At 41.7% G+C, this 56,185-nt stretch overlaps 2 protein-coding genes and 1 pseudogene across 2 annotated transcripts; all 3 read right to left on the reverse strand.

Annotated features, from left to right (window-relative positions):
* Window positions 1-14,384: 14,384 nt before the first annotated feature.
* On the reverse strand, window positions 14,385-25,720 carry LOC149833603 (NAD(P)H-quinone oxidoreductase subunit N, chloroplastic-like). Its single transcript, XM_090009182.1, has 5 exons — window positions 25,675-25,720; window positions 15,440-15,645; window positions 15,117-15,233; window positions 14,953-15,038; window positions 14,385-14,725 (listed from the first exon to the last, which is right to left on the reverse strand). The coding sequence occupies exons 1-5, from the start codon at window positions 25,718-25,720 to the stop codon at window positions 14,665-14,667; spliced, it is 516 nt and encodes a 171-aa protein (XP_089865308.1). The 3' UTR covers window positions 14,385-14,664.
* A 5,976-nt stretch (window positions 25,721-31,696) lies between these two features.
* LOC149833604 (laccase-4-like) lies at window positions 31,697-35,054 on the reverse strand (annotated as a pseudogene).
* Window positions 35,055-43,369: 8,315 nt separating this feature from the next.
* Window positions 43,370-45,980, reverse strand: LOC149833605 (protein KINESIN LIGHT CHAIN-RELATED 3-like). The gene is made up of 2 exons (XM_090009183.1): window positions 44,386-45,980; window positions 43,370-43,686 (listed from the first exon to the last, which is right to left on the reverse strand). The coding sequence occupies exons 1-2, from the start codon at window positions 45,978-45,980 to the stop codon at window positions 43,455-43,457; spliced, it is 1,827 nt and encodes a 608-aa protein (XP_089865309.1). The 3' UTR covers window positions 43,370-43,454.
* Between the last annotated feature and the right edge of the window lie 10,205 nt (window positions 45,981-56,185).

The following is a 56,185-nucleotide window of genomic DNA, read 5'->3' on the forward strand; positions in this document are numbered from 1 at the left end:
CTGAATATGTCTCATCTGCAATACCCTTCTCAGATGTAACATTAACTTTCTCGGTATAAACATGTGCTGATTGGATACTGGAATTTTCCCCATTAGTCTGATTACCAGGGAGTACAAGCTGACACATATGGACCCTTGAAAAATTCATAAGTCCATCAGACTCAGTACATGCAACCTCAGAACATATATTATACTCTATATTCCTTAGAGGTCCACCCAAACTTTTAAGAAGTGGGTGAAGGAAATAAAAAAAGGAAAACTGATAGCTAAACTTGACCTGTAAGCAGAAGATGATGTGCCTATCTCAGGTACCATAACTTCTCAAAGCAACCGCAATGCCTCAAGTAATACAGTTGGAGTGATAACCTTTCCAACAAAAAAAATGTCTAGACTGCATGTTTAATACCATATGCACCAAAGGCCAATCACAGATGTTCCAGAACATCATCCCCTGACAATTTATCATTTGAAGCCTCCACCAGGAAAGCAACATTGAGACATACAACTGCATTTCCATGAGGAAGTGGAGCTGCTCTGTATGTCTCAAATAACAATTTAGTTTCCTTTGTATATCTGCCACCAATCATACCATTAGCAATAGATTTGACCTGAATACAACTTGGTATATGAACACTTAAGAGGATGGTGTTCCAACTGCACGGAGGTTTCTGTAAGAATTCCTCCAGAGGCATAGTCAGTTGTTCGATGCTTACCTGTAACTCGATAGATGAACCATCACCAAGAAGGACTGTAGCAATATCAGAAGGGAACCCTTTCCTTTGGGACATGATCAAATTTTCCCCCAAACTTGTAGTGTTTCAAACAAATTTTGATGGAACCTTATTCAAATGGTCAACTATTACAGGAGAAAATGCGAAATGCGGACAAGATGATGTGATGAAATACGAAGTTGGATCATACAGATGCAAGAGATATTACAAAATGCAATACATGATGTAGATGTAATGTAGAGTTAAGAGAAAGAAAAGAAAGAAAAAAAATGCAAAAACGAATGCACACAGCAGAGTGCATTAAATTGAAAAGGTATGAATGAAAAGAAATGCAAAACAACAAATGAGATGCTGTGATGAACAGGTGATCGAACAATACTACAAGAAATGCAATGGCTTATGCGATATACAGATTTAAGAGGAAAAGAAGAATATACGGATGCAACATTATATATACCAAAAGAAAAAAAATACCTAACAAAGGATATGCTAATGAGGATGATGCGATGAACTAAAAGATAATAGGTGATGCTTGAACCATGAAGATGCTGCTGCAAATGCTGAAACAGGGAGTGAAAAGGAGCATGATACAATGTGGTGAAAATATAGCAGATTTTGCAGTAAACCCAGATTAGACGCTGGATTTCACGATGGATTGACTCTGCTTTCAAGTGTTAATTACAGACCTTATGATGTGCTTATGCAGAACGGAACGAGCAAATGCTAATGTTATGCAATGAAGATGATGTAAGACAATGAGATATTAATCACAACTACTGTAAAACGTGCTGGAACTAAAAAGAAAAACCATGCAATAAGCAAATCGATGCACAAAAATAGACTGATGCAATAAACAACAAATATATATGAAAATGCATTCTAGAAAAGATATCAATCGAAATAGAATGGATGAACATTACCGAAATAAAGAAATTAGAATTTACAGAAATAAGAATAAAAGGAGAAGGGAAAGAGAGAGGGAAAGAGGGATTCTTACTGTGGATTCAAAAGAGAAGGAGCCTCTGCCTTTGCGCCATCGCTGGATTGACCTCCTTCAGCCGCGAGAAAAGAAAAGAGAAGGGTAAGAAGAGAGAAAGGGAAAAAAGAAGAAGAAGAAGAAGAAGAAGAATAAGAGGGGAAGAGAGGAAATGTTGGAAAGGGAGATAGAGGAACTCGTTCTCTCCTCCCTCTTCCAGATGATCCTCCCAAAGGCTCGATCCCCTTGCGATGCTCGATGGTGCTCGATGGATCCTCGTGCCTTCCCCTGTGTTGGTTTATAACAGAGGAGGTTGTTACAATTTTTTTAAAAACAATCCCTCGAGGTTTTAAAAATTTTCAAAGAGAGGGTTTATTTACAAAGATTCTCAAAAACCCTAAATTTTACTTTTTCTGAAATTTCGCCCCCTTTATGATATCTTTGAAGGAAAACCCTAAAATACAAAGAAAATATGAGGGACTTAAGAGATGTGATCCAGATGAGTTTTTTTGAAAAATTTAAGAAAATATTGAATTCGAAATTTTGAGGATTTTACAAAAGGAGAGTTTTTGAAATAACAGAGTTAATTTTAAAAACTGGATTTTTAAAATAGATCTGGATCCAAGATTTTTGAGTAAATATCGAGTTTGGATCTCGAACTGAGGAAAAATGAAAAGAGTGGATCCAAATGGTGATTAGATCTGGCTGAAATATCTGAGCCATACAGAGAATTGATTTTGGATTTTAGACTTTGAATTGAAAACAGGAGAATCGGGCTCAGAATTTGATTTGGGTATCTGATTTGGATCTGAAATTAGATCAAATATAAAAAATGAGATTGGGCTTCGAACCTTCAACCAGAAAGTGAATCCGATAAATAATTAGAAATTGACCCAATCGCTCTTCTGACTGACTCAGAAGGTGGGTCCTAGGGGCAAAAAGAAAATCTTTTAAAAAATTTGGGGTGTTTACTGTTATTAAACTTGAGTTTGTTAAGAAATGGCTCATGAGTGAAACAAGAACATCATCTACATCTTATCCAAAATTAAATCGATACCTGAGGAGATTGAGGAATGTCAGGACCTAGATAATGGAAGTCTAAACCAAGTTGCTAAAGAACTGCAACTTAAAGATGAGCTCCAAACCCTAGAGTTAATGGAAGAAGAAATATGAAAGAGAAAGTCTATGGATGTCGATGGCTTAAGGAAGGGGACAAAAACACTAGGCTTTTTCATGCAATTATCAACAAAAAACATTATAAGTAAGAATATCTCATTCATTCTTGGAAAGGATGGCTCAAAAATCAGAGGGAAGGAAGAGATAAAAGGGGAGACAATAGATTAATTCAGGAGATTGTTTTCTGGGGGGAGAAATTCGGGAAGAGGATGAAGAGGACATAGCAGAGCCACTAGTGACAACAAAGGAGGATCATGAGCTGAGTGTTGAAGTGGGCGAGGAGGTTCGGGAAGCGGTTTTTGGGTTAGACCCCAATAGTGCACTGGGATCAGAGGGGTTCTCGAGGCTTTTCTTCTAAAAATATTTGGACACAGTAGGGAGGGATGTGTGCGGGGTATTAACAATTTTTTTCCAAACTAGTAAAATTCTCAAACGGATTAATCACACAAACATTATTCGCATTCCAAAAGTGAAGAATGCAAATAGACGAGATTAGACCAACCAACTTATGCAATTTTGTGTACAAAGTCATCACCAAAATCATTAAAACAGAATAAACGGGAAAGGATGATAAGTAATAATCAAATAGCCTTTTTGATGGAAAGGTCGATTCAAGATAGCAAACTGCTAGCTCATGAAATGGTACTCTATGGCAATAGCTAAACATAAATGCTTCTTGTTTATAACTGATTTTGTAAAAGCATATGATAGAATATAATGGAGTTTTCTGAAAAACACTCTTAAAGAAGTTTTGTTTTAATGACAAATGAATTGGGATCATCATGCAATATGTTAGGACCCCCAGCTTGCAGTCATAATTAACGGTGAAGGGAGTGACTTGTTCCCTAGTAGCATGGGCATCAAGCAGTGGAGATCCTATGTCACCATACCTCTTTCTGATGGTTATAGAAAGACTTACCCAATATAAGAATCAAGAGACAAGGACAAGTCAAATAGTCACGGTGAAGGTTAAGAGTTTCAAGTGGCATCACAACTTCTAGGCAGACGATGCTCCTTTTTTCATTTAGGACAAGTGGCAATCCCTTCAACATTTTTAGCTTTAATGGTCAAATTTGAACATCAATGAGGATTGCAGATAAGGAGAAATCCATCATTCTTTTCAGCTTATCTATAGCTCGGATCTCTCAAATTCAATAATTGACGGGTTGGCAAGCCAAGATCCACACTGGATCCTATTTGGGCCTTCCACTTTTTAGAGAAACTTTAAAAAGAGGTATGTGTGGGAACTTAGTTGAGAAATTTCGAGTCCAAGTGGAATCATGGCATGGAAGATTATTAGATTTGGCAACGAGAATCATTCTGATTCGCTCAGTTCTTAGCTCATTCCCAATGTTTTGGATGGGATGTTTTCAACTCCTTATTTCTGTCACTTAGAAGTTGGAGAAAATCACTGATAGATTCCTTTGGCATGAACATGAGAATCATCATCACTTCATGAGCTGGGAACAGGTTTGCAAACCCAAACTGGAAGGAGGTCTTGGTATTAGGAGCACAGAAAAAACAAACAGAGCGGCACTTGCCAAGTTAGCATGGAAAATTTATCAAAATAGCAAAAGCCCCTTGGGTCACCTTAGTGAAAACCAAATACATTAAAAAAGAGTCAAATGTGGGTTTCAAAGAAACACCAAGCTGTATCTCGTGTCTAGGCCGAGATCCATAGTGGAAGGAGCAAGGTGGAAGGTGGGGGATAGAAGCACAACTGGATTTTGGTTTGACCCATGGATGGAATGGGAACCACTGATTATACAGTTGCCGCCCAACTCCCAAATCATTTTGTGCAATGAATAATGCTGGTTAATCATTTAGAATGCGAAAGGAAAGAAGGAATAAGAAAGATCATGGCTAGAGAGCTTGTGCAGTACCACCTGAAATACATCTCCTTCACCCACTCCCGTCTACCTGGTGCTTTAGCCACCTTGCATGCAAAGATAAGCGTTGTTGGTGGGCTCCTTGAGCGATGATTGATACAGTCAAGCAGTGCCCTCAATTGATTGATTGTTAAGGATCATGGCACCCTAAAGGCACAAGATAAAGAGCAAATCATTTTCTTGTCTCCTTGCACTTGATTGACTTTCTGCCATTGGGCTGTGTGTGTTTTTCAGATTTCTAGGAGATGGTTTCTCTCCAAAGAATGGTTTGGCTTGTCCTACTGAATACTGGTTTCTCAACTGTGAGGTGCATTCTGGTTGAAAATACTGGTTTCAGCTATAAGTTTATTTGTTCAACTTCCTCAAATGCAACACATTGCATACAAGGTTATTTGTTCAAATTCCTCAAATGCAATGCATTGCATATAAGAAAGTAAGCTCTTTCTTTTTTTTTTTGGTTGAAATATGAGTAGCCTATGCTTCTCTTATTTTCTCCTACGAAGGATATCAAGTTGTTACAGTCCAGCAAATCGAATTTGCAGCTCACAAATACTTTACCATTGAAGGAGATTATTATGGTTCTATATATGCTCTGAGTGTGGTTGCCTTTTGAAAATACTGGAAGATAAAGACTAAAGCACTGCAGGAAACATAAAGCGGACACAAAATATATGTGGTTCGGTCTTTGTGACCTACATCTACACAAAATATATGTGGTTCGGTCTTTGTGACCTACATCTACAAGGTAAAGCTCCAGCCCATCTCTCTTATTTCGTATGTCTCTTAAGCAAGATTACAAAGGTATTTATAGCTTCCTTACACCAATCATACCAGCATTATCACCCTCCCTCAAGCTAAGGGGCGTATATGTCATAGGTCCCCAGCTTGTCAAGAACATAATATAGAGTATTCTTGGTGACAACCTTAGTGAATATGTCTGCTAGCTGCTCAGAACTGTTTGTGAAGGGAGTAGATATCTCTTTGTTTTGAACTTTGTCTCTCACAAAGTGACATCTATATGTTTAGTTCTTTTGTGAAATATTGGATTTGTAACAATGTGAATGGCAGCCTGATTGTCACAATGCATAGGTATTGACCCTTGAACATTAAATCACATTTCTTCCATGAGAGCCTTGATCCATATCAGCTCACATGTCGTACTAGCCATTGCTCTGTATTCAGCTTCAACACTTGATCTGAAGATCACCTTTTGCCTCTTACTTTTCCAAGCAACCAAATTTCCTTCGACAAAAACACAAAAGCCAGTAGTAGACTTTTTATCCAAAGCACTTCCAACCCAATCAGCATTTGAATACCCAATAATATCAAGATCATTATTCTTTTTAAAATGGAGACCCTAACCTGGAGATTTCTTAATATATCTGAGAATTCTATCCACAACTTCCATATGAATCTTTTGTGGCTTGTGTATAAACTTGCTAACTTCACCTACAACATAAGAGAGATAAGGACAAATCACAGATAGATAAATAAGTTTACCCACAATTATCTGATATTGCTTCACATCTTGAAGTGATTCAGACTCGATTCTTTCGAGTATGTGATTTACTTCTATAGGTGTATCAATTGGCTTTGCTCCCAACTTACCAGTCTCGGTCAACAAGTCAATAGCATATTTCCTTTGAGATAGAAACAATCCCTTCTTTGAGTGCGCAATTTCAATTCCAAGAAAATATTTTAAACTTTCCAAATCTTTAATATCAAATAGTTTTTTTAGGTATTCCTTTGCTTCCTTGATCCCATGATCATGACTTCTGGTTACAATTATGTCGTCAACATATATTAATATAATAGCAACCTGATTGTCTCTTCTTTTTATAAATAAGGAATTATCAGAAATGCACCTTTTGAAGCCTTTACCTTCCAATGCCTGACTTAGCATACCATGTTCTAGGAGATTATTTTAAACTTTATATAGCCTTCTTGAGTCTACAAGCAGTATTTGAGATGTTTTTTTTAGGATGTCCAGGTAGCATTTTCATAAATACTTTTTTGGTGAGATCTCTTTGCAAAAAAACATTTTTAACGTCTAATTGAAACAAATCCCACCTTTGGTTACACATAATGGATAACAAAATTTTGAGAGTATTCATCTTTGCAACTGTTGCAAAGGTTTTGATGTAATCAATTCCTTCAGTTTGATAATATCATTTTGCCACCAAATGGGCTTTGAACCTTTCTATAGTACCATCACTTTTGAATTTAATCTTGTACACCCACTTGCATCATACTACCTTTTTGTCTTGAGGTAAATTTGCAACTTCCCAGGTTCCATTCTTCTCAAGAGCTTTCAATTCTTCCTTCATTGCAACTACCCACCTATTATCCTTACATGCTTTTTCATAGGTTTTTGGCTCTTGGTGTTCAGATATTTTGGCAAGGTATGCCACATATCTTGGAAAGATATCAGATAAGTGATAGCCGAAAAAGTAACAAAATCTTGCAACCGACTAGGCACGCGAGTGGTGCATTGTGAATGACGCAATTGGACCTCCTGAACATGATGTAGGGATTCAATGTTTAGTTCGGTTTGACCTTCATCGCTCTGAACTGGATCATCTCCAATGGTTATCTCACTATGTGGGTCAACATTGGGTAATGATGGAACATATGTAGTATTTTTTTTATCGCTGATTTGATGGTTTAAAAAATAAGGCTTTCTTTCGTTAAATAGAACATCGCACAATACATACATTTTATGACCATCATAGCATTTATACCCTTTTTGTGAGGGTGAATAGCTAAGAAATATACACTTAATGGCTCTATGTTGAAGTTTATTCCTATGATCTGGGTGTTTCCAAATATAAACAGTGCATCCAAAGGTTTTATAATGTTAATTTGAGTAGTCTCTCCCCTTAAGGACTTGAATGGGAGTTTTGAATTTCAACAAGTGTATATGAAGACCACTACAAGAAAATACGTTGTTAGCGACAGAATCTTTTCGTCGCTCGTTAGCGACGGATTAGCGAGCGACAAAAATCCGTCGCTATAATTAATGAAGCTTACGAAAATAGCGACGGAATATAGTCTGTCGCCCAGTCCGTCGCTAAGTAGCGACAGATGTTGCGACGTACTGTTTTGTCGTTACGGTCGCACCATTTACCGACGAAATCTAGTTCGTCGCTACTTAGCGACGGATGTGGCGACGGAATATCGTCTGTCGCAATTTCCGTAAATTTGATTTTACGTTGGCTTAGCGACAAAATTAATTCGTCGCTAACTTTCGAATAACCCTAATCCTAGGCAGCTTTTCCTTTTCTTCTTTCACTGCTCCCGCCGTTCGTCGGTCCCACCGTCCGCCAGCCCCGCCACCCGGAGAAAGGTAAAGGACCCCCCCCCCCCCCCCCCCGCGTTTTCCGGCAGGGGGTTGACCCCCTGCCGGAAAGTGAGGGGGTTAACCCCTTGCTGTTCCGGCCGGGGGTCGACCCCCTTGCCGGAAACACAGGGGGTTAACCCCCTGCCCGAAAACGCAGGGGGTTAACCCCCTGCCGGAAAACGCAGGGGGTTAACCCCCTGCATTTTTCGGCAGAGGACCCTTGCCCCCTGCCTTTCCGGCAGGGGGTTAACTCCCTGCCTTTCCGGCAGGGGGTTTAACCACCTGCCGTAACAGGCAGGGGGTCAAGCCTTTCCTGCTCAGGCAGGGGGGCGACCCTCTGTTGTTCCGGCAGGGGGTCGACTCACTGACAGAAAGGCTGGGGGTCGACCCCCTGCCCGAACAGGGGGTCAGTTAACTCCCTACGTTCCGTAAGGGGGTCGACCCTCTGCCGGAACAGCAGGGGAGTCAACCCCTTGCCAGAACCGGTTTTTTTCGTGGTGACTTCATTTTAAAACAGTGTTTTTTTGTGCAGATTTTTCAACGGAACCAGCTCGTGCTCAGCCACCTGTGGTAAGTAAGTGTCAAAAACAATGCAAATCGGGTAAATACCCGTGGTGAGTAAGTGATGCAATTGTATCACATGTTATTTAATTTATTAGATGTAACACTTTATTGTTCACACACTCACTTAGTTATTGATATTTAGGGTTGCTTCGTTGGAGTTCGGAGATCATGCTGAGCATGATTTTAATGTATGAATATTAAAGTGTTCTTATTTTTGGAGTACAGAGTCCATGCTAGGCATGGTAGTAGTTAGTGAGATATTGAAGTGTGTTTGCTGCAGGTACATGTTTGTCATTTGATCCTATAGCATGGGTGACTGCAGCAGGTGAACCCAAAAAAGGTCGCGTGTTCGGGTTTGGGAGTAATATGAACACTTCACTAGTTATTGCTTCTTCCAGTTACGGCTCACCGACTTCTTGCGCTGACATAAGCTCCAAGCAGCAGACTATTCTTTCCGGTGATGATGTACGCCAAATCGTTACGGAATCACTGAATAACTACTTCCATGACACTGTCGCCCCCTTTCTCCGAAATGAGATCAACAATCTTGTTCTGAACAGGGGATCTTCGATTTCAGGTCCCTCTCAGGTATAATCACATATTCAGTTTTTTGTCTGCCTTAGAACACATATGAGCATAATCGAATCACATATATAACTTTTTGCCTGCCTTAGAGCACATATGAGCATGATAGAATCAAATATAGAGTTTTTTGCCTGCCTTAGAGCACATATGAGCATGCTATAATAACATATAGAGTTTTTTTATTGCCTTAGAGCACATATGAGCATGCTATAATCACATATTCAGTTTTTTGACTGCCTAAGAACACATATGAGCATGATAGAATCACATATAAAGTTTTTTTGATTGCCTTAGAACACATATGAGCATGCTATAATCACATATTCAGTTTTTTGACTGCCTAAGAACACATATGAGCATGTTATAATCACATATTCAGTTTTTTGACTGTCTTAGCACACATATGAGCATGATAGAATCACATATAGAGTTTTTTTATTGCCTTAAAGCACATATGAGCATGCTATAATCACATATAAAGTTTTTTTGCCTGCCTTAGAGAACATATGAGCATGCTATAATCACATATTCAGTTTTTTGACTGCCTAAGAACACATATGAGCATGTTATAATCACATATTCAGTTTTTTGACTACCTTAAAACACATATGAGCATGCACAAATCACATATAGAGTTTTTTTACTGCCTTAGAACATATATCATTTATGATAGAATCACATATAATTTTTTTTGCTTTGCCTGCCTTAGAGCACATATGAGCATGCTATAATCACATATTCAATTTTTTGACTGCCTTAGCACACATACGAGCATGATCGAATCACATATATAGTTTTTTGCCTGCCTTAAAGCACATCTGAGCATGGTAGAATCACATATAGAGTTTTTCTAGCTGCCTTAGAACAAATATGAACATGCTATAATCACATATTCAATTTTTTGACTGACTTAGCACACATATGAGCATGATAGAATCACACATATAACTTTTTGCCTACCTTAGAGCACATATGAGCATGATAGAATCACATATAGAGTTTTTTTATTGCCTTAGATCACACATGATAGAATCACATATAGTGTGTAATTTATTTCATTATATTTTATTTATCAATACTGACTGTTCTTTTTTTGTGTAGGCTGCTAGCGATAATCAGCGTAGCGGAGCTGAAGGGACAGATAAAGACAATGAACAAGAAGACGCACAAAATCTTGGCGATGATTAGAGAACTGTGTTGAAGAAGTTCTATTTTTTTATGTTTCCTAATTGTAATTGTTGAATTGTAAATAATTAAACTTGTTAATTTTAAGGTGGAACGATTAATTGTTGTAGATTCTTGTTATATGGAATTTTTTGTGTGGTTTGTTTTTTATTTACAGGAAATATAAATTGTACCGTTCTCGGTATTTAATTTTCAAATATTTTTTTTTTAAATTTTTTTCATGTTTGCAACGGATTAGCGACGGAACCATCCGTCGCTATTCATATAAATCTAGCGACGGCATAGCGACGGATGTAAATATGTCGCCAAGCCATGATCGTCGTTTAGTACCGGCGGATTGGCGGCGGAATACAACGTTCGTTAGTCTGTCGCAATTAGCGACGGACCTGGCGACAGAATAAATCCATTGCCAGTTAGCGTCAAAAATTCGCGACATAAGCATACCGTCTCCTCGTCGTCGCTAATTCGTCGCTACGCCTGTTAGCGACGGAATGTGGTCGTCGCTAATCTACTGCTTTGTTGTAGTGGATGATTTATAATATAACAGGCTGTGTGCACTACATCACTCCAAAAAATTTCAGGTACATTTATTTGAAAAAGAAGAGTTCTAGTTACCTCAAGAAGATGTCGATTCTTTCTCTCAGCGACCCATTCTGCTGCGGTGTTCCAACACATATGGTCTCATGCATCATGCCATGGTTGTTTCTAAAATTCACGAATTTGTCATTAACATATTCCACGACGTTGTCAATTCTCAGGGTTTTGATTTTTTAATTAAATTATGTTTGCACCATCATATAGAAATTTATAAACTTATCAAAGACTTAATCTTTAGTCCTAAGTAAATAGACCAATGTGGCTTTTGAAAAATCATCAATGAAAGTCAAGTAATACTTATAACCATTGTGCGACATAACTGGAGATGGTCCCTAGATGTCAGAGTGAACTAGATCAAATTTATGAGAAGAAATACTTTCAGAAATAGGAAATGGTTGCCGAGTCATTTTAGCAAACCTACATGTTTCACATTCATCACAAAAGGTAAGTCCATGTTTCAATTTCTGTAACACACGGTTTGATGGATGCCCCAATATGCAATGTCGTAGACGTCCTTGATCTACTCTGGTATCCTGAAACATGGCCTCAGTAGGAGTGAAAATGACATTACAATTTAATGTTTTAGTAATCTTGCTAATCGAGAGTAAATTGGTTGTCAAGGTGGGCATAAACAAGGCATTATTGGATCTACCAAGTAGATCCAACTTTCCTACTTTAATATTCATTAATGACCTATTTGCAGTGGAAAGATGTTTAGGAGATATGTTAATCTATATTTCCTTCAAACACGAAGCCTGCCCACTCATGTGATCGGAAGCATTAGAGTCAACAATCTATGTATTTGTGTCATTAGGTTGTACAACAAAACAATAACATGAAGAATAATTACTTGTTTCTCTTATAGCTACAGTTGCCATTCCATTCTTCGTGAGACCATAATCTTGCAAAATTTGTTTCAATTTTTCAACGGTTAAAAATTCATCCTTTCCTTTGAATCAGACTGCATCATATTTGCTTATTGTTTGGTGCAACCATTTTCTCCCTTGAAGTTGTTTGGCTTTTTGTTTAGTTTCCAACATTGTTCTCTTTTATGATTATCCTGTTTACAGTAGGAGCAATAAAGTTTCTTTCCTTTTGCACGTTGCCACTCAACTCCTTGAGCTTCATCGTCTTTTTCTTCAGATTTTGGAAAAATAGCAGGGCGAGCAACCGATCTATCATCATCTTGGCTTTTAGTGTTATTAGAATTCATCAAATTTTGCCTAGATTCTTCACGCATTACTATAGCACAGGCAACACTCAAAGATGGCAATTCTGGAGTCATAAGAATTTGGCTCCTAAGTTGTTCGTATTGAGGCCCTAGGCCGACCAACATTTGGAAACGATTCTCCTGTTCTCTCCATTTCTTGAAGGAGATGACATCGGTGATCGGAGGGATATATGAATCAAATTCATCCCACATCTCTCTCAGAGAGGCAAGATAATCACTAAACGATGAATCTTCAAGTTTTAAACTATGTATATCCTGTTCACGTTGGTACCTTCAGGCTATATTATACTGCTGCCCATAGATGTCTGTGACTGCATCCCATACGGCGTTAGCCGAATCCAGATACATAAAGCTGTCCGCAATGTGTGGTTCTATCGAGTTCAACAACCACGCCATCACCATTTCATCGTTGGACTATAATTCTTCAAAATCAGGACCGGTTTTTGCGGGTTTTGGCTTTCTTCCAGTCACGTGTCCTAATCTGGACTTGCCGCTTAAAAAAAGGGGCACTGATTTAGCCCATGTTGTATAGTTTCGACCATTCAATGAGATAAGCGTGATCTTTAGAGAAGTATTTTGGTGATCTTGGACTATACCAGCTTGAGATTGGTTGCTGGCCGACATGGAAGATGTATTCGTATTTGCCATGAAAACGAAAATGCGAGAAATAACGATCAGGACTAACTTGCTCTGATACCATGAAAATACTGGAAGATGAAGACTAAAGCACTGCAGGAAACATGAAGCAAACACAGAATATATGTGGTTCGGTCTTTGTGACCTACATCCACGTGGTAAAGCTCCAGCCCATCTCTCTTATTTCGTATGTCTCTTAAACAAGATTAAGAAGGTATTTATAACTTTCTTACACCAATCATAAAAAAAATAATAACAACGGTTGTTGCTAAGGATGGCTATAATTATCCTTAAGAGGTCTTTTAAGGATAAGAAACGTGAGCTGGAGATACCAGCTTTATCACCTTTGTTCGCCCCAGGACAGTTACATTGAGCTTAAGATTCGCACTTTGTGAAGTTTTCTCGGAATGCTATCTGCTATCTGAAATATTGACATTATAATAGTTTTTGCAAATTTTCACATTCGCTTGATGCAATGGTAAGATCTAATAATGTCACAGAAGCTGTTGAGAATGTGAAGTTTCGGATGCCATTCAGGCTGAAATGGAATATCCTTTTGTTAGTCTTTGCAAATTCTTAGCAATTAACTTGGAATGCAATCTATCCATATTGGAATGTGTTTACTGGTTTTCTCCACAGAGATAGTATTGCGTGGCTTATAACTTCAGAGTAAGTTGCTTCACACATTTTACCTCGTTAGGATATGTGACAAGGATGCTGCTCAGCATGTTGAACAACTGGATGCTACTTTGAAGGAGGACATGCAGAATTTGAAGGAAATTGAAGGACCGACGGGTGGGTTAAGTGGAATAAATGAAAGTCTCTCTGGTGATGTTCTGCGCCATCAGCAAAGGGCATTATTATGTCGGAGCAAATTCAGCTGCAAGGGCAGTCAAAAAGATTTTAAATACCATGTTTTGCTGGGAATTAATATCTAGAAACATCATACTTTCTAACTTGGAAATTTGACAAATGTGTAAAGAAGCTAGAGCCCCCCCACCCACCTCTTTTAAGTGGATAGAGAAAGTAGATCTTGGAGCTGTTCCACTGAATGGAAAATGGTTACCAAGAAGTGCTGTTTATGCATCGGTTGACCTCATTGCAGTCATATTTGGCCGCCTAAAAGGGTTATTTAAACAGTACACACCTATAGAGTCGGAGTTGATTTATGGTATGTACTTAATCTTTTAGTGCCTCTAATTTTCTGGTCACTGAACTTTAAATTTTGTTCAGCTCTTTCCATTTAGGTTGTGTTTGGATATGAGGCATGATCTGCCTCTTAGAAGTTGATATCGATCTCCATGACATCCATCACATGGCTGTGAGCATGCAGAACATAGGGGATCATGCGGATTTGGAGTGAGAAATCTCAGTCTAATGTTTGAACTCCGCACGCAATTCAAGTATATTATTCAAGGATCCATTCTAGCTTTATGCACTTGGCTCTAGTTCAATCAATACTTCATTAACAAATGATGACCTTATTTGCAATCTAGGTTGTGACAGAGTTGTATATGGTCTTCATGCAACTTAAAAGTTTCTTTTGCTTTCACATCCGTAACATACGCTTCTCTCTCTCTCATGGGATACGGGTAGATTTCCATCTTCAGACAAGAAAATCAAAGCTTGATTTTATCGTTTGAGGTTCATACATTACTCCTTTGACAACGCATTTTGTGGCTATTCTCTGCCTCTGTCCCTGTCTGATTAAGAGGTTGTCCTGCAATTTTCACCAGGAAGAGAGTGTCAGGAGATCAAGCTTCATCGAGGGGGAACCCTGCATTTTCTTTGAGTGGTTTCCAGACGAATTTCCTCCTGTCAGATGAGCTCACACATTAGCAAAACCAGGCGGCATCATACAGCATTACAAAGCCCCAGTCAACTCAATCTCCAAGCTACCGCCCTCTCATGTTCCTACTCCAGTTCCACTCGTAGGGGTGGTCTTGGTGATAGTAATTTCCACAACTAAAACCTGAATTTCTGGAAAGTAGCCTGCCTTGTACAACTAATAAGAGGGATGTTGTGTTGAAATGGGGGCTTGCCAATTCCCACATTCTGCAATCACCTTGACTTTGGGGTGGATGCTCGGTAGCAATGCTAGGAACTGCAACTCCGCCTTGGACAAAACCTGTGCATTCAAATACAATTGAGTTTGTTGTGGATCACAATCGACGCGTGATGAAGATGAGAGGTTCACCAGGCATACCTTGGCTTCAATTACCCAAAGAATCAATCCTCTGATATTAGGCGGGAGCAGGGAGAGTCTGTAGTCGACCTCTGGTGGGTAGTACCATCTTGCAATCGGCTGCCTCCCCATATGAGCCTGCATGATCAGGTAAGGTTCGAACAGGGTTAGACGAAAAGAGATTTAACACACCAAATCATGAAACAGTATCACATAAACACTTCAAGATTAGGAAAACCGTCTGGTCTTGAACGGACCATTCTACTCATTGATTCAAATCAAAGCAAAGGCGGGGAAGACACAGGGAGAGAAAGAGAAAGAGAAAGAGAAAGTGAGTGACCGACCGGGCAGACTGGGTGGACTTTGGTGAGGGTGGTCTCCGGATCGCCGAGACCTCTGGCGGAGACATCCAGGAAGTGGTAGCCCTGATACCTCAGCCGGGTCAGGTACCGGCCCTCGTACCCGCCTTCGTGGGGCGAGTAGATGGCCAGAGCCTTGTGCTTCTCCACGTCCTCTAGCCACTGTCCCAGATCGAACCTCAGCAGGTCCCCTACGATCAAATCCTGAAAACCGCACCTGATCCCCACACCGCCTCTCCGTGGCCTCCTTATTACCAAGCCGGCTGCCGGTAGTTATCTGCGCGCAACCCGGCGGTCTCAGAGGATGTCGCAATGGAAGCAGTGGTAGCCGGAAAATGACGCCGGAGACTGCCGGAGTTGGAAGACGGTGGTTGCCATTATTACTTTTGTTTAGAGCGCCGAGTGGTGGTGGACTGGTGCAGATCGAGCCATGGGATAAGTGTGGTTGGGAATGTTGTCAGTATCGGCATATAATTGATATGCATCACCCTTGAATCCGCTATATTTTAATAAATATAAAAAAATACTAAAAGTTTATATTTTATATTTCAAAATATTATTTTAATAATTTTAACGCATGTGACGTTCTGAATCCCCTGAATGACATGTAATGTTTTTTATTAATTTTTAGCCGATACATATGAATAGTTGGCCAAACGACTCAGAGCCGATACCAATACTGACATGTCTTGGAAGAGAAGATAGGAGGAACTTACTCGGCCCACACGCCAAGCTCAAAGAGTTGGGATTTTTATTTGGATTACACACTTTAGAGTGCAGAATACAGGTCTGAGTCATGGTTGCCAATAGAGAAAGCGGAGAAGTGGAAAGAGTAGGACGACTTAGAAGTGAATCACGAACCGTTTCAAAAGCAACTTAGAAAGTGAACTGAAAGTGACCTAGGAAGCGAGGGAGAAACAAAAAAAAAAAGAAAAAGAAAAGCATGACAAAAGCGAGGGAGAAGCGCAGGGAAAGCACGAGAGAAGCGAGGGAGAAGCGCATTTCTCATAAAAGGGAAGCACGCTTAAAAAAAAAAAGAAAGATGTTTTTCCTGCATATTTCGGAAGCATGCCATTTGTGCTTCCTCACATGCCTAAGCACTTTCGATAACTCTGGTTTGGGTCCAGGTCTAGGTCCAATCAAACTTGGTTTTTTCTTTTCCTTTTGCCGACCATCACCCTAGCCACTTTTTATGTAACCCGGGTTGGGCCAGAGTATCATTATTCTTGTTCTCTAAGGAGCAACGCATTTTTTGATATTTCCGTTGGATACAAAGTAAGGAATGAAAATTTCCCTAATTCATCTTAGATTTCTCTGTGTAAAAAACGTTAGGTAGAACAAAGAGATGTTAGGCACTCCTTTGTAGGGCTGGTAAACGAACCGAATGACTGACCTTGAAGTGCTAAAGCTTGGCTCATTCTTGTGGCAAGGTGAGCTGATGTGAGCGGTTTGCCTTGTTTTGCAGCTCTATTTTCATGTTTCCATTACCCCTTACTTCACCAACGTCTAGGATAAAGCCAAGATGGGCTACCATGGCCGAACCAACTGCAAGCAAGATCTAGTCATCCCTAAAGTCATATCTCCCATGATGGTCATACCATATTTAAGATTTCATTGTTCATCATATCTGATCCTTTATATAGATTTAACAAAGTCAATTTGATAAGAATTAGAACAATTGCTGCAATTATATTTGGACGTTTGACTTCGGTTTCTCCAGCTGGGCTTGGTATTGTTACCCTTAGCTTTCTTCCAAAGGATGATAAAATGTTTCGTTTGTTCTTCTCCTTCAGCGTACTCAATGCCAACATCTGTGCTGGCTGGTAAGTCGCAACAGAGAGTCTTTTCTAGCATCAAACCTATCACTAATCAGATTACAGAAAATGTCTAGTTTCACTTTTTCTTTTCATTATACTATTAACTTCTCAAGTGTAACTCGAACGATTTGTTGGAGGAATGCTTCTTCAATTGGTGTTCAGTTGTCTGCTATTACCTTTTCAAGCATGGATGTCACACTTGGGACATTTTCTCAGATTTGCCAAGCTTGATTTGTTGATTCAGGTGACTTGCCAAATATTGTTCATTTTCATATATTTAAAGAAAAAATAAAAACTTATCATAAAAAAACAGAAAAAATCATACTGCTAATCAAGTCCACATTTCAAAAATGTTGGACAAAACATGGTAAAATAATCCTTGGCGGGAGAGAGAGACGAAAAGCGATCAACATTACTTAAAAGTGAAACTCAACAAAACATTGAGTCCCACAAGCGCAAACACAACAGCACAACATGAAAGCACCATTTACACAAAAACAGAAAAACCCGAACACAAAACAGAAAACTCATCAAGGACCACAGACATCTAGATGAGGATCGGTTGGAGGTAGAGGCAGAGGCAAGTCTTTGAGATATATACGTAAGATAGCATCCACATCAGCCAAGACCCTATGAGTCAAACAGTTAAGGTTGAACGGAACATCCCGAAAAGTAGCATCATTTCTGGCCACCCATATGAATCACCACACTGTAAATAACCAAACTCTCCAAATAGTCCTCCACTTCTTTTCACGTCTAATTATAGCCGGCCCGAGGATAAGATCTAATGCAAAGCAGCCCTTCTGCACAACAACTGATGGGGCCCTCCAAGTTTTAGAAAACAATTTTCGAAACACTTTACAGGACCAAAAAAGATGTGTGGTTTCTTCAGCCTATCGACAAAGCACACACCAACTGGAAAACCGAAACCTCATCCTCTTGATATTGTTATGGGTTTGTATCCGATCATGAAGAATCAACCAAGCCAATACCTTGGTCCTCAGAGGTGGTCCCTTTGCTCATAAAACATGTTTGGGGATCCAGCCCGAACTTGGAGGTAAAAGAGAACGGTAGACCTTGTGGACTTGAAAAACTCCCACAATTGAGACTGCCCATTGAAGCCAAGATCTGTCTACCTCCACGTCAAAATCTCTATCAAGGAACAAACGCAAAGCCCTAAACCACATTTTCCTCAAATGCGATGTGTATGGTCCACAAGCCCCCAACGAACAGCAAGTGAATCAATTAGACCATATTTCAGTCGGAGAAAGTTTGCACATGCATTCTGTGAAGTATGAGCCAACCAACACTACTTCAGCCAATGCCACACACCTTTTACGCAAAGCAAAAATTCTTAAGCCAACCATAGTCATTGGCATAACGATGGAGTATCATCCCACCAAGTGCCTCTTATAAGGTCAATTTACACCACGCTACAAAAAGCTGGACAAGACGCGTTTAAGCTATTGCTCAACTTTGACTGGCATGACACAAACCGACATGAAGAATTTTGAAATTGCTGACAAAACATGTCTGATCAAAGTAATTTTGCCTGCAAAAGACAAATATCTGACACGTCAAGACTGGAGCTTAAGACACACCTTGTCAACAACTGGTGCTCATGATGTTTTATAGGTTAGCTTGACTTGTAGAGATAGCCCCAAGTACTTAATCAACAACAACCTTAAAGTGCAGTGATTTTTTTTTCCACCGCGTTTTGACTGGTTGAATCACCATAAAGAGAGAGATGCCCTGACCAACACATTACCATTTACCGCACTGTACTAACAGACATGGATGACAATCTCATGGGTCATACTGTGACACATTTGAGTAAAGCTCTCTTCAGGCACCAAAAAAGACACACAAACTCGTCAAGCACGATTTGGATCAAAGGATAGGCTGACTTTTTTACCCCAAGTCACGTCAACCCATGACTCGGTAAGGTGACGCAAGATTTGACCAAGCCAAGTATTTTGACTTGTTGAAAATTGATTGAAATTAATTGGCATGTGGTGACCTCTTTGAATAGAGCCAGATGATAGGGGTGGAACCACTCAATAAAATGCGTGGCCATTTTCATTTCATTTTTGCAGCTTGCTGCGCAAATCACATTTATTGGAATGAGGCAATAATAAGTGCCAACGGTATTTCATCCTGGTCTCTTTCCTTTGTTCTTCTCTCCCTTCTTCAAGACGTCGTCCATGCGGTATGATGTGCTTCCTTGTTGTTACAAAGGGGACTTAGTGAACAGTCTGTTGGTTAATGCTCAAGGTCGTGGGCAAGAGAATCCTAAGCCCACGTATGGCTTGGTGCTCAAGGTAGAAGGAAGTGGGTAGGGCATCCAATGCTCACGTTTGACTTGAAGAGCACTCAAAGCCCATGCATTTTCAGTTTCCTAGTTTATGGGATTTACTTTTTGTTAGTAGAGTCTCAAAAGTTGAGTACGTGTGTTTTCTTTCCTAACTTTTAGCTCAAGTTTCCTATTTTTATGTAAAGGCTTTGCCTTCTTTAAATAGTGGTACTTCTTCATGTTAAATGTAGTAGTGAGAGAGAGAAAAAGTGAATTCGTGAATAGCAATACATTTGAGGTTTTTACTTTTCAGCTCTTGTATTTTGTGCTATTTCATGTGTTGCACCTTTTGGCTTTTACCCTTTATTTCTCTCAATTCTTGGTATCAGAGCACAGGTTCGAATCAGAGTTGAGCGTTCGAGAAAAATGCAATAGGAGTATTGTCGAAGCAAGGAGTTCCTATAGATTCAAAATTTCTTTTGAAGGATAATTGTTGAGTAAGTTTGGTATGGCAAATAATTCTAACTCTCTCAATTTGTCACAATCATTAGTGCCAATTTTTAATGGTGAAAATTATGAATTCTGGAATATTAAGATGAAGACTTTCTTTATCTCACAAGACCTCTGGGAGTTGGTCGAAAATGGTTATGCAGATGTTGAAGGAACAAAGGCAGCAGAAAAAATCGATATCAAAGAAGCTCGAAAGAGAGATGCAAAGGCATTGTTAGTACTACAACAAGTTGTGTCTGAAACCATTTTTCCAACTATTGCCGGTGCTACTAAGTCAAAAAAAGCCTGACAACTTCTGAAGCAAAAATTTCATGGTGATAAGAAGATCACTACGGTTAAACTTCAAACCTTAAGAAGAGAGTTTGAAACATTTTCTATGAAAACCAGTAAGTCAATTCAAACCTTCTTTTCTAGGCTCTCTACTATTGTAAATCAAATGAAGACCTTTGGTGAAATTTTAGATGATAAAAAAATAGTAGAAAAAGTTTTAAGGTGTTTACCTTCTAAATTTGATCATGTTGTTATTGCAATTGAAGAGTCCAAGGATTTATCTGTGTATTCTATTGATAAACTAATGGGGCCTCTTTTAGCCCATGAGCATCGCATAAACAGGTCTTCAGAAAAAACATTGGAACAAGCCTTTCAATCAAAAGTTGAAATTCCAAAAGAAAAGAATACTCAGTTTGATCAAAAGGGTGAAGGTAGAGGTTGAGGACGAGGAGGATTTAGGGGATCCCTTCGTGGACGTGGAAGAGGTCGAGGAAGGTTTTATGATACCTCTCAAAGGAATGATGAAACAGAAAAAGGTAATCAAAATCTGTTCTTTAGAGGGAAACAATGTCATTTTTGTAAGAAATTTGGTTATATTGAAGCCCGATGTTTTGAAAAGGCAAAGCAACAAGCAAATTTTGCAAATGAAAATAAAAATGTGTTTCTTGCAAGCATGAATACTAACAGTTGCAAAAGTAAAATGTGGTTTGTAGACAGTGGTTGCAGTAATCATATGACCGGTAATAGAAGTCTTTTTAAGAATATTGATGAGACTGTGAAGTTGAATGTGTGGCTTGAAGACAACAATAAAGTAGATGTCAATGGCAAAGGAACATTTGCAATCAAGACAAAATCAGGTAATGAACGATACATTCAAGATGTGTATTATGTTCCTGGTTTGGCTCAGAACTTATTGAGTGTAGGGCAATTGGTTAAAAAGGGTTACACTCTTTTATTTGAAAATGACATCTGTGAGATTAAAAACAAGAATGATACAGTTCTTGTAAAAATAGATATGGTTCAAAATAAAATGTTTCCACTTGAAATGATCAAGATAGATGATTGTGCCTTTATGGCAAATGGTTTTGATCAATCTAAACTGTGGCATTTGAGGTTTGGGCATCTTTATTTTAATGGTTTGAAACTCTTGCATCAAAAAAATATGGTGGTTGGTTTGCCAGCCATTAATTGTACAAATGAGATATGTGAAGGGTGTGTTTATGGTAAACAACACCTATTATCATTCCCAGTTGGAAAAGCATGGAGAGCTAAAGAACCTCTTGAATTAGTTCATGCTGATATATGCGGGCCCATGAGAACTCCTTTATTAAACAATAGCAAATACGTTTTGCTTTTAACTGACGATTTTACTAGAATGAGTTGGGTGTACTTTCTTACTCATAAATCTCATGCATTTGATAGACTTAAGAAATTTAAGTTCCTTGTTGAAAATGAGAGAAGAAAAACTATAAAAATATTACGCACAGATAGAGGAGGAGAATTTTTATCTGATGAGTTTGGTTTGTTTTGCAAAGATCATGGCATTTGCAGGCAACTGACAGTAAGAAAGACACTACAACAGAACAGAGTGGCAGAAAGGAAAAATCGTACAGTGGTAGAAATGACACGCAACATGCTAAGTGAAAAGAAGGTGCCAAATGAGTTTTCGGCAGAAGCTGTTAACACTACAGTACATATCCTAAATATTTCGCCAACAAAGGAAGTTCGAAACAAAATACCTTATGAGGCCTGGTGGAATCGAAAGCCAAATGTAAGTATGTTGAAGGTATTTGGCAGTATAGCATATGCTTTGATTGACTCTTCAGAAAGAACCAAGTTAAATAAGAAAAGTGAAAAGTGTATCTTTGTTGGTTATAGTAATGAAACTAAGGGATATCATCTCTATAATCCTTCTTCTAAAAAATTGATTATAAGAAGGGATGTTATTTTTGATGAAAAAACATGTTAGGAATGGACCAACAATGAAAGCGTGAAGTTGCAAATTGATGAAGTGGCATCACAATCAAATCATACTACTGAAGCATTATCTCCAGAAACGTCAAGTGTGGGAGGTGAATTCACAGAAAATATTGACTTCACACTTAATGTGGACACTCCTCCAAAAAAGGTACGGTCTCTAGAGGATATTTATAAATGTGATTTTGCTTTTGTTGTTCTAGAACCATCATCATATGATGAAGCATACCCAGATAAAAAATGGATAGATGCAATGAAAGAAGAAATTGAGGTCATTAAGAAGAATGACACATGGGAGCTTTCCAACTTGCCACCTGGAAAGGAATCAATTGGAGTAAAGTGGGTTTATAAGGTCCAGTATGATGCTGGTGGAAATGTAAAAAAATATAAGGCAAGGTTAGTTGCTAAAGGGTTCATGCAAAAATATGAAATTGATTTTACTGAAACATTTTCACCTGTTGCAAGATTTGAAACTGTGAGAATGATCCTTGCAATTGCAGCTCAATTCAAATGGAAAGTTTATCAATTTGACATTAAGGCTGCATTTTAAAATGGTTTTCTAAATGAAGTCGTGTATGTTGACCAACCACTTGGATTTGTTGTCAAAGGAAAGGAAGAAAAAGTTTATAAGTTAAAAAAGGTCTTATACGAGCTAAAACAAGCCCCGCATGCATGGTATAGTTGCCTTGATAAATTCTTCCACCAAAATGGTTTTCAAAGAAGTGATAGTGAACCTACACTCTATGTCAAAGTAAATGGGAATGAATTGCTCATTGTAAGTGTCTATGTAGATGATATTATCTACACTGGTTCTTCATTTAAGCTTATTACAGAATTTAAACATAGTATGATGAAGGAATTTGAAATGTCAGATTTGGGGATGCTATATTTTTTTCTTGGTCTTCACGTCGTGCAATCTGAAGAAGGGATTTTTGTGTCTCAAGAAAAGTATGCTTTGAAACTGCTCAAAAAATCAAAGATGTTGAATTGCAAAGTTTGTGAAACTTCGATGAATGCGAATGAAAAATTGAGTTTGGAAGATGGAATGGCAAGAGAAAATGAAAGATGTTTTAGAAGCTTGGTCGGTGGATTAATGTATTTAACTCACACTCGGCCAGACATTGTATTCTCAATCAGTATGATTTCAAGGTTTATGCACAATCCATCTGTGAAACATCTAGGTGCAGCAAAAAGGATTCTCCGCTATATACGGGCAACAATCAATTATGGAATTTTTTATAATCATGTTACTGACTTTAATTTGATTGGATTTACTTATAGTGATCGGGCAGGTTCAATGGATGATCGAAAAAGCACAAGCGGTTTTGCTTTCGGTTTTGGTTCAGGCATTGTGTCGTGGTGTTCAAAGAAATAAAATTCAATAGCGCTATCATCTTCAGAAGCGTTATACATTGCGGCTACATCTGCTACTTGTCAAGCAATCTGGATGAGGCGTGTTATGAAGGACCTGCATGTAGAACAAAATCTTCCAACTAAGCTCTATTGTGATAATCAGTCTATAATTTCTATTGCTAAAAATCCTACTTTTCATGGTAGGACAAAGCACATTGAGCTTAGATATCATTTTATAAGAGATGCAGTGGAAAAAGGTGAAGTAGTGTTGAAGCATTGCTCTACAAATGATCAAGTTGCTGATGGTTTCACAAAAGCCTTGTCATCTAAAAAAAATTTGATGTTCAGAGATTCCATAGGTGTGCAAGGCCTTTCACATTAAGGGGGAAAAATGTTGGTTAATGCTCAAGGTCGTGGGCAAGAGAATCCTAAGCCCACGTATGGCTTGGTGCTCAAGGTATAAGGAAGTGGGTAGGGCATCCAATGCCCACGTTTGACTTGAAGAGCACTCAAAGCCCATGTATTTTCAGTTTCCTAGTTTATAGGATTTACTTTTTGTTAGTAGAGTCTCAAAAGTTGAGTACGTGTGTTTTCTTTCCTAACTTTTATCTCAAGTTTCCTATTTTTATGTAAAGGTTTTGCCTTCTTTAAATAGTGGTACTTCTTCATGTTAAATGTAGTAGTGAGAGAAAGAAAAAGTGAATTCGTGAATAGCAATACATTTGAGGTTTTTACTTTTCAATTCTTGTATTTTGTGCTATTTCATGTGCTACACCTTTTGGCTTTTACCCTCTATTTCTCTCACAGTCTGCATTTTCATCTAGATGCTGCTAAAGCCCAAGGATAGGCCACTGAACTGTCATGCTTATCTATTTTCCTTCAATGTCTTTTCTCACAAGAAGAATAGATGAATTTCATGATTGGTTGGTCTTGGACTGGATTCTACATCTGACTTTAGATCTAGCAAACTTTAGTTGCTTGATTATGAAACTGAACTCGAATTTGTTAGTTCCTTTTGCATTTCACTATAGGAAACCAACCGGCAGATCCTCGATATCCATTGAGAAATCAATAAGCTGGATTCCAATCAATTCTGGTGCCCCGCAAATATGTTAGTCCAATTAAGAGGACTGTAGATGATCCAAACACCATTTACCCTCGACGATATGGTGTTCTTTACAGTTTTGAGTTCGAGTGGTCTCTTGTCCTTTTTGGCATCTTTGTTTTTCTTTCGTAGTGGGACTTCAGTTTCCGTCTCACCAGCTGTGGTGGTACATGCTAGAATAGTAACATGCTCTCTCTCTCTCTCTCTCTCTCTCTCTGTGTGTGTGTGATAAAATGTCGGCTACTAAATCGTGCGCCAAGTCAAACCAAATCCCTCTTGGGATATACGGCTATTAAAAAATTTCACCACCTCTTTTGCTGAATAAGTTTTTCATGGGTACGGTTGGTGAAATCTTACAAAAATTCATATGTAAAGTCTCTCGTTTCTAAGTGCACTGGAAATTTTCATACAGAAATCTCCCATTCGTTTTCCCCATGCAAGTGTGCCCCTTGGTTTGGGAGAAAGTTTTGAGAATGGACTGCAAAATCCGGTGAAGAATTCAGGCATGATGTTTGGCAGATTGCTATCAATGCCCATGGGGAATGATCAACTTCTGTGTTTTATCTATTGAACAAAAAATGGGTGTGCTTTGGCAGAAGCCGAAGCTGGTATAGAACATATTGGTCATACTTGAAGGTGGAAGAATGAGTAGACTGCAATTTTCTTGGGAATACCTTGTTCTTCAATCTCAGAATAGCTTGCGAACATTGGTTATAAGATTTGTTTGTCCAAGAGTGTCGGTAGGTCACATCTTTGGAGTCTGATTTAATCAAAACAACTTTCATCAATGAAATCCCAAGGATAGGGATGACATTGTGGATTAGTAAAACTGATTTGCTTTCTTTTACTGTTTTTTTGAAAAAGTTTTCAAGCTCATACGCGTGTGGGGTTTTACCTGGTATCTTCAATGGAGTGGACCATGGAGGAGAGGAGAGTACCATAACGCCGTACAAAAGGGAAGCCCATCAAAGACAAAAAAGCATGCAGGCAGTCACGGTGGTGAAATCGACGGTGGAAGCGAAACGTGAACCACCGAAAAGCATTCACGATTCCGCAAGCAGCATCCAAAAAGAAAAAGAAGGACGACCAAGACAAGCCATGAACATGAGGAGGGGCGTCTTACCGCGCCACCAAACTAGTTTCCCGTCGTCGATGTTCCTTTTGATACCATGCTTTGAACAACGGTTACACCAATTCCTTGCCGTCTTTTTTTCTCCAAGAATCTGATGCGTCGTGTTATATATGGCTGTTGCGTCCAACCCCAAGACACCAATCAACCAATGCCAAGCAAAGCTCCTCTTTCCTCTTTCCAGCCCCTTCTTTCTCTCTTTTGTCGAACCCCTGGATCCCTGGTATTGGTTGAAGGGGAAGACGCGGATGGCGCAGAATCGACGACCATGGCTCAGGTTGGTTACTCAACAGATCTACAGAAGGCCCCAGCCCTCGCTTCCGCCACCCCAACCTGCACTCTCCGTTCCCATAATGGGCCAGTTATCAGCACCACCTCCACCAGCACCAGCACCATTAGTGCCAATACCAGCATCAGAGCCAACACCATTAGTGCCAATACCAATACCAACACCTGCACCAGCGCCGACACCAGCACTAGCACCAGCACCGACACCACCAGTACCGATATTACCACCAGCACCAACACCATCGGCGCCAGCACTAACACCATTGGCGTCAGCACCAACACCACTTGTATCAGAACCAGAACCGCCAACACCATCACCACCCGTGACATCTAGACCCCAACCACCATCACCTTCACTAGCCCAACTCCCAGCTTCTCGAGAATCTCAACCAACACCACAACCTCAGACCTCTCAACCAGCACCACCACCTCTACCACCTGGTCGCCAACCGCCATCACCAATACCACTGGTATTCGTACCAGAACCAGAAATTCCAGTGCCAATGCCAACACCACAGGTATCAGCACCAACACCATCACCACCGGCGATATCTAGACCCCAACCACCATCACCTTCACCAGCCCAACTCCCAGCATCTCAAGAATCTCAACCAACGCCTCAACCTCAGACCTCAGAACCAGCACCGCCACCTCCACCACCTGGTCGCCAACCACCATCACCAACACCGCTGGTATCAACACCAGAACCAGAATTTCCAGCCCCAATGTCAACACCAGAACCAGAATCGCCAGCACCTTCACCAACACCACCGGCACCATGTAGATCTCAACCATCATCACCTTCACCAGCCCAACTCCCAGGTTCTCAAGAATCTCAACCAACGCCACAACCTCAGACCTCCCAACCAGCACCGCCACCTCCAGCACTTGGTCTCCAGTCACCATCACCAACACCACTGGTATCAGCACCAGAACCAGAAATTTCAGTGCCAACTCCAACACCAACACTAACACCAACACCAACACCGCAGGTATCATCACCACCACCTATCACCATCGACGATATCTAGACCCCAATTACCATCACCTTCACCGGTCCAACTCCCATCTTCTCAAGATTCTCAACCAACGCCACAACCACAGACCTCCCAACTAGCACCGCCACCTCCACCATCTGGTCACCAACCACCATCACCAACACCACTGATATCAGCACCAGAACCAGAAATGCCAGCTCTAACGCTAGCACCAGCATCAACGCCACAGATATCAACACCAAAACCAGAACCGCCGGCACCATCACCATCACCAACACCACCGACACCATCTAGATCCCAACCACCATCACCTTCGCCACTCCAACGCCAAGCTTCCCAACCTCCACAACCCTTAACCACCCAACCTCCACCACCACCACCATCACCATCACCACTCTCAACTTCTCAACCACCACCAACTCAACTACAACAGACACCACCACCGCAACCCCAAGCTTCTCAACCACCTCCATCTCCAACACCAAAGCCATCGCCACCAACCGAGACTGTTCAGCGACGCAGCCTATCACCTCCCCCTCCCGTTGAACCCAAACTAGTTCGGGCGCCATCTCCGGTTTGTCCCGAGCCGCAGCTCCAGCAGAAAACCGGAACGCCCCCCCCCCCCCCATCCCCCCCAGCAGAGACTTCCCAATCCCCCACTGAGCCAAAACCACTTAAGACTAGACCCCTTCCGTTGTCAATCCCACCACCATCACTGCCGGCGGAAATAAGGTCTCCACCACAGTCCCTAGCCCCACCACCTCCTGTTCTTCGTCCTATCTTGGTGCTCAATCCCGAACCGGAACAGGAAGCGAAACCGGCTCTGGTGAAGCAAGAACCGAGACCCAAGGAGCCCACCAACTATCCAGAAGAAGTCAAGTTGACCAAAACGGTCACCAGATCAATAAAAGCACCTCCGTCTCATACGGGCGCCGTCACCGAAACAGAGATACGCCACCCGGCCCACCCCCCGCTACCACATCTCAGGCTCAAGGATAGCATCCCAGGTCCGAGTCTGATGGCTGGACCTATCGTTCCGATACGAGACTTGGACGACCTCCGCATGAGGGCGATCACTATCGCCGGGGATAACAAGGGAGTGACCATGGAGTGGGGCTCCGGTCACCGGAGAAGGTAGAACACCGAGAACAGCGACGAGAAGCAGAAGAAGGAAGAAGCGAAAGGGTCCGCCGAAGAGGGTGAGTCGGGAAAGAACAAACCGGGTCATCATCAGAAACCAGTTTCTGCCATAGTCAACAGCAACGTCCAAAGCGTGAACAACTCCCTCATGTTTGGGTGCAACTGTGCCCATAACAGCCCGGGGGTTCACCTTCGTTTGACCGGCAAGCCTACCTTCGAGCCCCATCATGGCGCCCACCATGGGTCCGGCCACAAGGAGCACGCACCTGGGTCCAGCAGCCCAGATGCTCATGGAACGAAGGACCTGCCATAGGAGCTGGGTGCGCCAGGAGCAGACCATCTTAGTTGCTTGTTTGGGACCGTGAGGCCAGTCGGCCCCCACTAAATACCTAGTGTTGGAATTGATGATTGATAATTGTCTGCAACCTATGAATGCGCTTGTACTAGTAAACCTATGCTTGTTTTTGTCCCTAGAATAAATCACTTTAGTGCATGTCATTGTCCACGGGTCACTTGTTTCGAACATTATATGAAGAACAATAAATATGCGTTCTTCATGCATTTGAATAAATGATAAGATTATTTTCATTGAAGACACTGTATTATTATGTCTGCGTACTAGTTTTTTTTGCTTTTGTTTTTCCCGTTTAGGCCAAGAGAGCAACTAAGGGACTGCTGCGCTCCATTAACCTTTTTGGTTCTACTCAACTGAAAATTGCTTTAAGAATTTCTTCCTTGATTGATCATCTGTGAAAAAGTATATATAAATGTGCCCACAAGGGTTCGGGACACTTAGCTAGGTGGGTTGACTGAACTCATTTAAGTTGAACGATGTGAAAAGTTCAATACCCGAATGCATCCCTTGCCGCAAGGCTGAAGTGATAGCAAATACTTCAAGGGTTACTTTTTTTGGTTTTTATGGGCAAGGGAGGTGTACTTCAACTGAAGGACAAATGTGCAACGGCAAGCAAATTTAAGTTGAGATCAAATTAAGGAGCAGCTAAATGTCATGGCTACGTGACACTAGCCAATCAGTTGCAGTGCGAAGCTCTACTGAGTAGAAAATGTTGATTGTAAGCATGCGCGGTCTGCGTTGGCTTGATCGGTGATATGCGATGCTAGCATGACACTCGATAGGCAACAATATTGTCGCTAGTGCATCGTTGTATGATGGCACAAACGTAGAGCATTGTTTGGTTAAGCAATGCTAGCGGATAAGAGGATGTGTCTTTGGAGAGTTGGTTAAGGACTTTTCAGCTTGTAGGATGTCTCATGTGTAGCGGTTGGACGCACGGTACTGCGTGTGAGTTAGGGCTAATTCTCTCAAAGGTCAAATTAGGTGTTTTCAATCGAGTATGATGACTCAGACATAGGCGAGTGAATGCCTAAGCACTGATGAATGAGCCTGGGTGATGCTTTTGGCTATGGTGTTACATGTCTTACTGAAGATCAGCGTGGGCTCGACCACCAGATGCAGCCAACAGACCGAGCAGAGATCAAATGAGTCTAGCACACTAGGGAGCGCATGTACAGCCAGGCAATCAGTCCTCCAACAAGGAGATCTAGCAACAACAAGGGTTAAGTGGTTGGCACCTTCAGAATAAGAACGTCCACAACAAGATTGGATGTGTGGGTCGCCCAATGAGCTGGCACCCATTTTTGTTCAGCAACTATAAAAAAGTTGTTTCACTTTAATAAACATCGAATACTCATTTGATGTATTGACTTTTTAAAAATGGAAATGGAATTTCCTTTTGGCTCCAACATTGGAGAGGCCTCTCAGTGAGGAATCGGCTTCCTTGAGTCTGCCACAATTCAAGTGAGGAATCAACTTGCTTGAGTCTTCCACAATTCAAGTGAGGAAACAACTTGCTTGAGTCTTCCACAATTCAAGTGAGACATAGCACGATCGTGAAGATGATCTCAGCCACAAACTATCCAGACGTTAATTGTCTTCCTGAAGCTAGCTTGATCAGGACTTGCACGAACCAGACTGCTTCCGATGATATTAGAGAACGCATCTCTAAATCGTTGAGAACCTTATTCCAGCTAAGTGCATTTACAACAGCTTAATTCTTGAAGTGGAGAACTTGATGAAGATCATCTACTTCTAGGGATAGATGGCTGAATGCATACGAGAGATCGGTCTTAGCTGGAGACTTTAATTTTGGATTTATCTGAAATCATCCAGTGACTTGAGCTGAGCTTGATCACTGAAAAACTAATTCAAGCTAAGTGCATAGGCTTAGTTGATTTAATATCACCTGTTTGCTATTTCTTTATCGCTGAATTTTGAAGATCGAAGAAGAGATAGAACGCCTGTGAGCTTCCGGACTGAGCACCTACCGTGAGTGAGCTGAACCGAATCTTCTGTCCGAGGTGTAGCCAGTGTGCGCGACCTAGCAGAGGAAGTGCACTCTGATAGTCAAATTGTAAACAACATGCTGCTATGCGTAACGAAAGCAGAGCACCTGTGAGCGCTGATGCATTCAATTTCAGTGTGCAAAAATTTTGAAGTTTTCCTGTGTGCGTCTAGCAGTAACTGAGTTGGAGTGCATGTATGCATGTTTTACAGAGTTGTAAGCGATCTGATCCTAGTCAAGGTATAACAATGGTGTTCAATCATCAACTGGTTTTCGGACCGGGGGCCAGGCCGCAAGGTCTTGTTCTTTTAGTGATGAGGTTTTGTTGTAGCGTGCGTATGAAATCACAATACGCTCCATGACACGTAAGGCTAAGGTAAGTTTCTGCCCTTTTTGGAAGTGATAGTTGGTATAGAATAGCTATGCACTAAGTGACATAGAGTAGATAGAATGCATATTTAAAGATGCGCTTGATCAGCTTCCGCTAGGCAGCTGCGCACGAGGTGGTGTGCATGGCTAATGAATTGATTCATTACATGAAAAAGTGTTGGTGTGCAGCCTTTGGCCATTAGGCTGGCCAAACTGAGCAGTTTGGTGCATCATGGGTTTGCAAAAAATTCTATGCCTTTGACAATGTGATTGCCCGTGTCAAATAGCCATGGCACTTAACCACTCTCTATATCCCAACTGAGCAAATTTAGATGTCCAAAAATCTCGGTGTCTCCCCTCCTCATGAGCCAGAGAGAGAAAGAACAAATGCCTTGGTATCAAGTCAAATTTCTTAGGGACTTTGCTTTCATTAAAAAATCATGATCTTTAAATGATCATACAGTTACAAAAACATGTTTAGAAGCATGGCTCTATTATTAATTTTATACCATTAAAAATTAAGCATCACTTGATGCTCATTATCTATCTGGTGATCTCTTCTTTCTCAATAGGGTGGATCGACTCTCAAGAGCTTTTTAATGATTCTGCAACATTAAAGTAGGTGGCCCCTTAGCATGTGGGAAGATCACTTGGTAGTGGCAAGAGAGATTGAGTAGGGCCTTTGCCATCATCCACAACGAAAGCCATCTTTAATCCCCATGTAGTGTGCACCTCCAAATGTCAGTGCATAAACCATACCCCTGCAAAACAAGAACACATACGCAACACTTCAGGTTTGAAGTTTGAACAGTCCATGTATGCTCGGGTCCCAACTCATCCAGAGTTCATGTTTCCAACATAAAAGGTGACCAAGTTCATAAACTCGTAAATTACGTAGTGTTGAAACAACATGACATTACCTGGATTATCAGCTCTAAATCTGATAGCGACCCATCCTCCAGAAGGCACACCTATAGTGTTCCTCTCAACAGGATCGAAGAGATTGAATTTCTTCGGGTCGTTCTTCGGATCGAAGTTTCCGATCCCCCTGCCCACCGCAAAGAAATTGAATCCGTGGAGATGAACAGGGTGGTTCTCCAAGGCTATGTTGCTGGTGTCTTGAAGAACAAGCTCCACGGTCGCGTTAAACGCCACTCTGTAAACTCTCGTCCCATTGGAGACCACAATGTTGGTGGGCGGATTTCCGGTGTAACTGAAGCTCACCGGAGGCTTTGCCGGGAAAAATTGTCGGTGTAGACGCCCGAGACATTGAAGTAATGGGCTTGCAGCAAAGCGATCGTGGGCATTACGAACGAGATGTTATTGATGGCAGCCGACACCCTGCTGCCATTCATACACGTCGAGCAAGGCTGGATGCCAAGGCCTGCTGTGAAGAAGAGGGAATGGTCGATCTTCTGCGGAACGACGGCGAGGTACTCTAAGGAGTTGAGGCTGCGGGGGAAGATGGTGAAGTTATCGGCGGTGGTGGTGGCGTTCCTGGCAGGAAGGGAGACAAAGGAAGTGGCGACGGAGGCCTGGGTGCCGGTGTAGTGGATGACGCCGGTGGCGGTAGCATTGTCAACGGAGACGATCATCGTGTCCATGAAAGGGCTGGCAGCGACCATGTAGCTGCCACCGCCGGCCTGATCGGCCTGGAGGAGCACGTTGGTGGTCTGGCCCGGTACAATTACGACGGTGTCGGTGGAGAAGGGCTTCACGTAAGTGGCGTCCACCTCGACCACAGTCAGCTTGTGGCCGGAGGCCTTGAAGAAGAGTTCCTCATTGAGAGCAGCGTTGATTATTCGGAGCAGGTAGGTCTTTCAAGCCTCCACCTCCAATGTGAAACCCCCTGCATGGACAATCCATTCATGCTTTTATGCTTTTCATTACTGTAGGTGTAGTCTCATCTTGGCAACACGGTTTTATTTGAGTTCAGTTTCACTTCCATTCACCCCGTGTCATCTCCCATGTTCATATCGCTGTTAAATCTTACGATGCAAGTTGTTTTGATCAAATCTGACCCTATAGATGGATTTAGCATGATCGACCCTTTTGATCGTATTTTTTCAATAAAAATATTTTTTTAAATCACAAAATTTTCTATTTTGTCAACCGTTGATTTTTGAATCACCAAAATGTCGTGCACACAAGTTGGATTGCAGCGATTTAAATATTGTTATTCACTAAATGGATGAGATAGATCACATATGTGGATTCAGATATGATCAAAACAACTTGCACCCATGAAATCCCAAGATGGAGTATGAAGATATGGATGACATAGGGGATTGGCATTGTAAAAGATTGCAGTATGTTCAGCATAAAAAATACAAAGGAAATCACACGCACACAACTCTCTTTTATGTGGTTTGGCCAATAGATGCTTACATCCACAAGGAGCTTGCTCCTATTGATGTCACATTATTTTTACGAGAGGAGGTTATTGTCATAGGCTTACTTTTTTCAATAAGCCAGTGCGGTGCGACGGTCTTTTCTTATCGCTACAAGCCTTTCTATCACTCTGTCACGGGCATAGAATGCTACGCAAACTTGCGACGTGCCAAGCTGCCCAGCCTAAGGGCCAAAGGCCGCATACCAACATGTTTCCACGTGTTGAATCATTTTCATTGGCCCTATGCACCATCCCGTACGCAGTTGCCTAGCAGAAGTTGATCAAGCGCATTTCCAAATGCACATTCCATGTAGTCCATGTTGCTTAGTGCATAGACGTCCCATACCAGCTATCACTTCCAAAAAAAGCACAAACTTTGCCTTAGCCTTACCTGATAAGGCCTAGTTGAAATTGTTTCAGCTAGAACGGAAGCAGCTGAGGGAGAGCACAACTAAGGTTCCTAGCCGCAGCCAATAGAGCATGTATAGCAATGGAGAACAGCTCAGTCAGCAAGTGACTTGTCAGCACATGCAGAGGGTAAGTGGTTTGCAGCCTGGGAATAAGGGCATCATCAATAGGTTTGGATCAATGGGCCGCCCAATGAGCTGGCTCACACTTTCGACCGGTTTATAAATAGTGCTTTGACTTTGTAATTGCATATTCTGGATCATTTTTTCTTTAACAAGTTTTCATTCAATAAAAGACAACTTCTTTTTGGCTCCATCTTTGGAGAGGCCTCCAAGTGAGGATCGACTTCCTTAGTCCATCCATCGGCTGAGGAAGATCACATCTAACATCCATCGCTATTCATCATCATCTCTATGGAGTTCAATACTTCTAAGATTTGAACAACAAGCAGCTAAGGTTGATCAACAAATTGAGATATTGAATATATTTCTGGTGTAATTAAAATTATCTAATTTCACCAATCACACGGTTCCAGCTAAGTGCAATCAAATCAACTTCGAGTTTTATTGAAGTATTGGTTTAAGCTTAAAATTGTGCAGGGAGCTACTGCGGATTTTGCAGTAGGGAACACACTTCAGCTGAATGCAACTAATCGGATATCAACTGAATGCCTCAATGACTTGAGTCGATCATAGTCACTTGTCGTTCCAAATAGCTAAGTGCATTAGCAACTTCGATTGTTATTTCTGTCTAGGAGATCACTAACTACATTCCACTATAGGTCAGACATCACTCTTGGAGCTCTAGTCGTCACTCGAGTATTACTTTGACATAAGCTAAGCAACTGAAATGCCTGCATGAATTAATGCTATTAGATCACTAAGACATCGCCAACAAGCTCCTATACGAGTTGTTGTTGTGCTCAGCCGTGTGCAACTTATCTTGCATTTGAGGCATCTGTGTGCTCTATCTAACAAAAGATTGTATCCAGACTTGAGGACTTGTTAATAGCTCGGCGGAGATCCAAATTCAAAGAGGGGCCGTATCATACATGCCATGAAGCGTATTACAACTCCATGCAGATGACATAGCAAAACCTTTCCACTCAAGGAATAAGACCTTGCGGCCCCCAGTCTGAAGACCAGCTGATGATTGAATACCATAGCGAAGAGCACCACCTAGACTCATTCGTTGGTGCCTAGTCATTCACTCACCTAGCCCCGATTCACCATACTCGGTTGGAACCACCTAAGGTGATTCCTGGGGGAATTAGTCCTAACCCACACGCACCCTCGTGCATCCAACCATTATGCGTGGAAACTCTTGCAAGCCGAGAGGTCCTTAACCAAATCTCTAAAGGCAATATTTTCTGATCTGTTGGCACTGCTTAACCGAACAACGCTCCACATCTGTGTTGCCACACATCGATGCACTAACGATGATATTGATGCCTATCACATGTGCTACAATCGCAGGTCACTGATCAAGCGAACACATACCGCATGTTCCTACACTCGATGCATTTTCCACTCAATAGAGCTCCACACTACATATGTTACATTCCAAAAGATCAGCCAGAGACATTATCCCCCACCCAAAATTATTGTCGTCCTCGACAATGCTGTTACAAGTAAGAACATAGTCTTCACTGATATGTCAGTTTTCCTTTATACTTATCTTTGGTTTACTCTTTTTTTTTAGCCTACTCAACCTGTTTTGGTTTATATCCACCATCGTCGCAACCTTTAACATGTCAAGTCATATTCTTTTAATTCATCTCCAAACACTTAGATAATGGTTTTCTACTTTATCAACATTGAGCATTCTCTGCTTGTGAGACCCCAGTGCAGTCTCATACATAAGCAGACCATTTTTGCCTGCATGACAAACTCGTCGTCTTTATGCTCATGGTTGGGGTGCCTTTCAACCTCAGCAAGGGCAAGTTCAAGCCCTTCGTGGTCCTCATAGAGAAAGATGACCACCAATGCATGCCACAGGGATATTAACTCCCTTAAGCATCAAATTGTGGTTTTCCACTGGTCTAAACTAGTCCTCAAGTAGGGGACACCTTCTTGTATATCACCCCAAAATGGTCCTTTAAAGCATCTTCTTGGGAACTCATCCTCACATGGGCACCTTTGGCCCAACGCTAGAACTCCCCTCCTGAAGCCAACATGTTGTACTCTCTCTCAAAGTCAGCAAAATGTTTTCGCGGGAACCAACGAGCCATGAAAAATAACTTTTTCTGCACACACAATCCATTGATGATCTGCTAACTCCAAGAACCAAAACAATGAGCATTCTGCTCAACGTGGGCACTCCGCTAGCCCACAATCTTGTAATAGTATCTAGAAGTTTAATTGAGTTTCGTATACCCAAATGTGCAAATCCATCCAGCTGAATCCAACGTGCATTCTTTGTATGCACAAGGCAAACATCACGCTCGATCTATGAGCCTAGCTAATGCACAACTGGTAGGAATCTTTGGTTTATCTACGTTCCCTTAGTCAACTGAACAATAACCTTACAGTTTTGTTTATCATCGACAAGATGTCTCATACCATCCTGCTATGTGATTTTGTTGTTACTAAAGGCATACATGCTGCAAATGATCTGAAGGATAGAGGCACTTCTGATAAAGCTAAATCCAATAGCATCTGAATTTGAAAGCTCAATTCATAGGATGACTCCCTCATCTCTTCTGATTCATAACCAAGATGATGTGGAGAATTCATGCAATCGTATTATTGATCTGCCATTAGCATCAGCTATCAAATCATTATGATCTAAATCAGAGTTGGATAAACAGCGTAGAGCATGAATGAGAAACATAAACTGTAAACAGATTACACAAAAATGAGTTGCTTGCTCATTCGGATCTCCATATTAGAACTTGCTTAATACATCAAAGCTCTCAGCAAAGATTAACAAAGCTTACTGTTGATGAATCTCCTTCTTTTGTTGAGCAAAAAGAAATTCTTGTTGTTATAGAGGTTAATTGCACGTTAACTGTTTGGGCAAAAGCCTGACAAGATTAATTGTTATAGATCCTTGGGAAGGACTTCTAGCGAGGCCCTATCAAGTGGTGTCAGAGCAGTTTGCCGCATAATTTAAAGATTTAAGTTGGATTTCACTTGGAATTATTCACTTAGCTTGATCCAAACAGAGATTGATTAAAGTCTAGTCTGATAAACAAGTGTTGCATACAACCCAGCCATCAAGGATTGGCTCAGTCGACACTGCTGGGTGTTGACATATTTCTTGGCCTCCGACGTGCATTGAAAATTAGTGTTTATGCATGCATATGCTGATTTACGTGGATCCAACATTGGGTTGAATTAGTTTGGATCTGACCAAGGATCTATCGGGCCGAATAACACCCATTAAGGCAAGCAGAAACATTTTGTTTTACCTGTCTATTGTCACTTGTGTGGCTGCTCAGAATCTACGTGCTTCGATCTGGCCTAGGTAACCAGACTGGGTCTGTTAATTTATAACATATAGACCTGTGTGATCCAGCAATCACATAGATCTATATGATTGAGTGGTTGCAACAAAAACTATGGCTAAAACTGGTTCTTTTGGGCTTGCTGAAAGCATGCTATTTTGTCCTTTGTCTGAACGCCATTAGCCAAAGCAATCTTCGTCAGTGCAACCAGATTCTGGCCCGTAATTGTTGACCCACATGTTATTTCATTGGCTGCATGTAGTCTGCGCCCTTGTTGTTTTAATTCATATCATCAAGTTGGATATTTCTTTATTTTATTAATGCATTGCATGACAGTTCGTTTTAATTCCTGGTAGTCATATTAGTTTAGTGCATCATTGAATACTAGTTTGTTAGAATCAGTCGATCACATGTTAGTTAATTAGTTTTAGTTGATTAAGATTTTTCATAACTAACTCTCTTGTTTTAAAAAACCATTTCCTTTTTGTTTTCGTGTTTTGTTTCTTTTATTTTTATGTTTTACAGGAAGGTTTGCATTGAAGGATAAAAGCGCGATAGCGAAAAGGGTCATACACATTACGAGAAGAAGGCTAGAGCACTTGAAAAAGAAGCCCTACAAATTTTTACTTTTCTTTATTTTTATTTTTTGGGGGGTCAGAGGGTCATTTTATTAATTGGGTTGTAATAAGGCCTTTTTATTCTTTGAACTCTCTGCATAGGGTAACCCTTGTAATTAGTTAATTGTTCTTTTATTTTTATTGAAAGGCAACAAAATGTGTCTTGTGTAGGGTACAAAAGTGATTAAACACATTTCCTAAGTTCGACTTAGACTTTACCACTAGTGTAAATATGTTTTTATAATTTAATGCACAGTTTACACAAGCACTTTTATTGAAAATATCTTTTAAAAATACTTTATTAAAAAAGTTGCATCAACTGCAATAAAAATGTGTTGATCTTCAAGATGGTAGAAATGGTAAAAGCATCATAAATTTTTCAGGATTATTTATGATCCAAAAATATTACGAAGAAAAGCACACATTGTTTTCATAATGAATAATTTTTTTGATGTCATTGTATTACAAATTTGGTTCTGTCGATTCAAACCTCATAGTATAGTTTGGGATATGGTTTGTGAGTCTATTTGGTGCTGAAAAATACAATGTTGGTTAGATTAGACTTCATCTTGTATCCAAACATTTTTTTAACCTTTACCCAATTTTGACTCAGATCACAGTTCTTCCTAATCTGATTTCTATTAAAATAAATAGAATCATCAACTAGTTCAGAACGAGTTGGGACTCTGACCCATTTGTCATCCGTAATAACCCAAACCAAACTTCCAACATGTCTCATATCAATTCAGGTTTAGGTCTAACTCTAGACCTAAAGTAGTAAATGAGTATTGTACATGATCCATTTAATCAAATCCAATAGATTTCTTATGATTTTTTAGTACAAATCATACAAAAATTAAGCCCAAACTCAATTCATATTGGGCACTTTGCACATAATTTTTAGACCTGATTCATATTCGGGTTTAAAGATCTTGCTACAAGAAAACATGGTTTTATTGTAGCTTCTAGGACCTTCTTCGAGCAATACAATTCATGTAAGATGCAAAAAGATGACAATGTAGTTGATCATGTGAATTAAATGTTATGAATAGCAAATGACTTGGCCATCGTTGAAAATGTTATCCCTGATTGTATGTTGATATTGACTATTCTATAAAGCCTTCTATCTTCATAGAAGATTGTCCAAACTCCGCTTAGGTTGAACTCTAAAAACTTGACATTGAAAGAGCTATTGATTCAGCTGAAAATTGAGCATCAACATATGCAACAGAACAAATAGAGCAAATTACATTTTGCTAAAGATGCTCCTAGCAGTAGCCATGGTCATTCTAAGCACCCACATTTAAAAGTAATAGCAAATTTGAAAAAAAAAAGGTTCAACATTTCGCAAACCGCAGAAAGTTGCCTCCTAGATAGTGTTTCAAATGTAGAAAACTTGGGCACTTCAAGAAAATTTATTGGAGTCGTCAACAACAACAGAAACAACAAAAATGGCGAGCAAAAAGAGATCTGTGATATAATCTGCATGATATCAAAGTGTTCATATGCGGACCAGGAGCTTTCTTGATGGTGGGTGGATTTTGGAGCGACACGATATATAGCTAAGAGCAAGGAAGAAGTTGTGCACATAATTGAGTATAAACCCGAGAAACATAAGGTGTACATGAGCAACAACACCGACTCTAATGTTATGGTTGTTGGGACTTAACGTATTAAAACTCTAAAAAATAATGTTTTGTTATATAATATTTTGTTTGTACCGTCCATGAGATGAAATTTAGTATCTATTTTAGCACTAGTCAATAAGGGCTTTGTAGTTAGGTTTTTACTGAGAAATGTCACTATGGAAAAACACGGTCATGTTATGTTTGTTGGTGTCTTTGACAAAGTACATGGTCTGTTTAAAATTTATGATTCTGAGTTGAATAAAATTTTATCTATTTCTGCTTATATTGAAAATGTTTTTAATGTGGATGCGGATATGAATGTATGACACCAAGGATTAGAACATATTAATTTAAAGAAAATGAAGAAACTTGTTAAATTAAATGTAATGCCTAACTTCGAATAAACATGTTTTCATAGATGTGAATCATGTATTTATAGAAAAATGACACGAAAATTATTTTCAAATGATGTAATTAGAGCATTTGAATTGTTAGAAATTATTCATTCAAATATTTGTGGTCCCTTAAGGACCGAAACTCATAAAGAAATATAATATTTTATATCTTTTATTGATGATTATTCAAGATATATATATATATATATATATATATATCTTATAACATATAAGTCTGAAGCATTAGAAAAATTTAAAGAATAACATCAAGAAGTTGAAACTCAACTTGACAGAAAGATTAAAGTTTTATGGTTTGATCGAAGAGGAGAATATATATGAATTTTTTGAATATTGTAAAACTAATAAGATCAGACCTCAAACTACAACACTTAGAAAACCTTAACAAAATGGTATGGCCGAAAGATATAATAGGACTCTTCTTGACATTGTTAGATGTATATTGTCTAATGCTTCATTACTCAAGGTTTTTTGGAGAGAAGTTATTTATACAACAACATATATTCTGAATAGGGTTTCATGTAAGCCTATTGTTTCTACACCTTATAAGTTATGGACTGGAAAAAAACCAAACTTAAGTCATCTTCGTAGATAAGATTCAGTAGCTCATATAAAGGTTATAGAGCGATCAAGAGATAAACTCAATAGAAGATCTATAAGGTGTACCTTTATTGGATATCCCAAAGACTTTGAAGGTTATAAATTCTATCATAATGATGAAGGTTTAATTGAAGGTATAAATGTATTATTCTTAAAAGATCAAAACATGAAACCAGTTATTTCTGAAATAAATGAAGACGATCTATTTGAGTTTTACTCTGACTCTAATGATTTATAAGAATAATTCGACAATGATGAACCAACTGTTAGTGATCAAGAATAATTAGGTGATGATAAACCAACTGTTAGTAATCCTTCTACTTCTCATCAGACTCAGATTGACCACAAAAGGCCTAGAGTTTCTCCTTCGTACTTGGATGACTATTATGTCTACTTATTGAAGGAACTATGATATTTCATAAATCTCGATAACATGAGAAATAACATGTCATATAATGAGACAATAAAATCATTTGAGTTAACAGACTGGGTAAAAACTATGGACAGAAAATTGAGTCCATTGAGAAAAATTAAGTCTGGGAATTGAATGATTTACTTGAGAAAAGAAAAGTCATTGGATGCAAAAGGATTTAAAAATTCAAGTCTGATGGTATTTTGATAAATTTAAAGCTCGATTGGTAGCTAAAGATTTTTTTCAGAAAAAAAGGGTTAGACTATATTGATATTTACCCATTGCAAAATTTGCCTCAATAAAGATAATCTTGGCTATTTTAGATCATTACGATTTAGATCTATATCAGATGGATAGTAAAACTATGGTTCTAAATGGTGACCTTAAATAAATCATATTTATGGAACAACTTGAAGGATATATTATTGAAGGTCAAGAGGATAAAGTGTATAGGTTGAAAAAATCTCTATACAAACTTAAATAGTCACCATGACAATGGTACTTAAAATTTGATAAGGTAATTACTGCATTAAGCTTTTTGACAAATAGATTTGACTATTGTGTTTATGTCTGAAAAAGTGAGAGCAAAATTTATATTCTCTCACTATATGTGGATCATATTCTTTTAATTAGAAACGACAACGATATGACTGTGAAAACCAAGTCATGGTTAAATTTTCAATTCGAGATGAAAGACATGGGAGAGACATCTTGTGTTCTTGAAATTAAAATAACTCGAGACAGTAATTCTAAACTTTTGAGCTTGAGTCAAGAGAGGTATATTAATCATATACTCAAGAAGTTTAGAATGAGTCATTGCAAGCCTGTTAAAACACCTGCGATAAAAGATGTCAAATTATGTAAGAATAATTGTTCAGGTGAAGGACAAGAAAGGTTGACTGTCTTTTATGCACAAGTTGTTGAAAGCTTGATATATGCTATGTTGTACATAAGGTCTGATATCAGCTTTGTTGTTGGCCTCATTAGTCACTACGGGAGTAATTTTGGTTGGCCTCATTAGCAAATAGTAAAGATAAGGTTGTATAGCACAACATACTCAAAAAACTAGAAATTGTGCTTTCAAGATGATGTTTTAGAACTTATTGGATATTCTGATCCTGACTTTGGTGATGGCAAAGATTATAGTAAATCTACTTTTAAATATGTTTTTCTTCTTAAAGGAAGAATAATTTTTTGGTCATGCAAAAAACAAGGTTGTATAGCGCAACATATCAAAAAGCTAAGTATGTTGCCTTCAATGTTGCTGCTACGTTTGTCATTTGGATAAAGCTGCTTTATTAGTAATTTGAAGCAAAATATAACCAACGGGCCAGTACAACTTTATTGTGATAATATATCATTATATTCATGACATGATTGAAAATAATGAAAGTTACATATTAACATCTGATATGATTGTAGATTCCTTAACAAAAGACATATCAGAAGAGTTTTTTATCATGTATAAGATTAAGATATGTGCAATGAGACGTCTAGCTGGATAAGTAACAGAGAAAATAACGTATTCAAGAAACCTTGATGTAAGATAAAAACTCCAATAGTGAGAGGTAAATTTCTGCATCATGATGCAGTTCACATGTTCAAGTGGGAGATGTTGGTCATAATAACCAGGTATGGCCATGCTAATGACGGGGTGATTCGTGCATTGGAGAGAGAGATGGCATGAATTCATGCATTGAGGAGAGAGGTAGGCCTAGTCTCTTTCCAACGCATGAATCACCTAGTCATGGCTTGGATAGACATGCAAAGCCGTTACATATGCTCTAAGAGAGAAATCTGGAGCATCTGAAAACAGTTTGCACAACGGCTATCCATGAGAGGCGTAGTGTTGCAGCCTCTGCTCCTTTTATTAAGGAGTATCCCATTCTATATGAAATGAGATTGAATATCGAACAAACCCCTTGAAGAACAAAGGCCTTGTTCTCATCTCAGTTCTCTACTCTTTTCTCTCTCTTCATCTGCACTCTATAAGGTTCGTCGCTCCCTTCAATTACAATGTTGATTTATCTAACAAATTAAAGAGCATAACGTGGCATAAGATCAGTCGCTTTATAGAAAAGACTAAAATGTCATTTTATACCTCAGGCTGGGTATTTGAAGTGTATTTTAATAAAGTAGGCGATTGGATGTAATAACCCAAGTGATATGACAGATAAATTAGGCAGCTATTTGTAAAATAATCTTTAGTTATATGAAAATGGCAGAAATAAATCCAAAGGAAAAGAGAAGGGACAGGTGCCATGTAATTAATTCGATTAGCTTCAATTTTTGCACAAATCGATGCCCATAAAAAAAATGAAATTAGTTAAGACATTAAGTTTGATATGGACTTTCAAAAACGTTTTCTCAACGTTTTTGACTGGTTCTGGTTTTTCTTATCAACCCAGAGATACATATGTTTTTGTCATTAGCTAGCTGCCCCTTTAGGAAATTAAAACGTATTGATTTATCAATGGAGTGAATTTGCAGTAGTACCAAGAGCAGCAGCAACGCTACCAGTTTTCCTCTGCAAGAGAAGGAGGTCTTGTAAAGTGTGGGCTTTCCTTGATCGTGACCGTCCTGCTTCCTTGAGCATCACAGCCAGCCATCGTCTGGTGTGCTCTACATCGGGGTGCGCAGTTCCCAACCTGTTCTCTTCCTCCTCTACCACTCTCTCCAGCAGGCTTATGGCATCATCCCCTCTGTCAATTTGGAAAACCACAATAAAAATGGCAGTCACTAATCAAGTTGGTAATGTGTCTTTTCCTTTGGTTTTTATGCACAGTCATTGCTGGGTTGGGACCCACTCATCTTCCCTGGCTGGGCTTGTGGAATTCGCTGACTGAATATGTCAGCGCTAGGGGGTTTCAATGGGTCGGGTTTGACCCGGATCCAACCCATACCATGGTTCAGGGTTTGGTGATAAACAAGGTGGTCCCTTTAGAATTCGGGTAAGACTCAAAGGATCCGATTAATATATGGAGCCAGGTATGGTTTGTGAAGTTTCATATCAGACCCGGGCCCAATGGGAGCTCCAACTAAGATTCGCAAATTTTCAATGTAAAAAGATAAAAAAATATATATTATTTTACCCGGTACGTATCGTTTGGGTCTGGTTCATATAAGATCTGGGGACGGTTTTTATTGAGTCTTATGGCGGGTCTGATTGGACCTGAGTATGAATCCGATACTACCATCTCAAATCAGGTCTGGGTTTGGTTTCACTTAGATACAAACCAAACCCGACCCGACCCGACCCGTTGACACCCCTAAATTGTGGATACACTTCCCCTCTCAAAGAATATTCATACAGAAAATTCAGTAATGCGCACACCACCACATCATTAGTCGTTTACTCGTTACTCTTTCTCACAAATGAATACAAAGGCGACGAGTTTTACCTTCCCATGGCGTCGTAGGCTCCAGCGAGGTTCACACACACGTCAAGAGTATCCGTATGGTGAGCGCCACACACGCTTTCAAAGATGCGCTTGGATTCCTCGAAAGCTTCCGCGGCCTCCGCGATGGCGTCGAGCCCGACGCACGCCACCCCCGTCTGGTTCAGCAGCAGCGCCAATGCCAGGCTCGTCTCGCCGCCAACCCCCATCTCCCTGTGCTTCGACACCGCGCTCCCCAAGAACGCATAAGCGTCCCCGTATCTCCCGGTGATCAGGTGCAGCAGCCCGATCTGGACTTCGACCCCGGCGAGCACCACGCTCCCCTCGCCGCCCGAGCCCACCATCATCCCCCGAGCCTTCTCCAGGAGCGAGATTGCGTGCCTGACCTCGCCCATGGACTCGAAGAGCGAGGCCACCCGGCTCAACCCCACGCCGATCTCCTCCAGCCGAGACCCATCGCACTCGTTCCCGTGGCCGTGCCCCTCCTCCTCCTCCATCTCCAGCTGCTTGGCGTACACCAACAAAGACTTCTCGCATTGAAGCTTGGCCTCGTTAAATGAGCCTCTCTTGAGGTACAAGTCGGCTAGGCTCGCGTACAGCGAACCCACCGACGTGTGGCACTCACCGTAGACGAGCGAGAAGGCGGCCAGGGCCTTGTGGTAGGAGAGCTCCGCCTGGTCTAACCTTCCGAGAGCCAAGTAGGTTTCCCCGATGCTGGCGTCGAGGAAGGCGCATTCTACTATAGACGATAGCGATGACGACGACGATGGTGATGGAGAGGATAAAGAGAGGGAGGAAAGCGCCGAGACGGCCAGCAAGAGGTGATCCAGTGCCGTCTCATAGTCGCCCCTAGCGATCCGCACGAGACCAACCACCCTCCTCACCGACGCCCCATCTTGAATCGCGAGTGCCTCTCTGCACAGCTCCTCTGCCTCGTCCAGTTTCAGCAGCTGGAGGTACGACTCGGCTAGGTAGACGCACGTCTCGGCGATCCGGAAGTCCGAGTCTCCTAAGGTCAGCTTCTGAACGGCCAGCCCCGACTCGTAGCTGTCCATGGCGGAGTCGTAGAGGCCGATCGCGAAGTAGGTGTCGCCGAGCTGCATGTAGCCGGAGAAGGAGGCGTGGGCGAGGTCGGGGTCGTGGGGAGAAACTGTCGAGACGGAGATGGATCGGCGGAGGAGGTGGATCGCTTCCTTGCATCGGCCGAGACGGGAGAGGGTGGCGGCAGCGAGGTGGAGACTGGTGACGAGCTGGAGGCCCTCGGTGGCGTTGGAATCGAGGATACGCACCGCTTTCTCGGCGTAGCGGTGGGCCTTGTGGGGGTCCTCGCCGGAGAGGTGGAGGGAGTGAGAGGCGGAGAAGAAGAGGAAGGCGATGTCGTTGGGCGTCGTGGTGGTGGCGGTCGATGGCCTCCTCTTGCAGTCCATGTTGGCGTGCGACGTCGGGGAGAGAGTGCTGCTGCTGTTGCGGTTTGGTGATGGATCGGCACCGATGGATGTGGAACGACGGTGGTGCTTAGTTTTGAGAGAGGGCAGAGAGGAATACCACCTGCGCGTGTTGTTTGAGGCGCCGGCCTCGTTCGACGTGGTCGTCGCCATCATCAAATTAAAGTGTGAGAGGGAGGGATGTGTAGAGAGCGAGACAGGGTGCGTGGAGGCTGGCTGTGAAAACGATGGTGCATGTGTCATGAGGAGGAGGGGAAGGAAGGGAGCGGAGGGTGAGAGCCTGAGCGAGGGGAGCGTAGCGTGTCGTTGCGAATGTCATTAAGCTGGAAGAGACAAAAGGAAGTTCCAACCGACTGAGACCCCTCCACTGACTGCTTTTAATCATACTCTCTCTCTCTCTCTCTCTCTCTCTCTCTCTCTCTCTCTCTCTCTCATGATATGGATAGGAATCACATAAGTACGAAGCATGTTCTCTCTCCCCCAAAAGAGGCCAGTTAGCTACAGTCTCAAAAAACACAACGTATTTAAGCATATGTGTCTAGTATCATAGCATTAATGCATTAATTAGCATTGGAGTTTGATGCGATTGCAAAGACTTAAGTACCCTCTCCTCCATTGATGCTAAAAAAAATGACGCTTTTAAAAAAGGAGTGGTTATAAAGACTTAAGTATCCCGAAGATGATTATTTAAGACTCAGTCTCTGCACTGTAGGATTATCCGAGAAAGAAATCTTTCCTGTAGGAGGCTATGAACATCAACCCTCTCACTCTCTCTCTCCCTTCTCTTTCTACATTACTCCATCAAGCACCGACTGACTTGCACATTGACTGTTGTGGAGCTTGATTAAGAGTTTTTACCCTTACAGGAAGAGGGTTTGGGGGCTCCTCCCAGCGTGGGTAGCATCATTCAACTTAAAGAGTTATTGAGCCTGATTTAGAGTTTTTACCCTTACAAAAGAGGGGTCTGAGGGCTCCTCTCAGCGTGGGTAGCAAGATTCAACTTGATGAGTTATGGAGCTTGATTCAGAGTTTTTGCCCTTACATGAGGAGGGTTTGGTGGCTCCTCCCAGTGTGGATAGAATTATTCAACTTGATGAGTTGTGGAGCTTGATTCAAAGTTTTTCCCCTTACAGGAAGGGGGTTTGGGGGCTCCTCCCAGTGTGAGTAGCATCGTTCAACTTGATGAGTTATGGAGCCTGATTCATAGTTTTTACCCTTACAGGAGGAGGTTTGGGGGCTCCTCCCAGCATGGGTAGCATTATTCAACTTGATTCGTTGTGGAGCCTGATTTAGAGTTTTTGCCCTTACATAAGGGGGGTCTGAGGGCTCTCCCCAAGCACAGGTCCTGGGTGTCATGGTCAAAAAATGCACAGGGTGTCGTGGTGAGAAAGACATATGTTTGTTCTAAGTAAGGTTGGAAGAAATCAATGGAAAATCCAACAAGGATCATGCCAAAATCAAGACGTGGATGTCAAGCGAGAATGGTGTTGTGCAATTCAAATAAAACAGAATAATAGGGGTCTGGATTTTAGTTAAAATGGGGAATAAAATGATAATAGAAATGTTTGAAAATTTACAGAAATAAACTAGACTCAATAACAAAAACATCACTTTTTACGGATTTGAAATATGACCTCCGGTTAGGGAGATATGACACTGACAAGTTGGTCCTAATTTGGGTAGCGATTTACAGCGATTTGCTTACTGAATAACACTACAAATCGCTATAGTGATTTGCGGAAGACACTACAAATCACTATAGTGAGATCCAACAACACTATAAATCATTGTGGGGCTCGTTGGAGACCCAAAAATACTATAAATCGCTATAGTGATTTACGAAAGACACTACAAATCGTTGTTGAAAAGTCTTATAACACTATAAATCGTTGTGGGGCTCGTTGGAGACCCGAAAATATTACAAATCGATGTATGAAAGCCCGATAATACTACAAATCGCTGTTGGAAGGCCCCAAGAAAAATCGTGGGAATGAAAACGCTTTATTGCTCTTTTTCGATAGTTAAAAGAGGGAAAGAAAATAAAAAAATTATGCTAGGCAGGAAAGAAAAATCAGGATCCGCGCCGGGGGGGAGCCCCCGGACCTCCCTCTTGTAAGGGCAAAAACTCTAAATCAGGCTCCACAACTCATCAAGTTGAATGATGTTACCCACGTTGGGAGGAGCCCCCAAACCTCCTCCTGTAAGGGCAAAAACTATGAATCATGCTCCACAACTTATCAAGTTGAACGATGCTACAGTCAGTGTGCAGGTCAGTCGGTGTTTGATGGAGCAATGTAGGATCGTCTGTTGGATGTGCAGAGAAGTAGGGAGAGAAGAGAGAGAGTGTGAGAGGGTTGATGTTCATGGCCTTCTCCAAGGAGAACTTTTTGCCTCCCTTGATTTCTTCTCTAGAGAGAGAGAGAAGGTTTTACAGTGTTTTACGGAGAAGAAAAAAGAAGAAGATGACAATGAAAAGTTCAAACAGACATTTTTTATGGCTCAGGTTTGTTTCGTCGGATAACCATCGGATCGCCGGCTCACCATCGGATCGTCGGCTCACCATCGTTTTGTCGGATCACCATCGGCGAAACGATTAAGGTTTGTTTCACTGTGTAGACTTTGAAGAGTCAACATCATCCTCGACTTTCTGGATGGAGGACATGTTTGTCCTTTTTTTGAACTGTTTGTTTTTTCTTTTTTGAATGAAGGGCATTTTTGTCATTTTCTTAAATTGTCGCTTTATGAGAAAAATAGCAAGAAAGGGTAGTTAAGTCTTTTCAACCACACCAGCCTCTAATGCTAAGTGATGTCAACATACACGGGAATACGAGCCCCATGTGCTTGTATACGTGGTGGACCCCCGAACACAGACGTGGGATTGAGTGAATCATCGGAGGAGAACATACACCACTCTCTCACATACGTAGGGGACGCCTATCACCTGGTTAGTGCATCCTTACGTTAGGCATATACATCATAGGAAAGAATAAATCGATATAAAATAACTGAATCTTTTAAAGAATGAAAAGACCCAAAATTGCATCCAAATAATCTTTTAAAACTGTGAACCTTATTATTTAAACGACTCAATCTGAGTGTTCCCTTGCGACTTACAGTGTACAGTTGCGCTTAGAGTCTGTTTTGCTTTTGTTGAGTCTGATGTAAGTTGCCCGGTTCAGGTGAATCAATACCCCGAAGGGGCAGCCCGTATACTTGAACTGTAATAGTTTGCGGGCAAAATTGTGAATGAAGTAAATGCGTTGAGCTTTCTTTTGTTCACCCTCGTTGTGATTGCTTCTTGTGATTGCAATTTCTCTCCCTCTATTCTCTCTTGCTCTCTTGCACTCTGATTACAAGCTTCCGCGATCGGCAAGCGAGCTGACGAATAGGCTTGCGGCGGTGAGGAAGGACCGTCGCACCGCGCTGGCCCATTGAAGGAAATAGGCTTGTGACAAGTGGTACCAGAGCCCGTTCTCGTGCTGGGGAAGGGACTCCGGAGTCGGTGTCGACAGACACGCCGACAGGCTGCGATTTGTGAGCAACACATCGTGGCGCCTTATCAACACTTGTGCAACACCAAAGGCAAGGCAGTTGCCGAAGCTGAGGAGATGGGTTCACTTCGGGGCCAAGAAGAGCTGGCTACAACTGTTAACAAGCTGGTGGAAGATGTGACTTCGCATGATGAAGCGATTTCACGCGCATGTAAATCAGTCAATGGATTGAATGATGTGGTGGCGAGCCTGCAAGAGCAGGTGAACTTACTAATGGGGCAGGTCACTTCATTGACGACTATAGTGACCGATCTTGAGTTGAGGAACCGTACGTTGCAGCGGACAGTGACCCTAAATGGCGGAAATGGTGAGAGACCATCAAGGATTGATGTACCTAGACCCACAAAATTCAATGGTTCTCGTGACAGCAAGGCCATTGAGAACTTCTTGTTCCAAGTAAAAGACTACTTGGATATCCAGAATGTGACCCTCGAAGATATGAGGATCAAGGTTGCAGCGGCCTTACTTGATGGTGATGTTATTGCTTGGTGGAGGCGGAAGCGCAAAGACATGGAGAGGGGTCAATGTGTGATAGACACCTTTGATGACTTCAAAGTAGAGTTGCGCAACTACTTCATGCCAAGAAATGCGCAGAGACAGGCTTATCGGATGGTTCGTGAGCTCAAACATACTGGTTCGTTGCAAGACTATGTCAGAACGTTCCAGAAGCTTATGCTGGAGATACCTAACATGCCAGAAGACGACATGCTCAACTGGTTCATTGTGGGACTTCAACCATGGGCACAGTCTGAAGTGGAAAAGAGCAACCCCCATATTTTGGAAGATGCATATGTGGCGGCTGAGCGCTTAGTTGACACTCAGCGTAAGCCTTTCACCCCATCAACCAAAGTTGGGAAGAAGCCTGACCACGGAGGCAAGAAGGATGAGCAGCGCAACGATAAAGGTGAGGCGTTGATACGCCATCAATCCGAAAAGAAACAGAACTACACAAAGCATAATAACAGCAACAAGGGTGTGGTTGTGACATGTTGGTTCTGTGGTGATAGACACATCGCTCGGCAATGCCCAAAGCGCCTTGTAAAGGACGACGGGCAAGCCAATGCTGCACAGGAAGAATGCAGTGACACTAAGACCATGCAACCGAGGATGGGCGCCATGCGATCGATCAATGCAGCCAGAAGTTGTGCAGCTAAAAACATGCAGGTCAGTAAGGAACTTATGTACGCTGAAGTTATTATGAATGGAAAGTCTACTTCAGCAATGATAGACTCCGGGGCCACACACAACTTTGTCTCGCGGGAAGAGGCAGAGTGGTTGGGCTTGAAGCATGGGCCAAAGCAGAGGACCATTAAAACGGTAAACTCTGAGGCCAAGCCCATCCTTGGTGAAGCAATGGATGTGGCTATTCAAGTGGCAAGTTGGGTCGGTAAAGTCAACTTCTCTGTGGTGCCCCTGGACGATTTCAAGATGATTTGGGGTATGGAGTTTCTGCAAAGCCAGAATGTTATGATGTTGCCAAAATTCAACACGCTAACGATCATGGAGTCAGACCTGTCCCACACAGTGCAGTGCCTTACGCAGAAAGGCAAGTCTTCGGTGTTGTCGGCAATGCAACTAAAGAAGGGTGTCAAGCATGGGGAGCAGACATTCTTAGTGGCAGTGTGCGCAGAAGAAGAGAAGGTGGAAGCAGCAGTGCTACCGACCCTAGCCCCACTATTGGAGAAGTTTCATGGGGTGATGCCCCTGGAATTGCTAAGGCGTTTTCCGCCAAGACGCGAGGTCGACCACATAATTGAGTTGACCCCGGGAGCGAAGCCTCCTGCAATGGTTCCATACCGTATGGGGTCAGCTGAGCTGAAGGAACTGCGCAGACAGTTAGACGAGATGTTGGACACAGGCATTGTTCGTCCATCAAAAGCCTCATTTGGGGCCCCGGTCCTTTTTCAGATGAAACATGATGGCTCTAAACGGTTATGTGTGGATTACCGTGCCTTGAATAAGATCACGGTGAAGAACAAGTACCCATTGCCATTGATAGCGGATTTGTTCGATCAGCTAGGCAGTGCCCGTATCTTTTCCAAGCTAGATCTGCTATCGGGTTACTGGCAAGTGAGGATTGCCGAAGGTGATGAGCTGAAAACAACTTGCGTCACCCGCTATGGTGCTTACGAATTTGTAGTAATGTCATTCGGGTTGATAAATGCTACAGCCACGTTCACGACTTTAATGAACCAGATCTTCTACCTTTACTTAGACAAGTTTGTGGTAGTCTACCTGGATGATATCGTGATCTACAACAACAACATGGAGGAACATGCTGAGCACTTGCGAACAGTGTTTCAAGTGCTAAAAGAGAATGACCTCTATGTCAAACGAGAGAAGTGTCTCTTCGGGTAGGAGGAGATAAGCTTCCTTGGCCACGTTGTGGGGCGTGGTGTGCTGCGTATGAATGGGCAGAAGATAAGGGCCATCCAGGAATGGGTTCCACCAAGCAAAGTGCCAGAATTGCGATCATTCCTCTGTTTGGCAAACTATTATCGGTGTTTCATCGAAGGTTATTCCCTTATTGCTGCGCCCCTCACAGATTTGTTAAAGAAGAATCGGGTATGGCTCTAGACAAGAGCGTACCAAGATGCCTTCGATGGCTTGAAGAAAGCCTTAGTGAGGGAGTCAGTGCTGCGACTGCCTGATCATTCGAGACCCTTTGAAGTCCACACTGATGCCTCAGACTTTGCCATTGGCGGAGTTATTATGCAAGATGGTCATCCGATCGCATATGAGAGTCGCAAGCTGAAGGATGCAGAGAGGCGTTACACAGTGCACGAACGTGAGATGACCGCCATTGTGTATTGCCTCAGGACCTGGCGGCACTACCTTTTGGGTGCCGAGTTTGTCGTCAAGACGAGCAATGTGGCCACGAGCTATTTTCAGACGCAAAAGAAGTTAACGCCCAAGCAAGCTCGATGGCAGATGTTTTTGGCTGAGTTTGACTTTGCCTTAGAGTACAAGGTTGGAAAGACCAATGTTGTGGCGGATGCCCTGAGCCGTAGGGCTGAATTGGCTGCTGCATGTGCAGAGCCTTCTGAAGTGCATTTGGAGGGCGCATTGTTGAGCCGCATCCGCGAGGGTACGCAGCAGGATTCGACCGCACAACACCTTGTTTCTCTGGCGCAGGCTGGAAAGACTCGACGATTTTGGCTACAGGATGGCCTCCTCGTAACAAAAGGGGGATGCATCTTTGTACCACGGTGGGGAAGCCTTCGCCGAGAGCTACTCAAGGAGTGCCATGATACACTATGGGCCGACCATCCTGGTCAGGAGCGGACCTTAGCACTCCTTGAGCGCGGCTACTATTGGCCGCAGATGAGAGACGACGTTGAGGGGTATGTGCGGACATGCCTCATCTGCCAGCAAGATAAGGAGACAAACCAGAAGGCTGCTGGTCTCCTTGAGCCTCTACCAATTCCAGAACGTCCTTGGGATAGCATCTCCATGGACTTTATTGTTAGTCTGCCGAATGTAGAGGGCCTCAGTTCTATTTTGGTTGTGGTGGATCGTTTCTCAAAGTATGTCACCTTCATCCCAGCTTCCAAGAAGTGCCCTGCAGAGAAGACTGCAGAGTTGTTCGTAAAGCATGTGGTGAAGCACTGAGGCATACCAAAGAGCATTGTGAGTGATCGCGATGCTCGCTTCACGGGCAAGTTCTGGCGTGAAGTATTTCGGCTACTTGGCTCTGAGTTGCTGTTTTCAACTAGCTTCCATCCGCAGACAGATGGGCAAACAGAGCGTATCAACAGGATACTGGAGCAGTACCTGAGGCATTTTGTTAGTGCCAATCAGAAAAATTGGGTGAAGCTCCTTGATGTGGCACAATTTTGTTATAATCTGCAGAAGAGCGAGTCTTCAGGCCACAGTCCGTTCGAGATAGCCACGGGGCAGCAGCCACTGACCCTGCACACTCTTGCCACACAAGAAAAGGGAAGGCCATCATTCGCCTATCAGTTTATTCGCGACTGGCACGAGCAAAATGAGTTGGCGAAGGCATTCTTACACAAAGCGGCAAAGAGAATGAAGAAGTGGGCGGACAAGCACCGTCGGCTCGCAGGGTTTCAAGTTGGGGACCAAGTGTTGGTGAAGTTATTTCCTGGTCGCACAAGCATCTTCCGCGGGCGGCACCGCGGACTACTCAGAAAATATGAGGGACCCTTCACCATCACGAAGAAGGTGGACAAGCTGGCATACAAGCTGGAGTTGCCCCCAGACTTCAAGGTGCACCCGGTGTTCCACGTGTGCAACCTCAAGCAGTTTCATTCAGATGATGGAGACCCGGAACGCAGTGTGCCACAACACGCTCCCATCATGCAGGGGGCCCCGGCAGCACAACGGGCCGAGAAGCACCTCAATCAGATCCTTCGCCACAAGGTCAACTACTTGGGACAAGCGAAGAAATACTTGGTGCAGTGGGAGGAAACAGCGGAACCAACGTGGGAGCCTGCATTTCGAATGAACAGCCGCTACCCGGTTGAAGTCAGGGCTTACCACGAAACAGATGGTGCCGAGGACGGCGCATGATTTGAAGGCGGGAGCATGTTCCCTTGCGACTTATAGTGTACAGTTGCGCTTAGAGTCTGTTTTGCTTTTGTTGAGTCTGATGTAAGTTGCCCGGTTCAGGTGAATCAATACCCCGAAGGGGCAGCCCGTATACTTGAACTGTAATAGCCTGTGGGCAAAATTGTGAATGAAGTAAATGCGTTGAGCTTTCTTTTGTTCACTCTCGTTGTAATTGCTTCTTTGTGATTGCAATTTCTCTCCCTCTATTCTCTCTTGCTCTCTTGCACTCTGATTACAAGCTTCCGCGATCGGCAAGCGAAATGACGAATAGGCTTGCGGCGGTGAGGAAGGACCGTCGCGCCGCACTGGCCCATTGAAGAAAATAGGCCCGTGACACTGAGGAATGCAGTGTTAATTTGAGCGTACAGGAAAAATTCAAAGTTAGACATAATTTTCAGAAGTATTATATGGAAATATAAATCCAAGTAAAGGTTTGGATCCCAATGGCATCTAATATTTGGTGCAGAAATGATCCCATTCAGTTGCAGGCGAGACAGTATATATACAACAACCCTCCATGAAATTTCGACTCTCAAGCACCAATTCAGTTTGAAGCTCAAGAGTAGGATTGAATGAAAGTATACACCCCCCAACATCTTTTTTCAATTACAAGCACATAAAATCATACCGAAATTGGTGCGAGTGTGTGTGTGTGTGTGTTTTCACACTACCAAAACAAGATCGGCTTCGTCCCATCCCATGCACTACTTGACCATTTTGAGCCTGTTTTGGATGAGATGATCAAAGTACTTGGGTGTCCTTTGCGCGCATAGGCTGGAGCCTACCCTGTATCGGTGGTATCCCAGGCTTGGCTTCCATTAGCATACCTGGTGTTCTAGTAGGACGATGGGATCTTTCTCGGTGGCTACGCCTCCACGAGGAATCCAAGATACCATAGACAAAAACCAAAAGAGAGGTCGCCATCAATACAAGGTAATGTTGCAGTACCCAAGGAGGAGTCCAGAATACATAACCGGTCAAGTCCAACCCGAAGAAGAAAAGAGAAACATTGGGCATCGCACCGGACGAAAAAGATGTTCAGAACGGTTTTTTAACAAACATTGTACGTGGCGGACGGCGTTCTGCCCGTCCGCAGCGTTCATTAACTTGCGTTATGTTTTATCCACCTTCCTCTTTGTTACAAAAAGACCAGGAACAGAGGAAACTGTTAAAAAAAAAAACATCGACGGTCCCGCCCTCACCCGTCGATGCGTCTCTCTCGACCTCTGGCATCAAGAGGATGGTGGGGACTCTGGAGGCGGCGGTGGTGGTGCACTTTCCCGGCCTGACCTCTGCCTGCGACCACCTCTTCGCCTCCCCTGATGGCCTTCTGGTCACTACCACCAATGCCGAGTTTCGATGCCTCCTTCCCAATGACGAACGCACCCTCGTCAGGCACCACCACCGATGCTGACTCACTGAGTTCCTATGTATTCTGATGGTCGAAGCACCTTCATCAGCCACCGCCACCGACGGCAACCAGGTGCACGCCTGAATGATCAAAACCGACCTCGGACGCGATGCTTTTACGGTCAGCAGGGTCATCATTTTTTCTGCAACTAAAGACTCCGGCAGCCTCAACTATGCGAGGTTCGTATTCTCCTGCATCAAAGAGCCCAATTCCTTCATTTGGCACACCATGCTCGGAGGGTTCGTGAAGCACGGTCTCCCTGAAGATGCCTTCAGTTTCTTTCTTAAAATGTTGGGCGGTGATGTGGTGGGTGATAATTACACGTAACCTCTTGTGTTGAAGAGTTGCAGCGGTTTCTTTCTTAGAATGGTGGGCGGTGGTGTTTATGCTGAATTCGTTGATGCATTTGTACACCTCGGTTGGAAATATAGGTGTTGCACTCCAAGTGTTTGAACAGAGTTCTGAGAGAATATATCGAAAAAAAATGTATATAACGAAAAAACAACAAAAATTGTCGATACAAATCATGGACATTTTGTTTTCTTAAATCTCATTATAATTTTTCAACCATTATATTTGGTTCATAGAATGCAATTTTTCAGATTCATCATGGTGCAAAAGTTGAAACATTAAAATGTTGTTGCCTAACTAGCAAACAGAACTAAAATTAATTTTAGTAAATACATATATGAATGATGTTATGTGTCTTAAGATGAGGTACCAAGCACATAAAGCATCCAAACCTTAGAAGGACCTGCTGCATGAAGACATTTACATGCCTCCAAGCCATCTTTTTCTGAAGTTATTCTGCAAAATTATGATAC

The sequence above is a fragment of the Nuphar pumila genome, chromosome 6 (genome assembly GCF_984573655.1).
Source record: "Nuphar pumila chromosome 6, dmNupPumi1.hap1.1, whole genome shotgun sequence".
NCBI lineage: Eukaryota > Viridiplantae > Streptophyta > Magnoliopsida > Nymphaeales > Nymphaeaceae > Nuphar > Nuphar pumila.

Excerpts from the sequence above, each read along its gene's own strand:
- LOC149833603 (XM_090009182.1), bottom strand. The coding sequence starts at position 25,720 with ATGGTACTCTCCTCTCCTCCATGGTCCACTCCATTGAAGATACCAG. Across the intron at positions 15,646-25,674 it reads CACTCCATTGAAGATACCAG|GGGACCTGCTGAGGTTCGAT; the intron begins GTAAAACCCCAC and ends ATTTGATCGTAG. Across the intron at positions 14,726-14,952 it reads ATTGCAGAATGTGGGAATTG|GAGGAAATTCGTCTGGAAAC; the intron begins GCAAGCCCCCAT and ends CTCATCTGACAG.
- LOC149833605 (XM_090009183.1), bottom strand. The coding sequence starts at position 45,980 with ATGGCGACGACCACGTCGAACGAGGCCGGCGCCTCAAACAACACGCGC. Across the intron at positions 43,687-44,385 it reads GCCTACGACGCCATGGGAAG|AGGGGATGATGCCATAAGCC; the intron begins GTAAAACTCGTC and ends CCAAATTGACAG.